Source organism: Hippopotamus amphibius, chromosome 1 (genome assembly GCF_030028045.1).
Source record: "Hippopotamus amphibius kiboko isolate mHipAmp2 chromosome 1, mHipAmp2.hap2, whole genome shotgun sequence".
NCBI lineage: Eukaryota > Metazoa > Chordata > Mammalia > Artiodactyla > Hippopotamidae > Hippopotamus > Hippopotamus amphibius.
Genome location: NC_080186.1, coordinates 9674720 through 9746808, shown reverse-complemented (window position 1 = coordinate 9746808; position 72089 = coordinate 9674720). Strand labels below are relative to the sequence as shown.

Sequence of the window (72089 nt, the reverse complement as noted above, 5' to 3'; positions counted from 1 at the left end):
TAAATTGGACAACATGCTGCTTCTGCTGCTGCTCCTCAAAGGCAGACACAACAATGGGGGACAGAATGAGGCTCTGCAAATTACTCATCTCACCCAGGAGAGGAGCAAACGTGGCCAGGGTGGACAGGTGCCAAACGCAATTCACTTGCACCTCCTGGATACAGTCCAGCTGCACCATGCTCAGGACCTTCATAATGTTTTCCATGGGCATTGCAAAGATCTTCAGCTTCTTACAGCACAGGTGTATGGAATCTTTTCTCTGCTCCACCCACCAGAAGAGGTAGGTGAGGAAGTTGTCCAGGGTCCTTTTCTTCAGGCAAATGTCTATGAAAACCTTCAAGGGAGCCAAGTGTTGCTGTGTCCTTGATGTGTGCTCAGCCACTGGTGCCCTTCTTGAGCTTGAGCACCCGTGAATGCTGGCTCCAGACCACATCCTCCAGAAGTTCTGGCCAGTATCCCGTAGATCCAGCACCCGCAGTTTGCACCTCCTATGAGGAATAGATTGGTGGGGATATATTAAAATCCACACAGAATGAAACCACTGTCTCAGAATTGACAACAGACTGCCCACCTGTGCTTTTATTTCACACCCCTGTCATCACCTGCTGACTCCCCCTCTTCCCTCTCTGCCTAACTTCCCTCTATCTCCCTTTCCCCTCCTCCATTTCTAGTTCTCCACTACCAGTACCATTAAGCATCACTGGAAAGAGATGGGGCATGTTCTTTCCATTCCCCCTGCATCTCAGGCACCCTTATATATAAGGAAGGCGTTTCTCATAGTGAGCCAAGGCCTCTGAGCTTCCTCAATGGCATCATCAGAACCCTCTGGTCCATCCCTTGGCCATCCACTTTCCCTCACTCCAGCTGTCTCTTCCGGGATGCCCAGGATTTTACCAGGCTACCTGCATCAGACTCACCTGGAGCGAACCTTCTGGGCAAGCAGGACATCAAGGGCTTCCAGCACTGCTTGTAAGGGCCCCACATGAGGCATGTCTATCAGGCCCCCCAGAGGCAGGCGGACAAAGGGCCAGGCGTGCACCATGGCCTTCAGGGTCTCGATGCGTCTCCCTTGGAAGGCCTCCATGAACAGTGGTGGGAAGAGCTCCGTGGGCAGATACTCCAGAGCAGAAACGGCTGAGTCCTCGTCCCTCAGCAGGCTTGTTCCCGCCAGGTCCAGCAGTCGGGGTGGGGTCTGGACACTCATCCTGACTCTGCTCCCAAAGGAATCCTGTGGAAACTGCCAGGGAACAAGACACCCATTTCAGGCTAAGCATGAGCACACCTCAGACTGTCTCCCAACCCTTCAGAAGAACCTACTCGGGGCCACGGTCACTGCTCTGGCAGGGGTGGAAGTGCCTCAGTTATCCCAATCACACTGTGGACTCCAAGGGTGCAAAGCTACAACATGTTCCCTACTGGATCCAGAACAAGCATCTCGCAGATACTGATGAGGAAAAAGGCAACCACTGGCTCTTTCAGTTTCATCCACTGCTTTGGTTAATTCATGTCCTACTGGCAAGTGGGTACCAAGGAGCCTGAAAGCTGACTCCAATCTTTATTTGGGGAAGACTTTCAGACCATTACTTAGAGCCCTAAATCTATGGGATGAGGAGTGTCTTGTGGACCCACATAGCCTACATCCTCAGTTACCACAGTTAACGTGGCTGGTAAAGATTAAGGAGATACCCCTAAAATGAATGCTATTTTTCCACAAAATATATATTCTAAATTTCAAGAAATAAAATTCCAAACAGGTGTTTTTTATTAAGAATATCTGCTTGGAGGACTTCCCTGGTGGTCCAGTGGTTAAGACTCCATGCTCCCAAAGCAAGGGGTCCTGGTCAGTGCAATCCCCGGTCAGGGAACTAGATCCTACATGCATGCCGCAACTAAGAGTTTGCATGCTGCACCTAAAGATCCTGCAGGCCACAACTAAATATCCCTCACGCAGCAATGAAGATCATCGCATGTGCAGCAACTAAGACCCAGCCCAGTCAAACAAATAAATAAAAATAAAGATTAAAAAAATTTATCTGCTTGGTAGAGACATTTAAAAATGACATAAGCCAAATAACAAATCAAAATATTTGAGGTTTTGGCAAATTACACTGAGAGGCACAACCAAACCTGAAATCTGTTCATCTGAAGAGAAATGTGTTTTTTAAAACTCTCCCTGCCATCTGGACTTACATGCCACCCTCAAGATCAGCTAACATGAGTAAGAAGACGATATTGTATTTTGAGATGGGTAACTTACTGCTGTAATGCGGTTGGTGGGGTACTCAGACCTCAGACCCTGTGGAGAACCCAGCCAGTGACTCTGGAGCCAGAAGATTCTGCATCTCTTCTTCGGTGCTTGAGACTTTTATACACCTTTCTACTCCCATCACCCCTCTGTCCAACTACTAACTCAATCAGAAAGGGATACCTGATTAGATTAGAGACCACCCATCCTCTGGATCCTGATTGGATCTTCATTCTTCTCCAGATTGCTTGATTGAATCAGATATACATTCGGGACACAGAATGATGGAGGGGGAATTAAGGACCCATTCATGGATTCACTCCACAAACATTGACTGAATTGTACCAACACGCAGAGTTATATTCTTGGGGGTCAGACAGGAAAGTAATTATTGGTTCCTGACTTTGGACAAGAGAAACATAACCTGAAAGCATCATTATCAGGGAACTTCGGTGATGTCAAAGTTATCAAAATGTCCCTGAATTAAAACAGCTTCACAAAGACAGTGGTGTTCTTCCCAAAGAAAACAAAATAAATGTGTTTCTGTATCAACTTGTCACTTGGATGTTAGGTAGCAAAGATAGGAGATCACGAGCCTCGTAGGCAACAAGGGAAGAGCTTTTGTGGATGTGGTTGGTTTTCCAACCTTAAGCCAAGTCTTCTGTGAAGGTGGACAGGTCAAGGTCACAAGGAGAAGTAAGGGTGGGGGCTTCACTTTTTGGAGCTGGGCATTCCTGAAGGGACCACTGAATAACTGCAACAATTGAAAATAAAGAATTTTATTCCCTTAGGGAGGAGGAAGATTTAAAGACATTTCTCTGGGTCATATTTAGAAAGTAAAAGAGAGTGTTTCAGAGGAAGCAGTGTCACTTTTGAGGGTGTTTCCTCCCAGAAAGTTGGGCTCAGCACAGCAAATGACATGAAAACGCTAAATCTAAGAATGTGATGGAGGGGAGTGAGTCCTGGGATCAGACACTTCCAAGACTGAGAGGCACTAAGGATGGGCACTGTGGGCTCCCTGGGAACTGGGAGCCAGGGAAGAAATAAACATAGGTCATTCACAAATAACCCTGTCATCCATGGACAGCTGCCACCAGGAGAGCTTCTCTTTAAGGTTTTTTCTCACCGAGGACACTTTTCTGATGGCAAATCACCCCAGCCATTTTCCTGGGGTCTTGGAAGCCAAACCATAATCCCATTGGCCCCTTTCCAACTGTATTTAGATAATTACTGTTTCCTCAAACTTATCTGAGTTCAACACCGATTCTGATCAAGCTGTCACCATCAGACACAGAAATAAAATTCTATTTTTCTCTTCATAAATACCAACACCTTTCCTGCACTAAATTCAGAAGTTCTATTTGGTGTTTAAGGTTCTACCACATTCAGGGATGACTCCCACCTGGGCTGCATCCCACAGAGACACTTTTGAAGTTTAAGATCACAGATAAAGAGAGACCCTTTCTCCATCTTCAAGAATTTTCCATGCCTCTCTCCCACCCCATTTATTGGATGCACAAACAATTCTTATATAGCACCGGCCACCAAGTCGAGGGTTCTTTAAGGGTGTTCCCCCTCTGAGTTACATTCCAGAAGACTCATGGCCTTTGCATAAAATAGAGTTAAAGTGGTTTCTACTCAATAGACATTTTAACTCCCAGGCCAACAATCCCGTGTATTAACGACGTGTGGTGGAGTGAGATTAGTACCAACGACAATCATAAACATCTCTGTCTATGGAACACGAACTGGGTGAGCCGTGGTGCGGGTACGTTGTATTCACTCCTCCAGATAACCTTCAGGGAAAATCTAAACGTCACTGCTCTTTTCCCATTCTTAAGTTGGGGAACCAAGTTCTCTGCCAGGTGGAGGAATCTGCCCATTTCCGTGCAGCGAATAATTAGGTGACAGGATCAGAAGGACCCCTCGAATTGTCCGACAACCTAAATGTTGGAAAGGACTGACTGAGAGGCTTCACGTGGTGTTAGTGGAAATGCGGAAACTGCCGACTCTAAGCTGGGGGTTCTTCTACGTTTTGGCAGTTTCTAGGAGGTCCAAAAAGACCCTTGTTTGAAGGTGCGAAGTTGGAACTAATTCTCTGAAAAAACCCTGAGGGCTGATATGGAAAGTAGCAAAAATGGCCAGACTCCAAGTTGGGGATTCTCGGATATGTGGGAATTTGTGAGACAGTCAGTAGGAGCCTTCCTGCCTGAGCAGTAATCTACTGAGGGAGTTGTGTCCGAAAAGAATCAGAGGCAGACACAGGTTTACATGTGAAGGGAATTTTATTCAGAACTAGGACAATAGAGGAAAAGATACCACAATATGGAAATGGGCTTCATTCGCAATTCAACAGCTACAGCTAGGGATTCACAGCCAAGAAGCAGGGGGTTTGCTGGCTGATAAATTCCTGGAGGAGACATCAGGTATGGGAAGGATTCTGGCTGAACCAATATAACAGATTTCTTGCTAAAGGCAGCCCAGCGTGATCTGATACCAATGGTGGGCAGTGAGGAAATTTGATCAGATTTTGGGGGTCATCCAATATCCAGGGTGGGGATTGTTGCTGAACTGACTTAGGGTTCTTATTAAAAGTGCATTTTACAAGGACGTCCACAGACAATCCCAAGAGAAGGTTCAGGAGCCTGAATAAATTTTGGTGAAACAAAGAGTGTTTTCAGTTGAGGGGATTGTTTTGGGGCACTGGGTGGGCTGTGCAAACACTGATATGGAAGCGTGTGACCAACTTGGGAGCAGGTGAAAGTCGCTGATGCTGGGCAGGGAGAACACAGAACATGATTTTGTTTCCTTCAATACATACCTAGAATTGGAATTGCTGGATCTTATGGTAGTTCTAGTCTTAATTTTTTGAGGAACCTACATACTGATTTCCACCATGGCTGCACAAACTTACATTCCCAGCAGCAGTGTGCAAGTTTTCCCTTTTCTCCACACCTCCCCCAACACTTGTTATCTCTTGTCCTTTCATTATTGTGCTTTACTCTTGGAACACACACTGCCACCTGGAGCACCACCTTAAATAAATAAATAAATAAATAAATAAATAAATAAATAAATAAATAAATACAAGTCAACAAAAGTCACGGGGATCTCGGGAAGTAAATGATGTCCCCTGAACTTCTGAATAGAAGCACAAGTCCTTGTCTCTATACCTGGAATATCCTCCCCAGCAGCCTTGGTTCTCACTGTGCACAGTCACAGAGGCCACCTCCAAACTCTCCCCACCCGAGTTCTCAGGACGCAATTCTTCACCTTGGGAGAGTAGAAACTTGGGGAGGGCTGGGAAGTTGCAAAGTTGTCCTCAGGGTTGAGTCAGCCCTAGACTCCCATCTCCCACTCCTGTCAGTGTCGCTGACCCCCTGTGTAGCTCTGTTGCCTCCTCTCTCTCCGGAGCCCCTCCCCCCGGCCTCTGCCCGCAGAAGAGAGGAGCCTGCAGGAAGGGGGAGACTCAGGGTCCACAGCCCAGGTTGTTCAGCTTCTCCTCCTGCACAGACATGGTCAGATGTCTAATGGGAGGTTCTGGAGTCCAGCTTTAGGCCCATCCTGAGGCCACCTGCATTCTTGTTCCAGCTCTATTGCCATAACCGAGGAAGCAGGGCCATCCCCGAGGGGACTCAGACTTTCCTCTCTAAGTCTAAAGCACTTGGTCTTCTCCTCAGCTTTTCTTCTTCCAAGACCTTTTCCATATCCAATGTCCTGTCCTCCCACCTGGCTTCCTCCAGGCCCCACCCCTTGCCCAGTTGTCCAGAGACTCTGGCATCTCCAGCCACCGGGGGCGCTGTGTGCCCAGAATTGGTTTCTGTGCAGGATGTTGAGGAAGATGAGAGGACGAGCATGGCCTTGAACTAGGAGGCAGCCAGAGGAAGAGGCTGGAGAGGTGGGGCAAGACCACCCAGGCAGGAGAATGCTAGGGCACCACAGCAAGTTTGTGAGTAGGGTTGTGACATGACCTGGTGCCTATTTCCCAGGCCCCCTGGTGCCTGTTGACCATGTTGAGGGGGTTAACAAGGAAGCAGGTGCCAGCAGGAGATCCTTTGCTGCTGCTGGCAGGGAACTCTGGCTTAAACTTGAGGGGCCCAGGGGTCAGCCTTGGGGACATCCTGGAGGCAGAATCAGCAACACTTTGCTCTTACAGTGAATGTGAGGTAAAAGGGTAAGGCAGTGGCTTCCCTGGTGGCACAGTGGTTAAGAATCTGCCTGCCAATGCAGGGGACACAGGTTCGAGCCCTGGTCCAGGAAGATCCCACATGCTGTGGAGCAACTAAGCCTGCAAGCCACAACTACTGAAGCCCGTGTGCTTAGAGCTGTGCTCCACAACAAGAGAAGCCACCGCAATGAGAAGCCTGCACACTGCAATGAAGAGTAGCCCCCACTCTCCGCAACTACAGAAAGCCCACGGGCAGCAACGAAGACCCAACACAGCCAATAAATAAATAAATACATAAATAAAACAATTCTATTTTAAAAAAAAAAGGGGGGGGGTAAGACAGGCTTCCAGGAACCCCCTAGAGCTTGACTGTGATTTCCTGACATTGGGATAAGTCGGAAAGGAACAGATATGGAGAAAGAAAATAAGGAAATGTGGGCCATGTAAGATTTGAGATAATTACATCATTGAGTGAAAAGAAGTATCCAATGAAGAAGAGCACATCCAATAGACTCCTATTCATATAAAATCGTATATATACTCATTCAAGACCTATTGGAAAATGCCTCCCATGGAATATATATTTTATACCTAATATTGCCGGATTGTGGGGGTGTAAGGGTGATTCCAGCCCCAGTAATTTCAAAGCCAGGCCCAAGGTGGGCCTCAGGTCCAGAAGTGCAAAGGCATGCATTTTCTCTTCTGAGATCATCAGGGTCATTGTGGGTCAGATCAGAGTGCCATGCTCAACAGTTTTCTCATATCAGAGGCTACAAGGTGGCACCCCAAAGGCCAAATATGTCCAACAAATATCTTTTGGGACAATGTTCTAACAAATAAAATTTGTGGCCAGAGGTTAAAAATCAAGTTTTATATCCCAGTTTACTCTCCAATGTTCCTTGGGGGGAAAATAGTGAGAGAAAAATGTAGCAACACTGAATCCACCTTCCTAAAGGGCATCACTCAGCATTAACTTAGAAGCAGCTTCCCTGATGTGGGGTCCCGTGTCCTCCAGGTCTTCCTGGTCCCCACCTGCAATCCTTCACTCACCCCCCTCCTGGCCCTGGGGGATGTGGGGCTCCTATCTCATGTAGGAAGAGGCCAGGCAATTTCACCTAAGGTTGGGGATTTGTACCAGGGAGAGAAGAAAACTGTTCTCCCACAACTTCAGTGGGCAATGGGTGGGGAGGGGGAGGGGGAGCAGAGCAGAATACCAGGGGAGAGTTGGGGACTTGGGGTTCAGAAACCCACATGCATCCAAGCTTCTCCTACTCCAGTGGCTGTGGGAGTCCACGTCCAGGAAAAACAAAACCCAGCATGAAAGTCAGATTCAGGAATAACCCAGGGTACCTACAGTGTCACAGGAACCTCAGAAATAATTTCTTCCCCAAACCAAGAATCTGAGACCCAGGGCATGAATGCAATGTCTGGTCAGAACTGAGACCTCAGAGTGAGCCCCAAATAGTTTGTAGGTCAACAGGGCTTAGCCTTCCAATTCTGGCATGAATTCTCTGAGCACCTGTACATCTACAATCACCAACAGATCCCATAAATTTCCCAAGAAAAAACAGAAAATCACTGAATGGGGAAATGTGATTTTTTAAAATTAATTAATTTATTTATTTTGGCTGTGTTGGGTCTTTTTTGCTGTGCGCATGCTTTCTTTGGTTGCGGTGAGTGGGAGGCTACTCTTCATTGTGGTGCATGGGTTCCTCATTGCAGTGGCTTCTCTTGTTGTGGAGCATGGGCTCTAGGCGCATGGGCTTCAGTAGTTGCAGCACATGGGCTCAATAGTTGTGGCTCACAGGCTTTAAAGCACAGGCTCAATAGTTGTGGCGCATGGGCTTATTTGCTCCTCGGCACGTGGGATCTTCCTGGAGCAGGGATCAAACCCGTGTGCCCTGCATTGGTAGGTGGAGTCTTAACCACTGCACCACCTAGAAAGCCCAGGAAATGTGATTTTGATTTTCTTTCACATCTGCTCACTGGAGTTAGTACCAGTCAGAGAAACCCTGAGCCTGAAGACATAGCCAACTGTAAATAATTGTCACATTGGCCATCAGAAGACAGGCTTGTCCCAGCCAATGGGCTGAATTCCAGGCAAGGGCACCCAGGGTTTGCTTTTAAGGTGCTCGATTCCACAATCAAAGCATCGCATCTTGGCAGAGGGAATGGCTGGCACGTGGGACTCTGCCTCAGGTTCTGGTTGTCACTGCAGCCTTGACTGTTTTCTTGATTGTGCCTGCAGTCTTTGAATGTCGAACAACAGCCCTGCCATTTATGGAAGCTTGATTCTGCACTCAGTGTTTTTATCTGAGTTAGAGATTATATGGCACCCATTCAATAGTGTGAGAGATAGATTCAGAGAGGGGCAGGAACTTCTTCCAAGGCACACAGCCTGTAAGTGGTGGAACTGGACTTTCTGCTTGTCAGTGCTCTTGAATACTGCACTATGCTGTCCCAGCACTCAGCAGGGCCTGCCCACTTTAAGCCTCGTAATAAAATACTGGCTCCTCTCTTACAGGAGGAAGCATGAAAGAGCATGAGGTTCAGGTGTTTACCGTGTTGTGTTCTCTGCAGAATGTTATTGCAAAATCTGCACAAAGTAGCAGCGGAATAGCCCCAGCGATTGCAGTGGGTCCCAGTGTGGGGTTCCCAGACCAGCAGCAACAGCATCGCCTGAGAACTTGTTCTAAAAGTGACTTATCAGCCCCAGCCCAGACCTACTGATCCAGAAACTCAGAGGGTGGGACCAACACTGGTGTTTTAATAACCACCTCCCGAAATCCCCACCACACCTGCCAGGGATGCTGAGCCTCCACACTGTGAGAGTCCATGTGAAGCAGGAAAAAGATCCTCTCTGGCTCGATTCCTCCCTCCTTTCCACTCCTTTAGAGAAGGTGGGGAAATCCTCCACCAACCAGGCCACTGCTGTGGGTGGGGGAGCCCAGCTGTTAACCGGGTAGCAATGTTTTAGTCTGACTTTTGAATGCTTGGTAATCCGGCCCAAGTACTTCTGGTCACTACAGCGTTAAGAGCCACTTTTTAGACTGTGTGTGTGTGTGTGTGTGTGTGTGTGTGTGTGTGTGTGTGTGTGTGTGAAGGTCATGGAGCACTGGCCAGGAGTGGACAGCTGTGGGCTCTGGGATCCACTCAGCCGCACCTCCACCCCCAGCCATCGTCCCTCCACCTTCTCCACTGCCTGGGAAGGACTAGATGGACTGAGCGATGATTGATGAAACATTGACTGAGGGCAGAGGACTCCTGTCTGGCATCCAGGCTGCAGATGACTCACGGCTCCCCCGGAATGTCCCCATCCTCATCCCTGGAACATGTGAACCTGATCATTTATATTCGAAAGGAATTTTGCAGTTGTGCTGAAGGATTTTGAGATGGGGGATGATGCTGGATTATCCAGTGGGCCTGATGTAATCACAGGGTTCTTAGAGGGAGACAGAGAGGAAAGACGATGCCACACTGCTGGATCTGGAAACGGAGGAAGGGGACGCAAGCCAAGGAAGGCAGGTCCCCCCTGGAAGCTGGAAAAGGCAAGGAAACAATTCTCCCCTACAGCCTCCAGAGGGAACCAGCCCTGAGAGTCCCCTGTGGACGTCTCTCGTGCAGAGATGTAAGAGGATACACTTGTGTTGCTTCAGGACACTGAGTTTGTGCTGTTTGTTACAACAGCAATAGGAACTAACACACCATCTTCCTGTGCCTTTAACAAACCTGCAAAGCTCCTTCCCAGCTCAGAGCCTCACACATGCCATTCCTGCAGCCCAAGCCACCCCGTCTTCCCTCTCCCCCTGTCCCTACACCTGGGTCCTACCTCTCAGCATTCTAGTCTCAGCCTAAATGCCCCCTCCTCAGGGAAGGCTTCCCTGCCTAGATCATGCCTTCGCTGCACCCATTACTTTCTCATACCTGCCTTTACTTCAGCATACCCCCGGTGATCTCCCTTATGACCCACTGGCCACCAAGGTCCCCACTACTGTAAGCCTGTCCCCCAACACCACCTTTTCCTATAAGTATGGGTTCGACATCCCTTTCCTGCTGGACTGGAGGCTCTGAGGCCAGAGGCTGGCTTGAACATGGCTCAGTGGATGTTTGTGGGTTGGATGGATGGTGCAGGAGGTGGGAGGAGGCCAGCTGGCTCCACCTCAGCTGTCACCTGTGTCTTCTACCACAGCATTCCTCTATTCCCCATTCCTCCTGTCACTCATTCATTCAACAAACATTACTCCTGGAGGATATGAGAACCTGGAGTCATAGTACCTCTCTGGGCCTCAGTTTCCCCTTGTGTGAAATGTGGGAACTTAAGTTTCCTTCCAGTTTCTCTTGACATTCAAGTCTATCGTCTGCACACATATGACACTCCTTGTGTCAAAGGGCTTTATTTGTGGGCTGGAAAAGAAAGGAACCTTGCGTTTGAAAGAGGGGTGGAAACCATTAAAACACAGACCATGATTCCAAGCGCATTTCAGATGGGCCTGATGTGAAACTCGGGGTATATCTGCAGCCACCTGCTGTCTGGCAGTTCCGACGATGTGGTGGGTCTCCAGGTGATTCCACCTGTGCTGTGACAGGGTGGCAGTTCTCAGAAGTGTGGGACAGGCTGCAGGCGAGGGGGAGGCACCGGAATCGCATGCTCCCGCCAAGACATAGCACCTGATGGTGGTCTGGGGTAGGCGGATGTGTAAATGCTCTCCCTCCGGGTGACCTCAGGTGGTGGGAGCCATCTCTGCTTCAACTGTTCATAGAGTCCGTAGTTTGTAGGGGGAGCTGCAAGACAAACCAGGGTCTGGGTGAACAGGGCTCGGAGGAGGAGGCCAGCGTTGACAGGATAGGAGAATGCATGGTTGGACCCTGGAGGTTCCCCCAGGCTGCCATACCATGGATGTGGGCTGGCCGTGCCCCAGAGGGGAGAGAGAGGCTTGCAGGAGAGTGCTGGTTCTGCCAACTCCTGCGACCCTCAGGGTGTGGCCTGCTCCCTTTGTACTCAGGAGGGACCAGGCACTGCGTGAGGCCTTGGAAAAGTCAGCCCCATGACTTGATTCAGGGCGGTTCTGTCAGGTCCTGGGTAATTAACTGTCCCACCCCAGTAGGGAAGGGAGCCGCGTGAGCTTGTGAGAGTGGTCTCGAGAGAAACCCTTGCAAAGTAATGCATTGTGACAAGCAGCTCACTCTCTGCCCTATGCCCCTCTGCGTTGAAAGGTAGAACTGCAAAAAGATGGCTGCAGAGGATGGGGGCAGCTTGAAATGTACATCAGATCAAGGCACTCTCCTGGTAAATCTGTGCCAAGTCTTATTACCGTGGGAAGAACAATATCCACCCTCCTTATTGTAATCTATGAGCCCCCACGTGGACCTCCTCTACCCCTGCCTTGCAGGTTTTTCACTTGCTGTGCCCTCCCTGGAATGCTCTTCCCTCCAACTGTTGCATGGCTCCCTTCTTCTCAACTCAGCTCTCTCCTCCAGAAAGACCATCCTTTGTCATCCCACCGAAATGAGAATCAACATACCCTCCTCACTTTCTCCGTTACGGTTTTCTCTTCTTTGTACCACACATCCCTGTCCAACGTGATCTCATGTCTTGGATCTCAGGTTATCTTACTCATTAATGATGCCCTCTGTGTCTCTTCACTGGGGTGTTAACTCCCTGAGGGCAGGAATTCCTCCCTATTTGTCACTGCTGTGTCCCCAGGTGCTACAATAGGGCATGGCACCTGGGGAATAGTCAATATTTAAGAAATGGATCTCTGGTCTGACTGTGCAGTGATGCTTCTCCCTACAACCTGTGCTCCAGGTAAACAGGCTGCTGCAGGTGAGAGCTTCATTACACAGCAACATCATCCAGCATCACAGGGAGAGGGCAGGTGGCCTGCAGGGTAAATAGGATTCCTCCCCTATCTTCTCATTCTAATGCTCTGCTGGAGTCATGGTCACTTGCGTTGGTCCTTCTGCATAAGGCGGGCACACCTCAGCCCTGTGCAGTTATGAATCCCTTAGAGCCCAATAAAGGGGGTGATCTCAAATCATAAAAGTACCAAGAAGGGGGAAGTCAGCTTTTTCTGGGAGCCACAGCAACTTATGTCCATTCCACGTGCGGAGCCGGGGCAAGCCTGGGTTATAGTTACGCCGATTGTAATGGTCGTCGTACGTGCTGATCAGATGGCAGTGCAAGGGCTCCTGGTGGTGGGTGATCAGGTGTTTGTATGGGAGCCCCTGGAAGGACAGACACAGTGCACATGTTACCAGTCAGAGCAAGGCATCCACCCGGCTGTGGCTGGAGGCAGAAGCTGCCTGCTGCGGAGGTCTGTGGTGCTGATGGAGAGGGGCCCCCACGGGAGTGTGGCTGCCTGAGCCCTGGGGGCCACCAACAGGAGACACACTTGTCTGCGCCACCCCGAAGCAGTTCACCTTCAAACACACATCCCAGCTCAGCTGCAGTCAGTTCTCTGTATGAGGGGCCCCCAGCCTATGCCAAGTTATGTGGTCCTGTGAATGAGCTAGGGGGATACGTTAAAATGAAAGGCAGGACACCCAGCTGAACAGGAAGAGTCCGAGCCACCTCATTGTGCGCCTTTGTGATCTGAAATTAACCCCTTCCATTTGTCTCAAGTCTTATCCTTCCAAGTGCCTATTTCCATGGCAAGTGAAAGATGTTAAATGCAGAGCCTGACATCTGCACCTTCTATTTCAATCAGTTACTACGGCAAGAGTCAGAGAACCTCCATAAATTGCCTTCTCCCACAAAGGATTTATGTCTCCCTCAGCTGGAAACTCAGGGAATGATTTCTTTGGTGGGGGCTTATTTACAGGGAGAAGAAAGCTGTGTTCTCCCAACTCTGGGACATGTGCCTGAATCAGTATTTTTCCTAAGAAAATCCTCTTGGCCCTAAAAGGGAATCCTAGGGGACCAGGCTGATTTACAGGGGAGGATAATGTGGATTTCCATGCTCGTCCTCTTGTCTGGAGCACACAGGGAGGTCTGTGTCTGCTATGGCCTAAACACGCTGGCTGCACCCAATATTTCAAGTGGTGGCTCCGTAAATCAGTCAGATCACAATGCCAGAGGGAGACGAGGAGGGATGGGCACAGACATTAAGCAGGGTTCCCAAGATCCACATCACCAGGTGTCCGGAGTACCCGTCCAAGGTCAGGGAAAGCAACTCAGAGGGGTTCCCATCAAGCAAGGGAAGTTCTGAGGAGGCAACACAGCAGGGAAAGGAGAGAGGCCAAGAGGGATTTTCTTGCTGTTTCTCATGGTCTGGGGCACAGCTCTGCTACCTTGACCATGTATACAGGATTTTTGTTTTGATCAGGTATGGTAAGCTGACAGACTTAGAGACAACTGCCTTTGAAAGAAGAGTTTATCATTTACAATTCCCAAGAGGAGGGGGCATGTCACCTCACACAGGGCCATGTGGGAAGCACCAGGGACAGTCGGGAGGCAGAAGGAGTGAAGAGAGAGCATGGCCCCGAGCATCCGTTGTGGTTTCCAGTAAAGAAATAGGCAAGGCAGAGTAGGCAAGTTTGAGAAGTGCAGGATTGCACAGTTTGAATAATTTCAGGGTGCCTCATGGTCAGTCCCTGGCCCTGGGGAATATTGGCCTGACATGCCAATTAGATAAAGTATTAGCATTAGATAAGCATTTGATAAAGCATTATCATTAAAGGACGCGATTGGAGTAATGGGCTCTGGATTGGTTGGTTTGCATCTGAAAGGCATGGTGCCGGGCAAGTTGTTTACTATCCCTAGGAATTAGCTTGCTTTGGGAGGGGCAGCCTTTCCAGGATCAGCAAGGCCCCTAAAATATCAAAGTATCATAAAATACAGCAAAAAAAAAAAAAAAATGGTTAATACACCTGCCTAAGGGATAAAATCTCCATTCATCCATGGTCAATCTGAAGAGCAGATGCAGCATTTGCCGAAGCGAGACGTGGGATGGGAGATGGAAAGGGAGGCCGTCCCAGTATGGGAGCACAGGATGAAGCACACAGAAGAGCTGACAGAACTGAAGGAGCCGTGTGAAAGTGGTGCTGTAACCAGGGTCCTCAGCACACAAGCAGGCTATTTGAACAGAGTCCCTAAGAACAAATATCCAATTGCTTGACTCTATTTTGTGTGTGTTGGAGGAGGTATCTTAATTTTAACCGGACTATGTATATGTGGTTATCCCTTCATCAGAGTTTGTGATGGGGCAACAAAAGTCTTTAAGAAAGGGCACCCAAGCTGTATTGAGAGCTAGGCTAAATGCCTCATGTACAATGATGGTTAGGGGACGGTTAGGATTGTGGGTTCTAATTTTGACTTCCTTGTATTAAAATGAATTTGTGTCTTCATTGCACACTAATGCTAATGGTTGGCAGCACCAAAGCATCAGCATGATCCAAGGATGCCAGCGTGACCCAGAGATGCCAGCACAAACCAGAGATGCCAGCATGGTCCAGGGATGCCAGTGTGGTCCAGGGACGCTAGCACAGAACTGCAAATCTGGCACCGTTCATCCTGACGTGAATCCCCAAATGCAGAAGATGAAGAGCCAGCTCTGGTAGGTGGTAAAAAGGGATCTGAGGAGACTCTGCTTGATTTCTTGATTTGCTGAGTGGCCGCCCACTCAGTCCCTCACCAACAAGCTACACAGTTTCAGATAAGACACTCGCCACCTTGGGCACCTTTTTTCTGAAAATGAGGATGCTGAGCTGGACAATGCCTTGGGTCCCTTCCAGCTCTAAAATGCTCCATTCTGACAGATGTCCCTCCCACATTCTGTGCCTACCTGACCCTACCCTGAATTTAGGCAGAGGTAGGGTTATGTGGGGTGGGAGTGAGGGAACAGAAATCACCTCTATGAGCAGCAGGCTGGCAGAAGAAGCAACTTGGGGGAACACGCAGATCATGGTAGGGACAGGGCAGAGCTGTGCACCCAGTGGGTGAGCACCTGCAAGCTTGTTTTCTCCTGGCTGAGCCTGGTGGGCAGTACCCACAAGGGTTGATATAGGAGGAGCCTTTCTCTCCTGTTCCTGGAAGGGCCAGGGTCTCTGAGCCTCCACCACACTCTCACCTAATGTAATAAATGTCTCTGATACCTGGTCTTGGGTGTGGGAGGCATGTTCTGAGGTTGCAGTGCCCTGCTCCCTGCTCTGGAGGCCTGGAACACAACCACACACACAAACAGGCACCCAACAAGTGAGAGCACACTGAACAGTCCTTGACTTTTCATATAAAAGAGCGGGACGCTTGGGCATAGGTGATACCAACACTGTCTGTCCAAACATCACCACTACTTAACTTTTGGAGTACCTTGTGTGATTCCTGACGACAGTCACCTTAATTCAACGCTTATCTTTGTTTCCCATATCCTTTGTCTGCATCCTGTTGGAAGAGTGTAGAGGAGTGGGGGGAAATGGTCCAGCAAAGTGTGGAGATACCAGCCAAGGGGAACGCTACCAGCTTGAGATTAGATGGGCATCTGCCCACCTAGTAAATGAGGGTGAATGATACCTGCAGCCCCCTGTCTGGGGAGGGTGTTAATGAGACTACTCCTGTGTTCCCAAGAGGGAACCAGGCCTAGAAAGAGTCTGGCTGTCAGAGTCTCCTGAGCATTGGGAGAGGGTCGGGCCTGAGCCCTCTTACCTCAACTCTCCTCTTGCTGTACCACCTGGAGATCTGGTCGGGTCTGTGGCCTGGGAAGGGGACGTACTCTTTTCTATAAATGGTCTGGGGTGTTCTCTCTGTGGCTTTCGTAAACTGAAAAAGACCAAATACTCAAGACAGTTTCTGTGATGCCCCTTCTCAAACTTCTGCTGCATCCCCTCAGCTGCCGACCGTTGGCAGCTGGGCAGAGAAAAGGTAAACATGGACCCCGGGGGAACCTGCTCCACACAGGCTTAATTGTGCCCCCTCCCTTCAGTACTTGAAAAGGAATGTGCTCAGGAACTGGATACCCACCCCCCCCAGACCCCTTGGGAAAGCTGCTTTGGTGTCACCTGACCACATCTCATGGTCCACACCTGTTCCCTTTCTCTCTTCTCTCTCCCTGCTCCTCCTCCCTCCTGATGACACCTCCCTTTCTTTTTCTTCTTTGTTTCTCACTTTTCCCAACTCTACTTTTTCTTTCCCCCATTATATCACGTTTCGGCTGATGTTTTTTAATTCATTGTGGTAAAATATGCATAATAAAATTTACCATTTTAACTATTTTTAGAGTACAGTTAAGTGGCATTAAGTACATACACATGGTTGTGTAACCACAGTCACCATCTGTCTCCAGGACTTTTCCATCATCTCAAACTGACACTCTGTCCCCGTTAAGCAACAACTCCCCATTCTCCCCCCTCCCCTCCCCCAGCCCCTGGCAACCATCATTCTACTTTCTGTCTCTGTGAATTTGACTACCCCATATACCTCACATAAGAGGAAGCATACAGTATTTGTTTCTTGGTGACTGACATTTCACTTAGCATAGTGTCTTCAAGACTCATCTACATTATAGCATGTGTCATAATTTTCTTTCTTGTAAAGGCTCATATTCCATTGGAATATGTATTTTCCATTAAAATATGTATATTTTCATTTTGCTTATCTATTCATTCATCATTGGACTACTTCTACCTTTCAGTTCCTGTGAATAACGCTGCTAAAGGCATGAATGCGCAAATATCTCACTTCAAGATCCTGCTTGCACTGTGTTGATAAAGATCTTTGATGCATAAAGCTTTTAATTTTGATGAAGTCCAATTTATTTTTTCTCTTGTTGCCTATGTTTTGGGTGTCATAGCCAAGAAATCATTGCCAAATTCAGTGTCATGCGGCTTTTCTCCTATGTTTACTTCTAAGAGTTTTATAGTTTTAGGTCTTACACCTCAGTCTTTGATCCATTTTGAATTAATTTTTGAATATGGTGTGAGGTAAGGGTCCAGCTTCATTCTTTTGCATGAGTATAATGTTAGCTGGGCTTTTCACATATGGCCTTTATTATGTTAAGGTAGTTAAATGCTAAGTAGAATTCACCAGTGAAGCCACCTAGTCCTGGGCTTTTATTTTGGGGAGATTTTTGATTAGTGATTCAATTTCCTTGCTAGTTATAGGTCTATTCATATTTTCTATTTCTTCATAACCCTTTTTTCAGTATTCCATGCACTTCTTTGGCTCCTGTCACATTTTTGACTTAAAGTCTATTTTCTGTTGTATTAGTATAGCCACCCCATTCTCTTTGAGTTACTATTTGCAGGGAATCTCTTTTTCTATCCTTTCATTTTCAAACTTTACATGTCCTTATATCTAAAAGCAGTCTCATAGATGGCAAATGAAAAAAAAAAATCCGGTTTTTTGCCCCATTCTGCATATCTATGTCTTTGATGTGTGTTTAATCTATTTACATTTAAAGTGATTACTGTTACCTACTTTTGCCATTTTGTTATTTGTTTTCTTTTTTATCTTATAGGGCTTTTTGTCCCTCATTTTCTCCATTACTGCTTTTCTTTGTGCTTATTTGATTTCTTATAGCAACACATTTTTATTTCTTTCTCATTTCCTCTTGTGTATATTCTAGAGATATTTTCTTTGTAGTTATCATGGGATTATACATAATATCTTAAATTTATAACAATCTATTTTAAATTGATATTAACTTGCCTTAACTCATCAATAAAAACTCTACTCCTTTACAGCTCTACCCTCTCCCATTTTATGTTATTGATGTCACAAATTACATCCTGATATATTGTGTACCTATGAACATGGATTTATAGTTATTTTTATACACTTGGGTTTTTTAATCATGTAGAAAATAGTGTAATTACAAACCAAAATTACAATAATAATGTTTTTTATATTTGTCTGTGTATTTATCTTTATCAGGGTTCTTCATATCTTCATATGGCCTCAAGTTACTGTCTAGCACTTCTCCATTTCAACTTCAAGGACTCGCATTAGCATTTCTTTTAGGGCAGATCTAGTGGTAATGAACTCCCTTAGCTTTTGTTTATCTGGGGATATTTTAATTTCTCCATTTTTGAAGTAGAGTTTTGCTGGCTAAAGTATTCTCAGTTGATAGTGGGGTAGGGTTTTTTTTTTTTTTTTTTTTGCTTGTTTTTTGTTTTTTATTTTGAGCCCTTTAAGTATATCACTCCACTGCCTTCTGACCTGTAAGGTTTCTTCTGAGAAATCTAATGATAATCTGATTAGGGCTCCCTTGTATGTGATGAGTCATTTTTCTCTTCTGCTTTAAAGAATCTCTTTTTCTTTGACTTTCAACAGTTTGATTATAATTGTCTCTTTGTGGGTCTCTTTGGGGATTTATTTTATTTGGTCTTCATTGAGCTTCTTGGATTTGTAGATCTATATCTTTTCTTCCAGTTTGGGAAATTTTCAGCCATTATTTCTCCAAATAATCTCTCTGCCCCTTTCTCTCTCTTTTATCCCATAATCTGTATATTGGTCAGCTTGATGTCCTACAAGTCCTTGGGCTCTGTTCACTTTTCTTCATTTACTTGTCTTTTTGCTCCCTAGACTCAATAACTTCAAATGATCTGTCTTCAAGTTCTCTGATTCTTTCCTCTGCTTGCTCAAATCCACTGTTGAACGTCTCTTGTGAATTTTTTCAATTTAGTAATTGTATTTTTCAATTCCACCATTTTTGTTTGATTCCTTTTTATAATTTCTTTCATTAATATTTTCATTTTGCTTATATATTAATTTCCTGATTTCCTTTAATTCTTTGTCCATATTTTCTTTTAGCTCTTTAAGCATATTTAAGACAAGTTTTTTAAGTTTTTCTCTGGTACTTGCATTGCCTGTGTTTCTTCAGGGACAATTTCTGCCACTTTATTTTCTTCCTTTGAGTGGGCCATCTTTTCCTGTTTCTTTGTATGCCTTATGATTTTTTTGTTGAACATTGAGCACTTGGAAAAAACAGCCATCTCTCCTAGTCTTTGCAGACTGGTTCCACTCAAGGAAAGACTCAGCTAGGTAGCAGGGCATGTTCTGAGCCTTGGAATCAGCCAGGTATGAAGGTTTACATTCTTTTCATGACAATTCTGGACATGACCATACATCCTGCTTAGGCGTGTGTGTGTGTGTGTGTGTGTGTGTGTGTGTGTGTATCTGTGTTAAATCCCCTGTGCACATGGTTACTTTAAAATGCCTTAATTTTCCAAGGAGTCTCTCCCTGGCTTCTTCTCAGAGCCTTAGATGTTCTGTTGCATTCTTCCACCTTTAGTTTCCTGCCCCCAGACATTTGCAAGTTTGTAGTCCCCTGGCAGCTTTCACTAACTCTGACCACTGCTGCTTTTCAAGCTCTTCCTAGCCTGAAATATGAACTATCCACTTTCTTCTGTCTGAGCTCTGAGTTAAGAAAAACAGAAACCAATCCCTCAAGCAGCTTCCAGACAGGGTACAGTGTTGCTCCACTCCCTCTGTGTTCCAGGGAGGGAACTGGGAGCTGGGCCACTGCTTCCCCAATACTGCACCATGCTGGTGCTGGGAGGGAATAGGGAAAGGGCAAGTAAAAACACCATGGAATTTCCTACTATTTTGAATGTGGCTTTTTCTAAACTGGGCATTCGATTTTTTGCTATAGACCTTTGACTGTTTTCCAGAGCTCCCATATAGTTGTTTCAGTTAGGCTATAGTTACTTTTTAAGTGTTTCTGTGGGAGAACAAGGGACCTGGAGCTTCTCAGTCTGCCATCTTTCTGACATCACTCCAATTCTGCTCTCTTTATGCAATCTCCTCTAGGTGTTGGGCCAGCCCATAATAACCCTGGGGTATTGCCTTGCCCACAGCCAGTTCTTCTTGCCCTTGGATTACACACACCTGCTCCCCAAACAAAGCCAAGTGCAATCAATCTTCCCCACACTAACACCAAAACTGCCAATTCTATCTCAACTTGTTTCCCTTGCCTATTTTCCAAGAAGACATGAGGATGTCTAGATGTCTCTGCAGAAATTTAAGTGGATCAGTCTTGATAGCCATGAATGAAGTTCTAAGTAGGCCAATTCAGGCAAAGTGTTTTGTGATCTCCCTTGAGGTACATGGGAACACCAAGAGCCCATGTGTTCTATTTTGAAAGTGAAATCTGAAATGCACAGGCAGGGCAAGGTTGTACAACAGGTGCCAGAGAGCAGCAGTTCATCCCTGGACATCAACACAAGGAGTGTCAAGCTTGCCTTGGCCAGCAACACATTCTGGGGAGGGCCAGCCCACGAGAGCAGATGTTCTTCAAATCAAGGTGGAACTGCAAGGCACAACCATATTGACAACCGTGCTATGATGTTTTCAAGATATAATAGATACCTTGATGATTGTTTGAATGTAATTCCTCTATGTATAGCACAGAGTCCCTAATGCCACCTTCTTAAGATGCAACCATCTATGAGCCTTGATTTGAAAATAATAATGCCCTCACTTCTCCCTCTCCCTGTCAGGTCTCCCTCTGAGCCCTCTGTCCACCTTCTCCTTTCTTACCTTCCTCCTCTCCTCCAACCAGTTTCCAGTGAGCACTCTGGTTGAATACTTGGTCTCAGTCTTCCAGCTTGGAGTGGAGAATGACTGTGGACTTACTGAAGTAAGAAACTGCATGGTAAGGATTTGCCCCAAGCTTCTTTGACAACACAGTCTAAGGTTTCGGGGGTGGGAGATGTTATGAAGTTGCTGAGCTTGGGATGCCTTTTTCTCTTTTCGGTAGTCAGAAGGAGTGGTAATAGGTGACACCCTGCTAACTTCACAGAATAAAAGGGCCCTGAGAGTCCACTATCAGCTTCCAGAGAGAGGTGACCTGATCTTGGATTTCCTACTGTTGACTGTCTCCATGGTGATAGACTCTAAGTATAAATACTCTCCTTAAGGGGGCAGCTGATTCTTCAGGAGTAAAATTGACATCACAAAAGCAAATCAAACCACCAACAATCACCGCAAAAGCAGGACCTGGTTTCTATGTCATCACCCCATAAGAGGCATCATCCTTGCTGCATTTTTACAACTAGAATGAGTTGAGATGATCACATTCTAGTACTTAATAAGTGCTGATGTGCTAGGCCCATGCTGAGACATTTACATGTACTCACTTGTTTAATCTTCAAAGCAGCCGGACAAAGCAGGTGCCATGACTGTACCCATTTTACAGACGAGGACATTGAAGCAAAGAGAGATTGAGTAGCTGCCTCAAGTCACACATGTGGAGAGCTGAGGTTTAAATCCACTCTGACTCAGGTCTAAAATACTGCATGTGCTCTACTCACTTACCTGTCTTCCCCTTTGCCTAAGGGGCTTCTAGGAAGAATCCTATCTTTGTGGTCAAATTAATAAACTTGGTTCATTCGGATCACCTTCATTCATTCATTCCACAGTCATTCTATCAAGTATATGCTACATCCTGGGCTCTGAGTTGGGGCTACAATGCATCAGTGGTTAGACCAGGGTCCCATCCCAATAGAGCTCAGTCCAATGGGATAAAGGCCATGATCTTGCTTATTCACTAAGCCGAAAAGTCAGGAACCACCTAGATGTCTATCAACAGAGGGCTGGTTCAGGAAATTGTGGCACATCATATAACGAAATATCCTGTAGCTGTTAAAAAATACTGACATAAGAAGATGCCTGCAATATATGGTTAAGTTAAAGAAGCAGTACACTGTAGTGTTGCTTGCCACAAATGAAGACATTCCATTTCAAGCAGGCAATTCAGAGAAAGTGTTTTCCAATGGCCTTTGAACAAAAACAGAGGAACTCCAGGAAACTATTTGTTCCTTATTGAAACTAACCTTGTGGCAGGAAAAGGGTAATGGAAGATAGAGCAGAGTAAACCTCTGTTTGGCAAGTACCATAGTTTGGGCAAGGCTTGAGCCAGGAAGATGGGTTACCCTTCCAATCAAAATTCAGGAGAGCTATGTGTTCTGTATAATTCCATTTTTTAAAACTTTTGTAAAGTGTAACACAAACATGAAAAATTACATTAAAAATAAATGTGCAGAAAAAATGAATTATAGTAAACAAACCCCCAAAACCAGCACATAGATCAAGAAATAAAACTTTGCCAGCACCTCAGAAGTGTTCCCATATGCCTCCTTCCACTCCAACCTAACTTTTGTAATAATCTCTTCCTTGATTTTTTGTATATGCTTAGCACCAAGGGATGCATTCCTAAACACTAAAGCTTAGTATTGCCTGTTTGTGGACTGTCTATAAATGGAATCCTGTAGCATGCATTCATTTGAGTCTGACTTCTTTTCCTCAATATGGTTAATGTTTTTAAGAATCATCTATGTTGCACGTAGCTGTGGTTCCTCAAAATTTTGGACACAGAACACGTCTCCTGGTGGCCAGATATAGCCATTTCTCTAAGGCAGTGGTTCTCAGAATTTCTAGTCTCTTAAAAACTATAGAGGACCCAAAGGGCTTTTTTAAAATGTGGATTATATTAGTAGTCTAGAGCCAGATTGTACCAGTTCTTGAGAGCTGACACTACATTCTGTAGTCACGTAGGTAGCTTGAAATCAGTCATGGCAGGAATAGTTACACCACAGAATTGCCCAACCCAATGAAATATATTATATGTTAATGAATTAGTAGTATTTACTCATTTATAAGTGACAACAAACTTTCACTCTGTTATAATATGTTGTTGTGTTTAAAGGAGAAAATCAGTCTCACAAACGTATGTAGTTAGAAGAAAGAGAAGTATTTTACTAGCCTTTGCAGTTAATTGTGAATATTCTTTGCTATTATACCAAAACTCAAAAAGTGGCAGTTTTTAAAGATTAGTTGCAGTGTGGCATCTGAAACTATTCAGTGAACTCTTTGAGCTCTGTTACATTTAAATCCACTGGTTAATCTTGTGCTTTGGATAGATCTTTAACCCATTCGTAATTTTGTAACATCATGGTGGTCATTTGGAAAATAGTATTTTACTGAGCTGTGCAAATCTTCCAAATGTTGACATGTTTCATGATACAATACCCCAAAAATCACATTTGCTAATATCCCTACTGATATCATCAGAAAAGCATGTATTAGGAAGTTGACCAGCTCACAGTGGTAGATACAAGTTTTCCAAAATTCTAGTTTTAGCTTGAAAGCTCAAAATTTTGTCATTGGCAACAACTACTGACCATTGTTTTCCTCGAAGTGACAACCTTCCATCATTCATTTTTGAGAAAACATCTGCCAAATGTTCCAATTCGAATAACCATGATTTGTTTGCCAGTCATTCTTTCAAGTAAAAATAGTTTCATTAAAAATAAATAAATACATACATACATACATACACACACAAATAAGTTTTAAAAGCCCTGGGAATTCCCTGGCAGTCCAGTGGTTAGGACTCTGCACTTTCCTGACAGGGGGCCCAGGTTGATCCCTGGTCCGGCAACTAAGATCCCACAAGCTAAAAAAAAAAAAAAAAAAAAAAGCCCAGCTAACTTCACTCACAATTCAAACAATCATACACACAGCACTCTTTCTCAAGAGAACCATTGAACTTGGGAACACAACAGGAGAGCTTTCTTACACGTCCTTCTCATTTCATCACACAGCATGGGAAAGAGACATCTGCTCAAGGGTCAAGATTTAATATAATTAATAATTTTTACTTCTTCCTCAAGGACACTATGTGAAACTAGCAATTTTTTTTAAACCTGCGAGCGTGTGGCAGTGAAGATTATGACTGTTAATGGCACTGCCTTGATTTATACACAGGTTCTGGCAGTTTTACCCACCGTTGCTTTTGTACCATTAGTGCAAATGTCGACAACGTGGAAAAAGACAAATAACATCTTTATATTATTAAGAAAATAGTGTTGACCTTGAAGATCCCCTGAAAGGAGCTTAGGGATCTCCAAGTGGTCTGTGGACCATGCTTTGAAAACCTCTGCTCTTAGATATATACCTAGGAGTGAGGTTTCTGGGTTGTAGGGTAGGTGTGTCTTAATTTGCTAGATAAAGCCAAATTATTTTTCTGTTATCCTCCCCCAACAGTGTATGAGTGTTTGTTCACGTTGCTCCACACCGTCTAGAACTTTTTCATCATCCCAAACAGAAATTATGTACCCATTAAGCAATAACCCCACATTCCTTCTTGCCTCAAGCCCTGGTAACCTCCATTCCACTTTCTTGTCTGTGAATTTGCCTACTCTAGGTACCGCATAGCTTATTTCACTTAACCTACTGTTTTCAAGGTTCATCCATGTTGTAAAATATGTCAGAATTTCATTCCTTTTTATGCCTGAATAAGAATGTTCTATTGTGTATATATGTACCACACTTTCTTTACCTGTTGATGGACACTTGAGTTGTTTCCACCTTTCGGCTATGTGAATAATGCTGCTGTGAACATTGGTTTACAGATAGCTGTGTGAGCTACACTCTTTTGAGTATTCACTTAAGAGTGGAATCAGCACCACAAAATTGTTTTGCACAGCAACCCCACCATTTTACTTTCCCACCGGCAATGCACAGGGTTCCCGTTTCTCCATTTCTTTGCCAAAACTTGTTATTTTTCTTTTTTCTTTCCTTTTTTTTTTTTTTTTTTTTGTAACAGCCCATCCTCATAGGTGTGAGGTGGTATCTCACTGTAGTTTTGATTTGTATTTTCCCAACAGCTAATGATATTAAGTATCTTTTCCCGTGCTTATTGGCCATTTGTATATCCTCTTTGGAGAAATACCTATTCAAAGCCTTTGCTCATTTTTTAACTGTGTGTGTATGTGTGTGTGTGTGTGTGTGTGTGTGTGTGTGTGTGTGTGTGTGTGTGAGAGTTGTAGGAGTTCTTTATATTCTGGATATTAATCCCTTATCAGATAAAAGATTTGCAATTATTTTCTCTCATTCTGTGAGTTGTCTTTTCACTCTCTTAATATTATCCAATCCTACGTATTTTGTATTTTATGCTACTTAAATGAATTATTTTTATTTCATTCTCTGATTCTCACCTATATTAAAATACAATTAATTTTTTAAAATAATAACTTTACATCCATCAACTTTGTTAATTATCTTATTAATTCTAATAATTTCCCTCTAGATTCTCTGAGAGTCTGCATGCAGGAGTGTAGCATCTGCAAATAATAACTATTTTACTTCCTCCTTTCCAATTCTAATTGGTTTTATACTTCTCTTTTGCATTGGCTAGGACCACCAGTACAACGTTGATTAAAAATGATGGTGGGGAAAGTAATGAAATTGGGTCATTTGTAGAGATGTGGATGGACCTAGAGACCGTCATAGAGAGTGAAGTAAGTCAGAAAAAGAAAAATAAATATCATATATTAACACAGATATGTGGAATCTAGAAAAAATGGTATAGATGATCCTATTTGCAAAGCAGAAATAGAGACACAGACGTAGAGAACAAATGTATGGATACCAAGGGGGAAGGATTGGGATTGACACCTATACACTATTGATACTGTGAATAAAATAGATAACTAATGAGAACATACTGTATAGCACAGGCAACTCTAGTTAATGTACAGTGGTGACCTGAATGGGAGGGAAATCCAAACAGGAGGGGATATATGTATATGTATGGCTGATTCATTTTGCTGTACAATAGAAACTAACACAACATTGTAAAGCAACTATACTCCAGTAAAAATTATTTTTTAAAAAAATGATAGTGAGTGACTCGTCCTGTTTCTAATGCCAAAGGAAAAAAGTTTAACGTTTACCATTAAGTATGAGATTAGTGTAAATGCCATTTACTGAGTTCAAGAACTTTCCTTCCATTCTAAATTTGCTCAGTTTTCATAAATAAATGTTTAATTTCTTGCATCTATTAAGGTAATCACACAGTTTCACTCATTGAATCCATTAATGTGATAAATTGTATTAATTAATTCTGCAATGTTAAACTGATATTGCATATCTAGAATAAACTCTGGTATGTATGATCATGATATAGTATCCTTTTTCTAATATTTCTGGATTCCGCTTGCCAAATATTTTTTAGAAATTTTTTTGCCTCTATATACATGAGTAAGATTTTCATAGCCTGTAATTTTCACTTCCACAGTTTTTGTGGGATTTTATAATCAAGATTAAGTTAACCTCATAGAAAGAATATGCCTACTTTTTATATTCTCTAGGACAGTTTACATAAAATTAATGTATTTCGTCCCTGAATATTAAGTAGGTCAAGGCATCAGGGCCAGGAGGTTTCTGTTTTGTTTTGTTTATCTTTGTTTGAAGGCTTTTCATTGTAGACTTAATATGTTTTATTAGTTAGAAAACTAATCAGATTTTTCTCCTTCCTTTTGTGTAAGTCTGGTGAGTTGTATTTTTCTAGGAATTTACACATTGCATCTAAATTTTCAAATTTGGGGTCATATGTTGTTCATAATGACCTCATTACCTTTTTAATATCTCTAGCATCTGTGCTGAAGTCCCTGTTTAATCCTAGTATTTGCTCTCTTTGCTTCTTTTTTTCTTTATTGGTCTCATCAGATATTGATCAATTTTATCAGTCTTTTCAGAGAGTCAAAATGTGGCATTGTTGATCACCTCTATTGCGTCAATATTTTATAGTTTAGGGATTTTTCCCAAAAGATATTTTAAAAAGGTAAGGATAAGCATATTGAAAAGTATAAAATATTTTTTAATACTTATTCAATCATTTTAGGAAATTCTCAGCCATTACGTGTTCAAATATTGCTTCTGCCTCCTTTCTTTCTCCTGTCTTTCCCGAAGACAAGCTGCATATTTGCCACAGCTTTCTCACTGAATCCTCAATGTCTCTGGGCCCCCTCGTCTGTATTTTCTATTCTTTTGTCTCTTTGTACTTAATTCTGAATAGTTTCTTCTGACCTATATCCCAGCTCACATATCCTCTCTCAAGCGTATCTAATGTGAAATTAAACCCACCCATTTACTTTTTTATTTGATTTGTTGCACTTTTTCAGTTCTAAAATTTCTGTTTGATTAATAATCTATATGTGTATGTTACTTTTTGCATTTCCAGACTTTTTATTTTTTAACTTCTGAATTACCAGATTACCCCTTTTTGCCTCCCAAATGTTCAAATCTATAGGTTTATAAATCTATACATTTATATATAATATTTTAGACTTACAGATTGTACTTATATGTTATTGAAGATTTATAGATATTTATATAGATTATTTTTATTTTTTATTTTTTTATTATTTTTTTGGGGGGGTACACCATGTTCAATCATCTGTTTTTATACACATATCCCAGTATTCCCTCCCTTCCTTGACTCCCCCTCCTCGAGTCCCCCCCACCCTCCCCGCCCCAGTCCTCTAAGGCATCTTCCATCCTCGAGTTGGACTCCCTTTGCTATACATCAACTTCCCACTGACTATTTTACAGTTGGTAGTATATATACGTCTGTGCTACTCTCTCGCTTCGTCTCAGTTTCCCCTTCACCCCCCGCCCCCTCCCATACCCCGAGTTCTCCAGTCCATTCTCTGTATCTGCATCCTTGTTCTTGTCACTGAGTTCATCAGTACAATTTTTAGATTCCGTATATGTGAGTTAGCATACAATATTTGTCCTTCTCTTTCTGACTTACTTCACTCTGTATGACAGATTGTACTTCTATCCACCTCATTACATATAGCTCCATCTCATCCCTTTTTATAGCTGAGTAATATTCCATTGTATATATATGCCACATCTTCTGTATCCATTCATTTGTTGATGGGCATTTAGGTTGCTTCCATGTCCTGGCTATTGTAAATAGTACTGCAATAAACATTATGGTACAAGTTTCTTTTGGGATTATGGTTTTCTTTGGGTATATGCCCAGTAGTGGGATTACTGGATCATATGGTAGTTCTATTTGTAGTTTTTTAAGGAACCTCCAAATTGTTTTCCATAGTGGCTGTACCAACTTACAGTCCCACCAACAGTGCAGGAGAGTTCCCTTTTCTCCACACCCTCTCCAACATTTGTTGTTTCCAGATTTTGTGATGATGGCCATTCTGACGGGTGTGAGGTGATACCTCATTGTGGCTTTGACTTGCATTTCTCTGATGATTAGTTATGTTGAGCATCTTTTCATGTGTTTGTTGGCCATCTGTATGTCTTCTTCGGAGAAATGTCTATTTAGGTCTTCTGCCCATTTGTGGATTGGGTTATTTGCTTTTTTGGTATTAAGCTTCATGAGCTGCTTGTATATTTTGGAGGTTAATCCTTTGTCCGTTGTTTCATAGGCAATTATTTTTTCCCATTCTGAGGGTTGCCTTTTAGTCTTGTTTATGGTTTCTTTCACTGTGCAAAAGCTTTTAAGTTTCATGAGGTCCCATTTGTTTATTCTTGATTTTATTTCCATGATTCTAGAAGGTGGGTCAAAAAGGATGTTGCTTTGATGGATGTCATAGAGTGTTCTGCCTATTTTTCCTCTAGGAGTTTGATAGTGTCTGGCCTTACATGTAGGTCTTTAATCCATTTGGAGTTTATTTTTGTGTATGGTGTTAGGAAATGTTCTAATTTCATTCTTTTACATGTTGCTGTCCAATTTTCCCAGCACCACTTATTGAAGAGGCTGTCTTTTTTCCATTGTATACTCGTGCCTCCTTTGTCAAAGATAAGGTGCCCATATGTGTTTGGGCTTACTTCTGAGTTCTCTATTCTATTCCATTGATCTACCTTTCTATTTTTGTGCCAGTACCATACTGTCTTGATCACTATGGCCTTGTAGTATAGTTTGAAGTCAGGAAGCCTGATTCCACCAACTCCACTTTTCCTTCTCAAGATTGCTTTGGCTATTCAGGGTCTTTTGCATTTCCATACAAATCGTAAGATTTCTTGCTCTAGTTCTGTGAAAAATGCCATTGGTAATTTGATCGGGATTGCATTGAATCTGTAAATTGCTTTGGGTAGTACAGACATTTTCACGATGTTGATTCTTTCAATCCAGGAACATGGTATGTCCCTCCATCTGTTTGTGTTGTCTTTGATTTCTTTCATCAATGTCTTAAAGTTTTCTGCATACAGATCTTTTGCCTCCTTAGGCAGGTTTATTCCTAGGTATTTGATTCTTTTGGTTGCAATGGTGAATGGGAGAGTTTCCTTAATTTCTCTTTCTGCTCTTCCGTTGTTAGTGTATAGGACTGCAAGAGATTTCTGTGCATTAATTTTGTATCCTGCTACTTTACTAAACTCATCAATGAGTGCTAGCAGTTTTCTGGTAGAGTCTTTCGGGTTTTCTATATATAATATCATGTCATCTGCAAAGAGTGACAATTTTACTTCTTCTTTTCCAATTTGGATTCCTTTAATTTCTTTTTCTTCTCTGATTGCTGTGCCTAAAACTTCCACAACTATGTTGAATAATAGTGGTGAGAGTGGACACCCTTGTCTTGTTCCTGTTCTTAGAGGGAATTCTTCCAGTTTTTCCCCATTGAGAACAATGTTGGCTTTTGGTTTTTCATATATGGCTTTTATTATGTTGAGGTAATTTCCTTCTATGCCCATTTTCTGGAGAGCTTTTATCATAAATGGATGTTGAACTTTGTCAAAAGCTTTTCCTGCATCTATTGAAATGATCTTATGGTTTTTATCCTTCAAGTTGTTGATATGATGTATCACGTTGATTGATTTGTGTATATTGAAGAATCCTTGCATCCCAGGGATAAACCCCACTTGATCATGGTGTAGGATTTTTTTAATGTGCTGTTGCAGTCTGTTAGCTAGTATTTTGTTGAGGATTTTTGCATCTATATTCATCAGTGATATTGGTCTGTAGTTTTCTTTTTTTGTGACATCTTTGCCTGGTTTTGGTATCAGGGTGATGGTAGCCTCGTAGAATGAGTTTGGGAGTGTTCCTCCTTCTGCAATATTTTGGAAGAGTTTGAGAAGGATAGGTGTTAGCTCTTCTTGAAATGTTTGATAGAATTCGCCCGTGAACCCATCTGGTCCTGGGCTTTTGTGTGTTGGGACATTTTTAATCACTGCCTCAATTTCCGTACTTGTGATTGGTCTGTTCACATTTTCTATTTCTTCCTGGTTCAGTCTTGGAAGATTGTATTTTTCTAAGAATGTATCCATTTCTTCCAGGTTATCCAATTGATTGGCATATAGTTGCTTGTAGTAGTCTCTCATGATGTTTTGTATTTCTGAGGTGTCCGTTGTTACTTCTCCTTTTTCATTTCTAATTCTGTTGATTTGCATCTTCTCCCTTTTCTTCTTGATGAGTCTGGCTAATGGTTTATCAATTTTGTTAATCTTCTCAAAGAACCAGCTTTTAGTTTTATGTATTTTTCTTATGGTTTCTTTCCTTTCTTTTTCATTTATTTCTGCTCTGATCTTTATGATTTCTTTCCTTCTGCTCCCTTTGGGGTTTCTTTGTTCTTCTTTCTCTAGTTGTTTTAGGTGTAAGGTTAGGTTGTTTATTTGATTATTTCCTTGTTTCTTAAGGTAGGACTGTATTGCTATAAACTTCCCTCTTAGAACTGCTTTTGCTGTGTCCCATAGGTTTTGGGTTGTTGTGTTTTCATTGTCATTTGTTTCTAGATATTTTTTGATTTCCTCTTTGATTTCTTTAGTGATTCCTTGGTTGTTTAGGAGTGAATTGTTTAGCCTCCATGTGTTTGTATTTTTTGCAGTTTTTTTCCTGTAATTGATATCTAGTCTCATGGCGTTGTGGTCTGAGAAGATGCTTGATATGATTTCAATTTTCTTGAATTTGCCGAGGTTTGATTTGTGACCCAAGATGTGATCTATCCTGGAAAATGTTCCGTGTGCACTTGAGAAGAAAGTGTATTCTGTCGTTTTTGGATGGAATGTTCTATAAATATCAATGAAGTCGAGATGGTCTAATGTGTCATTTAAAGCTTGTGTGTCTTTATTTATTTTCTGTTTGGATGATCTGTCCATTGATGTAAGTGGGGTGTTCAAGTCTCCCACTATTATTGTGTTGCTGTCGATGTCCCCTTTTATAGCTGTTAGCATTTGCCTTATGTATTGAGGTGCTCCTATATTGGGGGCATAGATATTTACCATTGTGATATGTTCTTCTTGAATGGATCCCTTGATCATTATGTAGTGTCCTTCCTTGTCTCTTTTAATCATCTTTACTTTCAAGTCTAATTTGTCTGATATGAGTATTGCTACTCCAGCTTTCTTCTGACTTCCATTTGCATGGAATATCTTTTTCCATCCCTTCACTTTCAGTCTATATGTATCCCTTGGTCTGAAGTGGGTTTCTTGTAGGCAGCATACAGAAGGGTCTTGTTTTTGTATCCATTCAGCCAGTCTGTGTCTTTTGGTTGGAGCATTTAATCCATTTACATTTAAAGTGATTATTGACATGTCTGTTCCAATGACCATTTTCTGAATTGTTTTGGGTTTGTATTTGTAGGTGTTTTCCTTTTCTTGTGTTTCCTACTTAGAGAAGTTCCTTTAGCACTTGGTGTAAGGCTGGTTTGGTGGTGCTGAATTCTCTTAACTTTTGCTTGTCTGGAAAGCTTTTGATTTCTCCCTCAAATCTGAATGAGATTCTTGCTGGGTAGAGTATTCTTGGCTGTAGGTTTCTCTCTTTCAGGACTTTCAATATATTCTGCCATTCCCTTCTGGCCTGCAGAGTTTCTGTAGAAAGGTCAGCTGTTATCCTTATGGGTTTTCCCTTATATGTTGTTTGTTGCTTTTCTCTTGCTGCTTTTAATATTTTTTCTTTGTGTTTAATTGTCATTAGCCTGATTAATATGTGTCTTGGTGTATTTCTCCTTGGGTTTATTCTGTATGGGACTCTCTGTGCTTCTTGGACTTGGTTCATTATTTCCTTTCCCATGTTGGGGAAGTTTTCCACTAGAACCTCTTCAAAGATTTTCTCAGACCCTTTCTTGTTTTCTTCTTCTTCTGGGATGCCTATAATTCGAATGTTGGTACGCTTAATGTTATCACTGAGGTCTCTGAGACTGTCTTCTAATCTTTTTATTCTTTTTTCTTTTTCCTGCTCTGTGGCATTTATTTCCCCCATTCTATCTTCCAACTCACTTATTTGTTCTTCTGCCTCAGTCATTCTGCTGGTTATAACATCTAGAGTATTTTTAATTTCAGTTATTTTGTTATCCATTGATGTTTGTTTTTCTGAGTTCTTATGAACTGTTTCTTGTACGTTCTCTATTTTGTTATTGAGACTTTGTATCATTTTTACTATCATTACTCTAAATTCTTTTTCAGGCATTTTTCCTATTTCCTCCTCATTTATTTGGTCTTGTGGGTTTTTTTCCTGCTCCTTTGCCTGCATGGTGTTTCTTTGTTTCCTCATGGTTGTCCAAACTTTTGGGGTTGCTTGTCCTGGCGATAGAGGTGTTTATAGAAGACTGTCCAAGCCTCAGACTAATGTCCAAGTATTGGATTAAATGAATATTAAGTCTAGGAAACACATACATGTATAAGACACACAATTACTGAATCCGTTAGGACATAAGGCTCTAGAAAGACCTGACAGAACCCCAGTGTGCTATCAGATATTCAAAGAGAAACCCAACAGAAATTGACAACTGAAACAGAACAAATCAGAGACAAAAGCAAAAGCAAACAAACAAACAAATAACACCTTACACATACAAACATTAATCCAGGGAGGTTTTGTAAGCTAGGATCAAATATAGAAAAGAGCCAGAGTACCACCAGAGAGAATGGAGATTCTCAGAATGAAATTAGACAACTGTACTAAGAACTAAGATAAAGACAAAAACCTAATATTAAATACCAAGGCGGTGCATCATCTGGAGAATAGAGCAAGGAGTCTGAGCAGACCGATAGTGTTGCTTATAAGTATGTTAAGATAAAATAAACTTAAAAAGGCTGGAAGAAAGGGGAACAGAAGAGCGTAGTGTGGTTGGAAATATGCAAATAAAAAGAGAGGAATAGAAATGTATAAAAGATAGGGATGAAAGGAAAGTATGAGAGATATATTGTCCGTACTACCAAAAACTTAGCTAGATATGGAAGTATATAAAAAGGCAAAAAAAAAAAAAAAAAAAAGAATAAAAAAATCATTAAAAAATTATGTTATAAAGCTTGTAGATCCCTTAGGGCTAAGAGCGTATTTAATAAAGAAAAAAAATAAAAAAAAAATAGAGAGAGAAAAAGAAAAAGAAAAAAAAAAAATCCAGAACTGATCCCAGAATGGACCAGTTCAATAGGTATTGATACTACTATTTCTGTTTCCTTAGCGTCTCAACTGTAAGTGTCCTTCTCCTTGCCTTGGGTTTTTTTGCATTATTCTGTGACCAGCAGAGGTTCCTTTACTGTTTTTCTGTAAGCGTTGGTGTGTGGGGAGGGAGAGGGTACAATAGTGGCTCCTTCTCCTGGGAGTGAGTGAGCAGTGGCGCACTGTTGTTTCAGTCAGGCTTGGAGGTGCCTGTTGCAGAGGGACTCCGGTGGCTCAGGCGTAAACAGAAAGTCTTAGAGTTGGGCCTCTCTCGTTTTTTTTTTTTTTTTTTTCTCTCGGCAGCCTCCCTGCTGCTGGCGTTGCAAGGGGTTTTAATCTAGCCCCGCCCAAGTGCCTGAGGGTGCTTGTTATCCCTGAACGCCTTAGGTGGCCCACGGGCGTCTCTCCACTGCCTGTTGCAGAGGTGCCGAAAGAGAGAGAGAGGCTACGCGCGCGGCTCCTCCCCCCCCCCCCCCCCCCGCCCGTGAGCCTGCAGCCTCCAGCCGCCATCATGGCCGGGCAGCTCTCAGGGACGGGCACTGCTCTCCACGGACCTCCTCCCTCCTGTCCTCTCGGTCCGTCACCCTACCTGCAACAATGTTTCTCACCCTGAACCAGCTCTCCGGTTCCCGCGCTCCTGCTTCTGGACCCTCCGTTCAGCCGCGGATCGATGTCTTGGACGGGAACGCTGAGCTGCGCTGCGGACCCTCCGTATGTTTCTCACTCCCTCCTGTCTGCCACAGCTCCGCCGCTTCATCCTCTTTGAGCCGTCGTAGATGCCTCCCTACCGGCTATGTCGGGCTCCCCGCGGTCCTTTCTGGCATCCGAGGCCATCTGCTGGTGTTCAGCTGGTTCTCTGTGGGAATTACTGCATCCTTCCATGCATTCCCAATGCATTTGTGGAGAGGGATGCACTCCACGTCCTTCTACTTCACCGCCATCTTTTCTCTGATTATTTTTATAAATATATTTACATACACTTTATCTCCTTGACATAATATCCAGAGCTATTTTACAGTCTGTGGATTCTCTTTTTTTTTTTTTTCCTGTTGTTTCTGTGGGTTTCTGTTGCTAGTTCCTCTCTTCTCAAGGGCATGGTACCTGAAAAACTAAATGAGAAAATAATGTAAGGTCTAGGACGATACTCTCTTCCTCCCAAGATGAGTGTCACTTGCTTTTCCAATCACCTGTGCATATTAGAAACTGGGGATCACTTTAATCCAGTACAGGAGCAGACACTTTTGGTCATTGAATAATCACAATACCGTGTGCTCAGTACCACACTGGAGGAGCTATGGCAGACTCTGCAAGCCCACAGGACAAGGGTCTAATTCCAGAGAAGGTGGCACCGTTCTATGCTGAGACCTCAAAAGTGGATAATGAATTGACTTCTCTCCTCCTAGTCCAGTACATCCTAGAAACACTTCTTAAAGATGGGCAATCAGCTTTGGATTATTGCACAAGGAATGGCTTGGCGGGGGAGGGGTCGGTGCAGGTTGCTGGGTACTCAGATAAACTGGCTTCCACTTCCACTCCCACCTCACACCAGCTGTTTCACTCTGGCCAGTTTCTGGGTCAAGCTAGCCTTGGTTTCCTAATCTGCAAATTGGGAGTAAATCTCATGTACTTCACAAGATAAGATTATGAGAATCCAATGAAATGTCACAGAGCACTTCATAAAATGTTTGTCACATATAAGGGGTCAATAAAAGTTCACCTCTCTTCCCTTTGTGCCTAAACCAAGCTTATTTTAGTAACAATATCCATTCCTTTCCCCATATTAGAGTGAATTTGGGAAATTGGGGCAGAAATATCCCAAAGGGAACAATTCTAGATTCTCTTTGAAGAGAGGATTCCTGAACACAAAAGCAGCTTGTTATCCCCACCAGGGAATTTGCTGTGAGTCTGATAATAGCATCTCTATAACTGTGTCCATTGAACAGCAGATACCTAATCACAACTTAGATCAATTTAGCCTGCTTTACACAAACACCCCTATGTACTTGATATGATTATCCCCATTTCAAGGAAAGAAAACTGAGGGACTAGGAGGTTAAGTAAATGTTGGGCCTCTGATTGGTTCCAGACCATGTACCCTCCATCACTTTGCCTCCTGGGAGTGGCTTTGCAAAAGCAGCAGTAACAAACCCAGAATGTGCCTCTTCAACTTAAAATTAAAACTGTTCTATCCTTTGGGGATGACATAGCAGGGAGTTGTTTCACAGTAAGGTCAGACACTTGTGGGTTTTTTCCTATGATAAGAAGTGCTTTGAAACTGAGCCCCAGGCACTGCTCTATCTGATTCAACATTTCACAGCAATTTGCAAGAAACTAGCTGCAATGTTGGAGGCGGGGTGTTCTAACCAAGGGCAAGCCTTGGCAAGCTGGGAACAAGGAGCCAATCTGCTGACTCTGGCATGCTTTGCTTTGTTAGTTGGAGACAAGGATGTCAGAGGCAACACATCAGTAATATTGCAGCTTGCCCCAACTCCTCAACTGATTCTTGGAGAGGTTCATTTAAGTTAAGAAACACCCTTTAGACACAAAAGAACCCAAGTAGCCAAAGCAATCTTGTGGGAAATCAGACTCCCTGACTTCAAACTCTCCTACAAAGCTACAGTAATCAAGACAATATGGCACTGGCACAAAAACAGAAATATAGATCAATGGAACAGGATAGAAAGCCCAGAGATAAACTATAGTCAACTAATCTATGACAAAGGAGGCAAGAATATACAATGGAGAAAAGACAGTCTCTTCAATAAGTGCTGCTGGGAAAACTGGACAACTACATGTAAAAGGATGAAATTAGAACACTCCTGAACACCATACACAAAAATAAACTCAAAATGGATTAAAGACCTAAATGTAAGGCCAGACACTATAAATCTCTTAGAGGAAAACATAGGAAGAACACTCTTTGACATAAATCACAGCAAGATCTTTTTAGACCCACCTCCTAGAGTAATGGCAATGTTATCACGTGGAGCTAAATCGGACTCCATGTTGGATCTGTTTCTTTGACCTTAACCTTTGCTTTTTGGTTGTTTTTGTTGTTGTGGTAATGCATGATGGCCTGCCTCAGGGAACACTGCCCCTCTGCTTGTTTGTTGAACTAAAGTGCCTCTGTTCAGCTCACAGGCAGACAACCTGCCCTGCCGCCCCGCTATGTGAATGGCTGAAATTAACATATCCCCTCACTGAGGCTGGTTATTCCTGGAGATCTTTTGTAAGACTGATGGCCCTTTAACTTGACTTCCCCACAGCCCCTCCCTCTCTGGTTTTATAAAACAACCTGGCATCCAGACCCCAATAAGATGGTTTTTTAGGAGATGTTAGTCTGCCATCTTCTCAGTTTACTGGCTTCTGAATAAAGTCATATTCCTTGCCTCAACACCATGTCTCTGATTCATTGACCTGTCATGTGGGCCAGCAGAATGAGCTTGGACTTGGTAACAGAAATAAAAACAAAAATAAATAAGTGGGACCTAATGAAACTTCAAAGCTTCTGCACAGAAAAGGAAACTATAAGCAAGACAAAAAGACAACTCTCAGAATGGGAGAAAATATTTGCAAACGAATCAATAGGCAAAGAATTAATCTCCAAAATACATAGAGTTCATGCAGCTCAATATCAAAAAACCAAACAACCCAATCGAAAATATGAGCAGAAGACCTAAATAGGCATTTTTCCAAAGAAAACATACAGATAGCCAAGAGGCACATGAAAAGCGGCTCAACATCACTAATTATTAGAAAAATGCAAATCAAAACTACAATTAGGTATCACTTCACACCAGTTAAAATGGGCATCATCGGAAAATCTACAAACAGTAAATGCTGGAAAGGGTGTGGAGAAAAGGGAATCCTCTTGCACTGTTGGTGGGAATGTAAATTGATACAACCACTATGGACAACAGTACGGAGATTCCTTGAAAAAATAAAAATAGAATTACCATATGACCCAGCAATCCCACTACTGGGCATATACCCAGAGAAAACCATAATTCAAAAAGGCACGTGCACCCCACTGTTTATTGCAACACTATTTACAATAGCCAGATCATGGAAGCGACCTAAATATCCATCAACAGAGGAATGGATAAAGAAGATGTGGTACATATATGCAATGGTATATATCTCAGCCACAAAAAGGAACAAAATTGGGACGTCTGTAGAGATATGGATGGACCTAGAGTCTGTTATACAGAGTGAAGTAAGTCAGAAAGAGAAAAATATCGTATATTAACGCATATATGTAGAATACAGAAAAATGGTACAGATCAACCAGTTTGCAAGGCAGAAATAGAGACAGATGTAGAGAACAAACATATGGACACCATGTGGGGAAGGCTGGGGGGAGAGGGTGGGATGAATTGGGAGATTGGGATTGCCATATATACATTACTAATAAGAAAAAAATATCAAAATTGTACACTTTAAATATATGCAGTTTATTGTATGTCAATTATATCTCAATAAAAGATCTTTTAAAAAAAGGAAGAAACTAAGAAAGATGATAGAAACTACTTGCAAAAAAGAAAAAAGAAAAACTCCCTTTAAAATACAGACCAACTTCATCCCACTCGACCTGTTGCCAAGCCAATCAATTTTCTTTTTGCTTCTTGGGATTGGTGGTTACAATCCAACTACTTCCCCCCAGCACTTGCCCCCAGCTAACTGGCAAATCTTTCCAGCAAGTCCTGGGAAGTTACTGAGAAAACACTCCCAGAGCGTCTGGGCTTAAAGGTATGGGGTGTCCATCTCCCCTGAGCCTTATTATTGGGGCACATCAGCTGTGCATTCCTGGAGTGGGATATAGTTACCAATTCCAAAGCCATTCAGACAGAGAAAGCTACAGTCAAGGAATTAAAAAAAGAAAAAAACATAACTGCAAAAAGACGATGCTATCAACCTCAGATCAGAGAGAGGCTGACACCAGCTGGATGGGAAATGATTCACATAAAGTTAGTTATGTAGCTACGTAGCTTAGTCGTGTCTCTGTCTCTCTCTCTTTCTTTTTTTTTAGCTCTTTATTGGAATATAATTGCTTTACACTGTTGTGCCAGTTTTTGCTGTACAACAAAGTGAATCAGCTGTATTTATACATATGTCCCCATATCCCCTCCCTCCCTCGACTCCCTCCCACCTTCCCTATCCCACCCCTCTAAGTCGTCACCCATCATCAAGTTGATCTCCCTGTTTTATGCCGCAGCTTCCCACTAGCTATCTATTTTACAGTTGGTAGTGCGTATATGTCAATGCTACTCTTTCACTTCGTCCCAGCTTCCCCATCACCCCCCACCCCGTGTCCTCAATTCTGTTCTCTACATCTGCATCTTTATTCTTGCCCTGTCACTGGATTCATCAGTACCATTTTTTTAGATTCCATATATATGAGTTAGCATATGGTATTTGTTTTTCTCTTTCTGGCTTACTTCACTCTATTATGACAGACTCTAGGTCCATCCACCTCACTACAAATAACTCAATTCCATTCCTTTTTATGGCTGAGTAATATTCCATTGTATATATGTGCCACATCTTCTTTATCCATTCATCTGTTGATAGGCATTTAGGTTGCTTCCACGTCCTGGCTATTGTAAACAGTGCTGTAATGAACATTGCGGTACATGTTTCTTTTTGGATTATGGTGTCTCTCTTTTTAACTCTGAATGATAGGAAAGAAAAGAGCTGATGGGCCATGGGGCTCAGCAGAAAGGGTTTGTTGTCAGACAGACCAGGGTCGAGATGCTTGGTGCCTGGCCAACTAGACGGCCTTGGGTAAACTACTGAATCAGCTGGCTTTGAGCCTGACTGGAAAGAGTCAGGAAATGAGTGTTGTTATTAATGTCTCTGGACCTCAGTTTTCTCATCTGTAAAATGGGCTTAAGAATACCCACTTTGCAGAATTCATGTGAGGCACACACGGCAGGAGGTGGAGGGGGTGATGTAGCTGGTGTATTAAATTATGACCGTGCAGATGATGAGGGAGGGGGCACAAGCCACACACACAGGGTCAGCAGGGAGCCACCCCACCCCCGCATCCGAATTCCCACTCTGGGGGAGTGAAAACCCAAGGGTCTTTTCAACTGAAGGTGCAGTTTCAGTACACTCACACAAAGGAGGTAAAGTCACAGGCTTTATTATTTACAGATCCCAGAAATGCAGGGGATTGCAATGAGCAGGGGGGAGGGCAGTCTTCTGTTCTAGGTCGTGAGCGAGCAGGAGATGGAGAGCAGGGCAGCGCGCAAGCACCTGTTCCTTCGAAGGTGATTGGGGTGGAGGTCACTAACTTTTCATGGGCTCAACTGTAGGTGGTTATTTTGAAAGGTGACCAGGGCAAAGCACAGTGGGAACTGGTGGTGGGAATCCTAAGCTCAGGTCTTTAGCGAAATGTCCCGACTCTGATGTGAGCAGAACTGTCATACTGTGAAACGCCTCAGCAGCAACCCGGCATAGCTCTTTCTCATCACAACCAGGTGGCAGATTTAAACAGCCCAGCATGGAGCTTACCATGCAGTTGGCTCTCGGTGAACATTCATTCCCATCCTTTGTCCATTCCCTGAACCTCATGAACGGGTTGCAGGAAGGATAGCAATGAATCAGTAAAAGGGAAGAGAGGAGCACTGGGTCCCCAGATCAACCCAACCGGCCATTGAGGGTGAAAGTGCTTTATCTGTCCCATGACCTGCAGAAGGAAGCAGCCCACTCAGAAATGAGCCCACCTAGTGGTTCTTCCAGACCCTAAAGTGTAACCCACTCGTCTGCACTGGGCACTGTCCTCCTGTGGCTCATCCACGCCTCACCACCCCACTGGAGAAGAGCTGATCACCCAATATTCCATGAGCAGAAGGTCAGTTCATGTCCCTCCACCTGTCTCCAGAGGCAGGGGTGGACCAAGACTGCAATCCAGGAGGGGAGCCTACCCAGACTCAACTCAGAGGCCTGTCTCAGAAGGAACAATGCTCCCCAACAGCTGAGTGGCCACCAAACTATGTGCTTTCAGTGAGTGGCTCCTAGTTCTATAACAAAGCCGGTCTTCCTACTGTGAATGGACCAAGAAGCCATCCAATGGGATTCCTCTTTGCCCAATGTTTCAGCACGAACATTCAACTGAAAGCAAGGTAAGGGCAAACATGGAGTCTTTTGTGCAGTAGACTTGGATCTTGGCCTATAAAGGCCACTGTCCAACCAGGAGCAGAGCCTCCTGGAGACAAGGTGGGGCCAGCTTGAGAGCCTGGGCCATCCCTTTGAAAGGAATTTTTATTCCTAAGTGGCAGGTGGTCAGCTTGCCCAGTGGTCCTTGACATCTCTTGCCCCTTCCAAGGATCTTGACTCAGACTTCAATTTAGCTTCTATAGAAGAGTAAGTGTTAATGTGAGGAAGTGCTCCCTCTGTCCCCCATGCCCACCAAGCACCAGGTGGAGTTGACCCCACCCTCCCCTCCTGGGATGGCATGGGACTTGGGGCTGGTCCGTCCTAACATTCCATTCTCTTGGTTTTAACAACTGGATACACCACTCAGAAAGCCAAGAGGGCCATTGAGTTGCAATGTGATTTCTGCTGGGACTGCTGAGAATTAGACAAGTTCATACATAATAATGGACTTGACTCTGGGAGAAAACAAGCAAGGAGGTACTCAGGGCTACACTATAAAAAGGGGAAGGTGAAGTTCACACAAAAGAGCATAGACTAGAGAAAAGAATAGAAGGCAGCTGGTGACACCATTTGAATTCCTGGATCAAACCATGCCTGATTTGTCCCTGGAATTTTTAGCTACATTAGCCAATACATTCTCTCTTTGATTTAGGTTAGTTTGAGTTGGTTCTGTGTCTTAAAACAGACATAGTTCTCACTAACACATCTTCAGTTCTTTGGGCCCTCTGATTCCCACTGTGGACATGGTTGAGTTTGGTCAGACTTTGTCTTCATGGGTCTCCAATTCAGGATTCAGCTTCCCTCTGGACTCCACTCCTTGAACACATAAAATGTTGCTTCTGGGCCCTCGGTTGGAAGCCTGACTTTGACCCTAAGAGCTCCAGAGCTACCCCAGTCAGGCGGCTCCTGTCTGTCTTCATCTGCCACTAAGTGTCAACCATCATGGTAACCTACCCAATCCGTCTTCACTCTTCCAGCCCAGGCAGTTAAGACTCTGGGCTCAGAGGCGGAGGAACAGCAGGAAAATGTTACCATGTACCCAGAAGAGGAGGGTAAAACCCAGTTTCTCCACCTCCACCTAGCACTAGGACATCAGAGCTCTACCCTCTGAGCCAGATTGGAAGAAGCCCATGAAACTGTCATGATGCTCCTGGGTTATTCCAAGCCCCAGCCAGGTAGACACTTCTGTTGCCCACAGCCTGGATCAGCCTGGGAAGCCTGAACTCTCCCTCAGGGAAGCTATGTGCAGTCTTCTTTACATGCTCATTCACCCTTGCAAATGGTCACTGAAGAATATCAGCTCAATTCTTCCCAAAAGTGATCATGGACAGAGCCCCACCCTCCCCCCAAACCTGTCTCTTCCACTGCTCTCCTATTAGATATCAGAAACATGCATTCTAGGATTCTAGAACCTAGAGCAAGAGGAGATGGCAACCTCGACACTCTCCCCAGCCCTACTCAGCATCACCTACGTAAACAACAGGGACCCCCGATGGGAACCAGATGAGGGCAGAATCCACACTCTTGCAACTGCAACAGGAAGGAAAGATGGTTACAACTCTATCATAAAATGGACCACAGCATTCATAATCCTCGTGGAGCAGGGGAAGTACAAGCAGCCCATGTCAAGGGTGATCAACACCCTGTGAAAACCATCCGCCATATGGTGCCAAGTCACTGGGACTCCCAGGTCCTCCAGCCTCTTCTTATACAACAGCGAATGGTCCCGGAGAATATCATACTCACAGCTCACGATGCAAGCTTCGGGGAGCCGAGACACTACTTCATCGTCTGCAATCAGGGGCGAGGTCATCAAATCTAGAATGATGTTTGTCTCCAGATAGGCAGCCTCATTCAGGGGTTCACGGGGCGTTGGCAGGTAGCCTCTCTTCTTAAACTTCTCTGGGATGTTTTCTGCACCCAACCACTTTCTGTACTTTTCCCAGACTTCAGCAGGCAATTTGGGTGCCTTTCAATACGGTGCTCTTCCAGGAGGGGCTGATGTCCAGGTAAGCACACCAACAGTAGAAGAACATATTCCGGCTGAGCAGTGGAACATTCTTGTTCTGCTGATAGGAAGGGGGCTGGAAATCCAGGGCTTGGACAGCAGGGTAGATCAGGATCTGGGCACGGATCTTGGGGAGATCGGAACTGTCCACAAGGTTTTGATAAACTATCATTGCCAGGCCCCCACCCACACTGTCACCACAGACCACAACCTGGGCTGGATCCACCCCATATGTACTCAAGGACTTCAAGAAGTGGTTGGTAGCCACTATGCAGTCTCTTACTATCACCGGAAACCTATGCAGGGGCATCTGGCGGTATCTGAAAAGGAAGTAAGGAGCACAGTTTACGCTCACCAACCCCACAGAGCCAAAAGCTCCTGTCTAACATCCTTCACGCCAGATTTCTCCCATTAACTTCCTTTTCTGAAGCCTGAGCAGGTGAAGTTAAGGTAGAAAGCTTAAATGAGGTGACAGACATAAAGACGTCAGTGCCAGGCACTCAGGCTCAGAAAGCGCTAGCTGCTATTCCCACTGTCTCAATGCCAACTAGGGGGACAGTCTGTGACCACAAGAGCCCTGTCAGTCATCCACCTATTCCTCGAGAACTTAGCTATTGCTGACATGATCCCAGGCTTTCTTATTGATTGATTGATTGATTGATTGATTGGCTGCATTGGATCTTCATTGCTGCACACGGGCTTTCTCTAGTTGCAGTGAGTGGGGGCTACTCTTCATTGTGGTGCATGGGCTTCTCATTGCTGTGGCTTCTCCTGCTGCAGAGCACTGGCTCTAGGCATGCGGGTTTCAATAGTTGTGGCAAACAGGCTCAATAGTTGCAGCTCATGGGCTCTAGAGCACAGGGTCATTAGTTGTGGCTCATGGACTTAGTTGCTCTGCAGCATGTGGGATCTTCCTGGACCAGAGATCAAACCCGTGTCCCCTGCATTGGCAGGCAGATTCTTAACTGCTGTGCCACCAGGGAAGCATCCCCAGCTTTCTGAACCTACCTGGTGGTGCTTCCCAGACTCACACCTGTTTTTCTTCTTTTTTTTTCTTTGCTGCTGTGCTCGGTGAGCAGGGGCTACTCTTTGTTGTGGTGCTTGAGCTTCTCAGTGCAGTAGCTTCTGTTGTTGCACAGCACAGGCTCTAGGCTCTTGGGCTTCAGTAGTTGCAGCACACGGGCTCAGCAGTTGTGGCACATGGGATTAGTTGCTCCACAGCATGTGGGATCTTCTTGGACCAGGGATCGAACCCTTGTCCCCTGCATTGGTAGGCAAATTCTTAACCACTGCACCATCAGGGAAGTTCCTGTTTTTATTCTTTTATAAGACTTGCTTGGGTATAGGTTCTAAGTAATCCTGCCATGCTCCCAAGTTTTGTGGGAGGATCTTGAAGACTTAAAGGCCAGAGGGGCCAGCAGCTAACATACAGTTCCCCCAGATCAGTGATGCCCACTCCAGACCATGGCTTGATGTTCAGGTGGCTGCCATGCAGCTACGCCAGCTTGGCAGTGCTAGACAGTCTCATCTTTCAAGAGATTCCAGATATCTGGGGTTGGCAAGAAATTTCACCATTTTGAATGCTGGCCTTACATTTTTTTTTTAAGCTCATTATTGGAATATAATTGCTTTACACTCTTGTACCAGTTTTTGAGGTACACCAAAGTGAATCAGCTGTATTTATACATATATCCCCATATCCCTTCCCTCCCACTACTCCATCCCACACTCCATGTCCTGGCTCTCTAAGGCATCACACATCATCAAGTTGATCTCCCTTTGTTATGCAGCAACTTCCCACTAGCTATCTATTTTACAGTTGGTAGTGTATATATGTCTATGCTACTCTTTCACTTCGTCCCAGCTTCCCCTTCACCCCCCGTCCCCCAACCCCGTGTCCTCAATTCTGTTCTCTACATCTGCATCTTTATTCTTGCCCGGTCACTGGGTTCTTCAGTATCATTTTTTTAGATTCCATATATATGAGTTAACATACAATATTTGTTTTTCTCTTTCTGGCTTACTTCACTCTGTATGACAGACTCTAGGTCTATCCACCTCATTACATATAGCTCAATTTCATTCCTTTTTATGGCTGAGTAATATTCCATTGTATATATGTGCTACATCTTCTTTATCCATTCATCTGTTGATAGGCATTTAGGTTGCTTCCATATCCTGGCTATTGTAAATAGTGCTGCAATAAACATTATGGTGCATGTTTCTTTTTGGATTGTGGTTTTCTCTGGGTATATGCCCAGTAGTGGGATTACTGGATCGCATGCTGGTTCTATTTTCAGTTTTTTAAGGAACCTCCAAATTGTTTTCCATAGTGGCTGTACCAACTTACATTCCCACCAACAGTGCAGGAGAGTTCCCTTTTCTCCACATCCTCTCCAACAGTTATTGTTTCTAGATGTTTTGATGATGGCCATTCTGATTGGTGTGAGATGATACCTCATTGTGGCTTTGACTTGCATTTCTCTGATGATTAGTTATGTTGAGCATTTTTTCATGTGTTTGTTGGCCATCTGTATGTCTTCTTTGGAGAAATGTCTATTGAGGTCTTCCGCACATTTGTGGATTGGGTTATTTGCTTTTTTTGTATTAAGCTGCATGAGCTGCTTGTATATTTTGGAGATTAATCCTTTGTCTGGAGAGAAAAAGATGGCGGTGAAGTAGAGAGACGTGGAGTGCATCCCTCTCCACAGATGCATTGGGAATGCACGGAAGGACGCAGTCATTCCCACAGAGAACCAGCTGAACACCAGCAGACGGCCTCGGGCACCAGAAAGGGCTGCGGGGAGCCCGAGATAGCCGGTAGGGAGACATCTACGAGGGCTCAAAGAGGGTGAAGCGGCGGAGCTGTGGCAGACGGGAGGGAGTGAGAAACATACGGAGGGGCCGCAGCGCAGCTCAGCGTTCCCGGACCCAGACATCGATCCGCGGCTGAACGGAGGGTCCAGGAGCGGGAGCGTGGGAACCGGAGAGCTGGTTCAGGGGGAGAAACATTGTTGCCGGTAGGGTGACGGACCGAGAGGACAGGAGGGAGGAGGTCCACGGAGAGGAGTGCCGGTCCCTGAGAGCTGCCCGGCCATGATGGCGGCTGGAGGCTGCAGGCTCCCGGGCGGGGGGGAGGAGCCGCGGGCGTAGCCTCTCCTCTCTTTCGGCACCTCGGCAACAGGCAGTGGAGAGACGCCCTGCGGGCCACCTAAGGAGCTCGGGGATAACAAGCACCCTCAGGCACTCGGGCGGGACTAGATTAAAACTCCTTGCAACGCCAGCAGCAGGGAGGCTGCCGAGAAAAAAAAAAAAAAAAAAAACCAGCATCAAAAAGAAAAAACCCCAAGAGAGGCCCAACTCTAAGACTTTCGGTGTACGCCTGAGCCACCAGCGTCCCGCTGCAACAGGCACCTCCAAGCCTGACTGAAACATCAGTGCACCACTGCTCACTCACTCCCAGGAGAAGGAGCCACTATTGTACCCTCTCCCTCCCCACACACCAAGGCTTACAGACGAACAATAAAGGAACCTCTGCTGGTCACAGAATAACGCAAAAAAAAAAAAAAAAAAAAAAACCCAAGGCAAGGAGAAGGACACTTACAGCTGAGACGCTAAGGAAACAGAAACAGTAGTATCAATACCTATTGAACTGGTCCATTCCGGGATCAGTTCTGGATTTTTTTTTTTTTTCCTTTTCTTTCTCTCTCTTTTTTTTTTTTTTTTTTTTTTTTTTTTTTTTTTTGATTTACTAAATACGATCTTAGCCTTAAGGGATCTACAAGTTTTACAACATAATTTTTTAAGGATATTTTTTATTCTTTTTTTTTTTTTTTTTTTTACCTTTTTATATACTTCTATATCTAGCTAAGTTTTTGGTAGTACGGAGAAAATATCTTTCATACTTTCCTTTCATCCCTTTCTTTTATACACTTCTATTCCTTTCTTTTTCTTTGCATATTTCCAACCACATTACGCTCTTCTGTTCCCCTTTCTTCCAGCCATTTTAAGTGTATTTTATATTAACATACTTATAAGCAACACTATTGGTCTGCTCAGACTCCTTGCTCTATTCTCCAGATGATGCACTGCCTTGGTATTAATATTAGGTTTTTGTCTTTATCTTAGTTCTTAGTACAGTTGTCTAATTACATTCTGAGAATCTCCATTCTCTCTGGTGGTACTCCAGCTCATTTCTATATTTGATCCTAGCTTACAAAATCTCCCTGGATTGATGTTTGTATGTGTCGGGTGTTATTTGTTGTTTGTTTGCTTTTGCTTTTGTCTCTGATTTGTTCTGTTTCAGTTGTCAATTTCTGCTGGGTTTCTCTTTGAATATCTGATAGCACACTGGGGTTCTGTCAGGTCTTTCTAGAGCCTTATGTCCTAACGGATTCAATAATTGTGTGTCTTATACATGTATGTGTTTCCTAGACTGAATATTCATTTAATCCAATACTTGGACATTAGTCTGAGGCTTGGACAGTCTTCTATAAACACCTCTATCACCAGGACAAGCAACCCCAAAAGCTTGGACAACCATGAGGAAACAAAGAAACCCCATGCAGGCAAAGGAGCAGGAAAAAAACCCACAAGACCAAATAAATGAGGAGGAAATAGGAAAAATGCCTGAAAAAGAATTTAGACTAATGATAGTTAAAATGATACAAAATCTCGATAACAAAATAGAGAAAGTACAAGAAACAGTTCATAAGAACTCAGAAAAACAAACAGCAATGGATAACAAAATAACTGAAATTAAAAATACTCTAGATGCTATAACCAGCAGAATGACTGAGGCAGAAGAACGAATAAGTGAGTTGGAAGATAGAATGGAAGAAATAAATGCCACAGAGCAGGAAAAAGAAAAAAAAATAAAAAGACTAGAAGACAGCCTCAGAGACCTCAGTGATAACCTTAAACGTACCAACATTCGAATTATAGGCATCCCAGAAGAAGAAGAAAACAAGAAAGGGTCTGAGAAAATCTTTGAAGAGGTTCTAGTGGAAAACTTCCCCAACATGGGAAAGGAAATAATGAACCAAGTCCAAGAAGCACAGAGAGTCCCATACAGAATAAACCCAAGGAGAAATACACCAAGACACATATTAATCAAACTAACGACAATTAAACACAAAGAAAAAATATTAAAAGCAGCAAGAGAAAAGCAACAAACAACATATAAGAGAAAACCCATCAGGATAACAGCTGACCTTTCTACAGAAACTCTGCAGGCCAGAAGGGAATGGCAGGATATACTGAAAGTCCTGAAAGAGAGAAACCTACAGCCAAGAATACTCTACCCAGCAAGAATCTCATTCAGATTTGAGGGAGAAATCAAAAGCTTTCCAGACAAGCAAAAGTTAAGAGAATTCAGCACCACCCAACCAGCCTTACAACAAGTGCTAAAGGAACTTCTCTAAGTAGGAAACACAAGGAAAGGAAAACACCTACAAATACAAACCCAAAACAATTAAGAAAATGGTAATTGGAACACACATGTCAATAATCACTTTAAATGTAAATGGATTAAATGCTCCAACCAAAAGACACAGACTGGCTGAATGGATACAAAAACAAGACCCTTCTATATGCTGCCTACAAGAAACCCACTTCAGACTAAGGGATACATATAGACTGAAAGTGAAGGGTTGGAAAAAGATATTCCATGCAAATGGAAGTCAAAAGAAAGCTGGAGTAGCAATACTCATATCAGACAAATTAGACCTGAAAGTAAAGACTATTAAAAGAGACAAGGAAGGGCACTACATAATGATCAAGGGATCCATCCAAGAAGAACATATCACAATGGTAAATATCTATGCCCCCAATATAGGAGCACCTCAATACATAAGGCAAATGCTAACAGCTATAAAAGGGGACATCGACAGTAACACAATAATAGTGGGAGACTTGAACACCCCACTTACATCAATGGACAGATCATCCAAACAGAAAATAAATAAAGACACACAAGCTTTAAATGACACATTAGAGCATCTTGACTTAATTGATGTTTATAGGACATTCCATCCAAAAACGACAGACTACACTTTCTTCTCAAGTGCACATGGAACATTTTCCAGGATAGATCACATCTTGGGTCACAAATCAAACCTCAGCAAATTCAAGAAAATTGAAATCATATCAAGCATCTTCTCAGACCACAATGCCATGAGACTAGATATCAATTACAGGAAAAAAACTGCAAAAAATACAAACACATGGAGGCTAAACAGTTCACTCCTAAACAACCAAGGAATCACTAAAGAAATCAAAGAGGAAATCAAAAAATATCTAGAAACAAATGACAACAAAAACACAACAACCCAAAACCTATGGGACACAGCAAAAGCAGTTCTAAGAGGGAAGTTTATAGCAATACAGTCCTACCTTAAGAAACAAGAAAATGATCGAATAAACAACCTAACCTTACACCTCAAACAACTAGAGAAAGAAGAACAAAGAAACCCCAAAGGGAGCAGAAGGAAAGAAATCATAAATATTAGAGCAGAAATAAATGAAAAAGAAAGGAAAGAAACCATAAGAAAAATAAATAAAACTAAAAGCTGGTTCTTTGAGAAGATTAACAAAATTGATAAACCATTAGCCAGACTCATCAAGAAAAAAAGGGAGAAGATGCAAATCAACAGAATTAGAAATGAAAAAGGAGAAGTCACAACGGACACCTCAGAAATACAAAAGATCATGAGAGACTACTACAAGCAACTATATGCCAATCAATTGGATAACCTGGAAGAAATGGATACATTCTTAGAAAAATACAATAATCCGAGACTGAACCAGGAAGAAATAGAAACCATGAACAGACCAATCACAAGTACAGAAATTGAGGCAGTGATTAAAAATCTCCGAACACACAAAAGCCCAGGACCAGATGGATTTACAGGCGAATTCTATCAATCATTTCGAGAAGAGTTAACACCTATCCTTCTCAAACTCTTCCAAAATATTGCAGAAGGCGGAGCACTCCCAAACTCATTCTACGAGGCTACCATCACCCTGATACCAAAACCAGGCAAAGATGTCACAAAGAAAGAAAACTACAGACCAATATCACTGATGAATATAGATGCAAAAATCCTCAACAAAATACTAGCTAACAGACTGCAACAGCACATTAAAAAAATCATACACCACGATCAAGTGGGGTTTATCCCTGGAATGCAAGGATTCTTCAATATATGCAAATCAATCAACGTGATACATCATATCAACAAATTGAAGGATAAAAACCATATGATCATTTCAATAGATGCAGAAAAAGCTTTTGACAAAGTTCAACATCCATTTATGATAAAAGCTCTCCAGAAAATGGGCATAGAAGGAAATTACCTCAACATAATAAAAGCCATATATGACAAACCAAAAGCCAACATTGTTCTCAATGGAGAAAAACTGGAAGAATTCCCTCTAAGAACAGGAACAAGACAAGGGTGTCCACTCTCACCACTGTTATTCAACATAGTTTTGGAAGTGTTAGCCACAGCAATCAGAGAAGAAAAAGAAATTAAAGGAATCCAAATTGGAAAAGAAGAAGTAAAATGGTCACTCTTTGCAGATGACATGATATTATATATAGAAAACCCTAAAGACTCTACCAGAAAACTGCTAGCACTAATCGATGAGTTTAGTAAAGTAGCAGGATACAAAATTAATGCACAGAAATCTCTTGCATTCCTATACACTAACAACGGAAGAGCAGAAAGAGAAATTAAGGAAACTCTCCCATTCACCATTGCAACAAAAAGAATCAAATACCTAGGAATAAACCTGCCTAAGGAGGCAAAAGATCTGTATGCAGAAAACTTTAAGACATTGATGAAAGAAATCAAAGATGACACAAACAGATGGAGGGACATACCATGTTCCTGGATTGGAAGAATCAACATCGTGAAAATGACTGTACGACCCAAAGCAATTTACAGATTCAATGCAATCCCTATCAAATTACCAATGGCATTTTTCACAGAACTAGAGCAAGAAATCTTACAATTTGTATGGAAACGCAAAAGACCCCGAATAGCCAAAGCAATCTTGAGAAGGAAAAATGGAATTGGTGGAATCAGGCTTCCTGACTTCAAACTATACTACAAGGCCACAGTGATCAAGACAGTATGGTACTGGCACAAAAATAGAAAGGAAGATCAATGGAATAGAATAGAGAACTCAGAAGTAAGCCCAAACACATATGGGTACCTTATCTTTGACAAAGGAGGCACGAGTATACAATGGAAAAAAGACAGCCTCTTCAAGAAGTGGTGCTGGGAAAATTGGACAGCAACATGTAAAAGAATGAAATTAGAACACTTCCTAACACCATACACAAAAATAAACTGCAAATGGATTAAAGACCTACATGTAAGGCCAGACACTATCAAACTCCTAGAGGAAAACATAGGCAGAACACTCTTTGACATACATCAAAGCAACATCCTTTTTGACCCACCTCCTAGAATCATGGAAATAAAATCAAGAATAAACGAATGGGACCTCATGAAACTTAAAAGCTTTTGCACAGCAAAAGAAACCATAAACAAGACTAAAAGGCAACCCTCAGAATGGGAAAAAATAATTGCCTATGAAACAACGGACAAAGGATTAACCTCCAAAATATACAAGCAGCTCATGCAGCTTCATACCAAAAAAGCAAATAACCCAATCCACAAATGGGCAGAAGACCTAAATAGACATTTCTCCAAAGAAGACATACAGATGGCCAACAAACACATGAAAAGATGCTCAACATCACTCATCATCAGAGAAATGCAAGTCAAAGCCACAATGAGGTATCACCTCACACCAATCAGAATGGCCATCATCACAAAGTCTGGAAACAACAAATGTTGGAGAGGGTGTGGAGAAAAGGGAACTCTCCTGCACTGTTGGTGGGACTGTAAGTTGGTACAGCCACTATGGAAAACAGTTTGGAGGTTCCTTAAAAAACTACAAATAGAACTACCATATGATCCAGTAATCCCACTCCTGGGCATATACCCAAAGAAAACCATAATCCCAAAAGAAACTTGTACCATAATGTTTATTGCAGCACTCTTTACAATAGCCAGGACATGGAAGCAACCTAAATGCCCATCAACAAATGAATGGATACAGAAGATGTGGCATATATATACAATGGAATATTACTCAGCTATAAAAAGGGATGAGATGGAGCTATATGTAATGAGGTGGATAGAACTACAATCTGTCATACAGAGTGAAGTAAGTCAGAAAGAGAAGGACAAATATTGTATGCTAACTCACATATACGGAATCTAAAAATGGTACTGATGAACTCAGTGACAAGAACAAGGAAGCAGATACAGAGAATGGACTGGAGAACTCGAGGTATGGGAGGGGGCGGGGGGTGAAGGGGAAACTGAGAAGAAGCGAGAGAGTAGCACAGACATATATATACTACCAACTGTAAAATAGTCAGTGGGAAGTTGTTGTATAACAAAGGGAGCCCAACTCAAGGATGGAAGATGCCTTAGAGGACCGGGGCAGGGAGGGTGGGGGGGACTCGAGGGGGGGGGCGTCAAGGAAGGGAGGGAATATGGGGATATGTGTATAAAAACAGTTGATTGAACCTGGTGTACCCCCAAAAATAAAAAAAAATAAAAAAATCCTTTGTCTGTTGCTTCATTGGCAAATATTTTCTCCCATTCTGAGGGTTGTCTTCTTGTCTTGTTTATGGTTTCTTTTGCTGTGCAAAAGCTTTTGTTTCATTAGGTCCCATTTGTTTATTCTTGATTTTATTTCCATGATTCTAGGAGGTGGGTCAAAAAGGATGTTGCTTGGATGTATGTCATAGAGTATTCTGCCTATGTTTTCCTCTAGGAGTTTTATAGTGTCTGGGCTTACATGTAGGTCTTTAATCCATTTGGAGTTCATTTTTGTGTATGGTGTTAGGAAATGTTCTAATTTCATTCTTTTACATGTTGCTGTCCAATTTTCCCAGCACCACTTCTTGAAGAGGCTGTCTTTTTTCCATTGTATATTCTTGCCTCCTTTGTCAAAGATAAGGTCCCCATATGTGCTTGGGTTTACCTCTGAGTTGTCTATTCTGCTCCATTAATCTTCCTTTCTATTTTTGTGCCAGTACCATACAGTCTTGATCACTGTGGCCTTGTAGTATAATTTGAGGTCAGGAAGCCTAATTCCACCAACTCCGTCTTTCCTTCTCAAGATTGCTTTGGCTATTCAGGGTCTTTTGCGTTTCCATACAAATCATAAGATTTCTTGTTCTAGTTCTGTGAAAAATGCCATTGGCAATTTGATAGGGATTGCATTGAATCTGTAAATTGCTTTGGGTAGTACAGTCATTTTCACAATGTAGATTCTTCCAATCCAAGTACATGGTATGTCTCTCCATCTGTTTGTATCATCTTTGATTTCTTTCATCAGTGTCTTAGAGTTTTCTGCATACAGGTCTTTTGCCTCCTTAGGCAGGTTTATTCCTAGGTATTTTATTCTTTGTGTTGCAGTGGTAAATGGGAGAGTTTTCTTAATTTCTCTTTCTGCTTTGTCATTGTTAGCGTATAGGAATGCAAGAGATTTCTGTGCATTAACTTTGTATCCTGCTACTTTGCTAAATTCATCGATTAGTGCTAGCAGTTTTCTGGTAGAGTCTTTAGGGTTTTCTATGTATAATATCATGTCATCTGCAAAGAGTGACCATTTTACTTCTTCTTTTCCAATTTGGACTCCTTTTATTTCATTTCCTTCTCTGATTGCTGTGCCTAAAACTTCCACAACTATGTTGAATAATAATGGTGAGAGTGGGCACCCTTTTCTTGTTTCTGTTCTTAGCCAGAATGCTTTCAGTTTTTCACCATTTAGAACAATGTTGGCTATTGGTTTGTCATATATGGCTTTTATTATGTTGAGGTAATTTCCTTCTATGCCCATTTTCTGGAGAGTTTTTATCATAAATGGATATTGAACTTTGTCAAAAGCTTTTTCCTCATCTAATGAGATGATGATATGGTTTTTATCCTTCAACTTGTTGATATGATGTATCACATTGATTTGCATATATTGAAGAATCTTTGCATTCCAGGGATAAACTCCACTAGATCATGGTGTATGACCTTTTTAATATGCTGTTGGATTCTGTTAGCTAGTATTTTGTTGAGGATTTTTGCATCTATATTCATCAGTGATATTGGCCTGTCATTTTCTTTTTTGTGTGACATCTTTGCCTGGTTTTGGTATCAGGGTGATGGTGGCCTTGTAGAATGAGTTTGGGAGTGTTTCTCCTTCTAGTATATCTTGGAAGAGTTTGAGAAGGATAGGTGTTAGCTCTTCTCTAAATGTTTGATAGAATTCGCCTGTGAAGCCATCTGGCCCTGGGCTTTTGTTTGTTGGGAGATTGTTAATCACAGTCTCAATTTCCATGCTTGTGATTGGTCTGTTCACATTTTCTATTTCTTCCTGGTTCAGTCTTGGAAGATTGTCCTTTTCTAAGAATGTATCCATTTCTTCCAGGTTATCCAATTTATTGGCATATAGTTGCTTATAGTAGTCTCTCATGATATTTTGTATTTCTGCGGTGTCCGTTGTTACTTCTCCTTTTTCATTTCTAATTCTGTTGATTTGTGTCTTCTCCCTTTTTTTCCTTTTTTTTAATTTAATTTTTTTTTTTAAAAAGGAAATACTCTCTGGATACAATAAACTTCCTGCCGGCCATTTCTATTCTGATGTTCCCTGTTCTAAGCTACCCTAGGTTCATGCTAGGACAACAATGCTTTCAACTCCAAAACGCCTTCTCCCTTGAGTCATAAAATAACTTTCTTGCAGGGATTTGCTAGCATATTCTACTGATGATCTCTTGGTTCAGCACAACCAGGATGGTATGGTGTATAGAGGCCAAGAACCAGGTTAAGATTTCCATCCTACTGCAGAAATGACTTTGGAGCCAAGAATTGTAAAGTGAGGAATGTCTCCAGGTATCTCTCTCTTATCTAGGACTGACTCCTATAATTTTTACTTACTCCACTGTCTGTATCCCCACCAAGACATTGGCAGTGGATATTTCTTTATGGCATGTTGCATTTAAATGAAACTTCAGGAAGAACTTGATCAGGAGGAACCACCCTGGCCCTGGGTGATGATGCATCAGGCAGCAGGGCAGGAGGGTGAGCCCACACCACTATAGTGACCGTTTTTCATATGTGTCCCGTTTGCCTGATGTGGAAACTCCGTGAGGGACTGGCCCAGGCCTCCCCTGCCCCTTCGAGGTCCCAGGTTGTGTGGTGACTCTCCCATATTGTTTAGGAGAGAGAGTGGCTTTTTAATTTTTCCTTCTTCCTTTGGTGGCTCTCACCAGGGTGGACCTCCTTCTCTGGAGCATTTGGCAATGAGGCGGCAGTGTTTGAAGTTTTCCTGGTTACAGCACAGGGCACTGTGGGCATTTAGTGGAGGGAGGTGCTAAGTGTTCGGAATGTGCAGGGCTGTTCTGCTCAGTGAAGAGTGTTCCACCCAGACGTGCACCGGTTGTGAAGCTCTGTACCTGATCTGCTTCAGGAAGACCACCCACACTTGCCCCATCCAGTTTCCAGATGATGCAGTGCCCAAAAGCCATCCTTTAAACATAGCTAAGGGCCACTCACAAGAAGCAGTGCTCCATCTCTACCTCTCCCTTTCTCTCCCTTCCTCTCTCTCTTCCTTGCCCTCCTGCTCACTGGCTTCTCACAGCCCATCCCCTGATCCTGGTGTCCCTCCACCCCCAGCCTGCTGCAGATTCCTGCCTCCCTTTCCATCACTGCCCCAGTGCTCCTGGAATCGCAGCACCTCCCCATTCTCCCCAGCACCTCCCCATCCCCCCACCCTCCTCTCCCCTTACTCACCCAACTGCTAGAACCACTGAGTCACTCTCCTTGCACAAATGACAGCATAAGCCATGGTGAGTTTCTAGAAAATGAAAGAAAGGTTTGAAACATTCAAGCTAGGAAGGCTGCTGGGCTTCCTTTGCCAGCCATCCCCAGCTGCCCCTTCTCGCAGATAACCACAATGGACCGAGTGCCTGGGTTGACTCTAACAAGGTTTTGCAGACTGTCCTCTAGCTGTCAGTAGCCTTCCTCTCTACCTTCTCACTCTCTCTTCTCTGTGGCACTGTCTCAACAACTTTCTCTAAGACTTACCCCACCCCACCCCCAACCCCATCAATTCTACAATTCATTCACAGCATCTGAGAACCCATCTGGCCATGGAGCACAGTGGTTCAGTGGGTGAGCTCTAGATTTAGACCCTAGTTCAAATTCCAAATTTGCCTCCTTTTAGCTTGACCTGAAGTAGTAGGGGGCAAGTCCCTTCACCTCCCTGAGGCTTGATTTCCTCTTCTGTAAAATGGGGATAATGACAGTGATAGGGCTGTTGGGGGCTTAGATGAGATCATGTATATACACAGCTTCCACAATATCTGGCATGTAAATATTAATATTAACAAATATCAACCAATAAATATTGGCTATCATTATCATTGATAATGCAGACCAAATCAAAACCATGGTTGCATTAAATTTCTTATTCTCAAAGGCTACCCCAAAGGGACCCTGGCATTCCACAGATTAGAAAGCACTATATAAAGGTGTGCTTTTATTATTATTATTATTATCCCTAATTCACAGTGGAAAAAATTAAAACAATAACATGGTCTCAATTTTGCATTTTTTCCCTCATTAATTTTTCTCAACTCTTTGGTCCTCGTGTCTGTCTGTACCAGAATTTGTTTTAATCAATACCTATTATGAAACACAATTGTGTGTTTAATTTTTTTTTAATCCTTATTTCTAACTAAATAGAGGTGGTGGTCACACAACACTTGAATGTACTAAATGGCACTGAACTGTAGAGTTTGATGAATTTTATGTTACGTAAATTGTATACATATATACATATATACACACACACAGAGACATATATACACACACAGACACATACATAGATACATATACACATGCATATATATACCTATGTACTCCCTCTCTCTCTCCCTCTCTCTATAGAGAAAGAAATATAAGGAGATAGATAGATGATAGATAGATAGATAGATAGATAGATAGATAGATAGATGATAGATAGAGATAGATAGAGATGATAGATAGATAGATCAATAAATATATAAGGAGATTGTATATATATAATATCCTTACTTCCAGAAAGTGATCAGTGCATTCCATATCTTAGCCACCTGAATGAGCTGGGCCCTGCTAACTGTCCTGGTGTTCCCTGGTCATAATAATGGCTTTGAGACCCAGGGGAGATGACAGCAGTGCCACCTCCTCTGGAAGGTGGGTGTCCACCCATTTCTGCTCTGAGATGATCACTTTCCATGCAGGGGGTCTGAGGGAAGGGTTCTTACTCAAGCTCCCTACAATGCCCCCACCGCCGTGGTAGAACACGATGCCAGGCCTGGGGTTGCTTGAGGACGCCTTGGGCTGGTACAGCTTCACGGGGATCATCCCGTACCAGAGGTCCTTGACCACCACATCTGAATCCTTCTTTAGTGGCGCCAGATCGTGAATGAAACGGAGAAACTGCATAGAGCAGATTCTCATTTTCTCAAAAATCGTCCCCTGTTGGTGAGAGAAGAGGAAATGGGGCGGGGAGTGTTTCAGCGTGTGCCGAGGGCAGATGGACCACAGCCCTGCAAGTCCCCTGCTGTGCCCCCATCGCACCTGCAGAAAATCCACCCCCACCCAGGCCCACGCTGCAGCCAGCAACAGCCCCTCTCAATCCTCTCTCCCCAGACACCGGACACCCAGCCCCACAAACCAGGTTTCTGGCCACCCCTCAAGGGTCCCTCTAACCTGGAACACCTCCCACCTCAGCCTGAGTGTGGCGTCTCTTCCCAGGAAGGCCCTGGGGACCACCGCAGTCATCACGGCCATCCTGAGCATTTGCTGCTATTTTTAAGACATGATAACTGCATTGTGGTTATGTTTTTTTTTAAGAGTTGGGGGGGAACAGTTCTAATTTTGTAAAGATACCTACAGAAATATTTTTAGATAAAATAATATGATGCCTAGGATGCATTGGTGAGAAAATGGGAATGAGGGGAAATGTGGGCGCACAGATGAAATGAGATTGGCCAGGAGCTACTAATCACGAATGCTGTGGGTTCCGTGCCTGGGGCTTCTCCATATTACTCTGTCTCCTTTGGGTTATGTCTATAAGTTTGCATGATAAAAAAAAATTACACAAGTAATGTGGGCTCCCCATCCTCACCCCCAGCACTCTCTTTCCCATGGTTCCTCACTCCTTCTGTACCAAGGCCATTTTGGCTTTTAGTGAAGCTCATGGACCTTTTCACAGAATACTTTTGAATACATAAAATAAAATACATGGGATTCTTACATTTTACTGAAATATGGTTATCAAAATATTCGAGTAAATGCATGCTGTGATAATATACCTATGTGCTTCCTTATTTGCACACTAAATAGGAGATCTAGTGGCTGATCTAGTACTATCATAATTTCAAAGGAATGAAGCACATATGCAATTTTTTTGCAATCTCTGCAGTAGCTGTAATATGCTCTGAAAATATCCATGATTGCTCTCGGTGACAAAGTCGAGGATTCTGCTATCCCAGCGGTGGTTTGTCCTCTTCGTGCATAATGGAAGGAAATAATACTACATTTGCATTAGAGGTTAGTGAAAATGGGGCAATTTCCACTCCATCCAAATTCATGGACTCCTTGCACTCTGTTACCCTTGGGCATTTCTAGGAACCCCAGATTAAGAAGCCCTACTCTACTCTACTGCCCTGTTTTACTCTCCTCACAGCACTTGCCACTCTGTCATTTGGTTTATTTATAGTGAGTTTGCTTATTTATTGCTGCCTCCCCACCCCTCACTGCCACAAGTGTCCAAACTCCCTGCGGGCCGACTCTATCTGGGACTTTATTTCTCTCACCCATCACTGATCCTCAGAGCTAGAAAGGGAGGATGACACTTAGAAATTAAAAAACACAACTTTGTAGAAAAAAGCAAATCAAAAACTAGCAAGAAGGCTAATATTTATGGACAGCTTATTCTGTGCCAGGCATGTAAAGCCCACTCTGGACAGATTAACTCATTGCATCCCCACCAAATGCTATGAAGTTGGGTCTATTAGTTTCCCTGATTTTGCAGATGAGGACACTGAGTCTCTGTATTTGGAAACCTGGAGTGTAGACTATGAGAGTCAAGACCAGGAAAACCATAGGACTGAACCATCCCATCTTGTAAAAGCTGACCCTGCAGGTTAGAAAACTGGCCCCTGGGTTCTTCATCAAGGTCTGCAATGAGAACAGGTGCTTGCAATCACTTTTCATGAAGTAAGAGACTTAAGAAACGTATTTTCTATATTCAATTTCCAACAGCCCTCTGGAAAAGTACAGCAACTCCTTACAGGGAACATTTACCCCATCCTGACCATGATCTACTTACAAGTATTTGATTAAATTACATACCAGCAACAACAAGCAGTATCTGACTGTATTACAGAAACAGTTTTCCATCTCTCAAAAGCAACAAAATATTTTTCTAAAGAGTCACATTCTATAGTTTCCCTCCTCTGCACTAATTTTCTCCGCTGCTACATTTCTTTACTTTGTTGTTGGCTGGTTCTAGGGAGCAGGTAGGTATTAATGAGGTCCCTGTGAAGATTTTCCCTACCTTCACGGCTTCGCGCAGTGGTGGGTGCCGTGAAGAAAATAAAACAGGAGGCAGGGTGGAATTTCTCCGTTACCTGAGAAAATGAATCATTTTTTGAATGTGTGGCTCTTAGCCCAGTCCAGCTTGAGAAACACCAGGAAAAGTTTAAGAACCATCTTACCAAAAAAAAGAACCGTGTTTCCCAATGGAAATTATTGAGGTTTGATACTATGCTATCAGCCTCCACTGCCGCGATACAACTGTTAATTCACCTAGAAGGTTCTGGTGCATGTTTTTCCACCTCCCTCCTTAGTCCTCAGAAGGGGGGGAACAAAGAAAGCACAAAACTCACCCACGTCGTCAACAGCTGGGAGATGCAATGGCAGGCCCGCAGTTTCACGGGGTGGCCGATGGCTGCAGGGATCTCTGCAGTGAGGAAGTGGTGGCCGACGACCCACAGCCCGACCCCCACGGAGATCACACAGGCTGTGGCAAGGACCAGGAGCAGCAGTGACACCAACATCTTGCTGTTTCCACCACGGGAGAGGCCGAGAGGAGGCTGTGCTCAGGACAGGCTGTTTAGGACTCAGTTGGGAGCCAGGATACCTCCTCCACTTATTCATCACAACCTGCCCTCACCACCTCCCTGTGTTCTGCAGGCATTGGTCCAGCCAGGTGAGTCACAGACTCGGGTGAGGGCCTGGATCTAGGACAGGGCCCGTGCAGAGGAGAAAGTGACGCATGCAACATAGCACAGCTGGAAAGGAGAGCTCCGAAGTCCAAGGGTGCATCCTGGCGTTGCTAGTAGAAATGGCCTTGAATAAGTCACCGCGAACATCACAAACACTATTCCCTCCACCAGCCCTCTAACTTCATCACCATCTCCTAATCCCACTCTGCTTGAACCTACTAATCTTCAGCCTGCCAAGGAGGCCCCAGGACCTTGGCACTTACTGTTCCCTGCACAACATTCTTCCCTGAAAACTTAGCTGGCCTCAACCCTCCCCTACAGTGCCCTAAAGTCACCTTCTGAGTGAGGCTATCCCTGGCCACCTTATTTAACATTGTAAGTCCCTACTGGCATTCCTATACACACCCTGGCCCCACCTGCATCCTCTGGCTTTTATAATTGCCTGAGATGCCACGTTTCACTTGTTCACTTGCTGCCTTAAATGTAAACTCTGTGAGGACAGGAATTTTTGTTTTGTCCCTTGCTTTGTCCTCAAAGGCTAGATCAGGGTTTGGTACTTAGTAGGTGCTCAGCAATGCCTGTTGAATGAAGGAATGAATAAACAGGCTTTGTCCCTTTCATCGTAAAGCAGGGGGAAAAAAAAACTGAGCTCAACTGCCTTTCCAGGTTGGGTCAGAGATTCATAACAGGGTTCAAAACCTTCCCTAACAAAGTCCCTCATGGTCTGTAAAAATGATGATGTCTTCCATCTTTCCCACCTCCCCGCCCTGGTGTCAGGGCAGCAATTTTTACACAGGGGGGATTTTACCCCCCAGGACACATCTGGAGACATTTTTGTTGTCACAGCTCCATGGGGGTGGGGACTGGCACTGTCATCTCGTGGGTCAAGGTGAGAGATGTTGGGAAGCACAGGATGCTCAGATGCACAGTATGGTCCCCAGAACAAGGAATTATTTGGTCTGATGAATCCATAGTGACGAGGTTGAAAAACCCCAAGTTAGTAAGACTTGGATTTGAATCTTGCAGAATGCCAGCATTCTGATCATCAGCGAGTTATACTCTCTAATCCCCCATTTCCAAATCTGTAAAATGGGAAGGATGATAATAGTACCCCCATGGGGTTGTTGGGTGCATCAAAGGCACCATGTCTGTAAGCACCTAGCCTGAACCTGGGTCTGGGAACACTTAATGGATGTCAATGAGCAAGGCCAAGACATTTCTATGTATACTCCAAACCCCTTCACTTTCCTTGTAGGGGGGAAAGGTACACAGGTGATAACATTTAATCTAGCCCCTGCTGTTTCCAGAGTGACCACATGATGTGTTCTGTCCAGGAGGTGTGAGTCATCACGCGACCACCACTTCCAGGACCGGTCGTAGAATGTCCACGTGATCTTCCATGCTCCCTCTTTCCAGAAGGGAGGGACTCCTGTTGGCTAAGTCTCACAATGGCAGAACCTGGATCCCTGTGTCATTCCTGGAGGTGAGATGCCAGGAGGGGGACCCAGCAGGAGCACCTGTCAGGTGTTGCCTGATGGAGGTATGCAGGTTCAGGGTGTTAAGCTGCTGAGATACAGGATTGTTTGTCATGGCCTCTAGCCTCTCCTGAGTCGCATTGCGGCAGTGGCAGCAAAGCTGGGAGGAACTGCTGCAACACCAAAGTCTAAATTTACTTTAATCCTGCGTAACTCTTGCTTATTTCCTTGCCCTTTTATCCTTTGACTGTGAGACACCAAACTCCCTCCCAGGAAAGCCACTGATCCCGATACCTGAGCCCCACATCCACCACCATCTGAGAGGAGCAGTGAAGGAACCCAGACTGGCAGACACCAGGTGCTCTTCCAGCTCTGCTCCTGACCTAGCATGGTGAGACTGGGCAACCCTCTCTCTGCTGGCAGCTTCTTCACTTGTTAAACGAAGGTGGATTCCTAGCTCTGTGTCTGGTGCTGAGCCAAACCTTCTGCATATGTTAATACATTTAGCTCTCCCATCAACCTTTTAGGTAGACCCTCTTCTTGTCCCCATCTTATGGATAAGGAAACTCAGCCTCTGTGAGGCTAAGTAGCTTCCCCAAGGTCACAAAACTCACAAACCTGAGTTTTAGGGGAGCCTCAAAACCAAGCAAGGCTCTTCTCAGGCCCATTATTTTGAGCAATGCCAAAATTTCAATGAATAAAGAAAACGCTCAGCAGATCTTACTTACACCTGGACCAGTCTCCATCCAGCCCCTGCGAAAACTTGACTGAACAGGAGCAGACTCAGCAGAAACTCCCAGCTTGTTGCATAACTGGCAGCCAGGTTACAAATCTGTGTCAGGCCTAAGATTTATTTTACGACAAAGGTAAAGAATAATCTATCAGCTATTCAGACACTGATTTTTTTTCGATCTTTTTTGGAGTGTAATAGCTTTACACTGTTGTGCCAGTTTCCGCTGTACAACAAAGCAAATCAGCTGTATTTATACATGTATCCCCATATCCCCTCCCTCTTGAGCCTCGCCCCGGGCATCCCTCCCACCCCCCCCATCCCACCCCTCTAGGTCATCAGCAATCATGGAGTTGATCTCCCTGTGTTAGGCAGTTGCTTCCCACTAGCTATCTATTTTACATTGGTAGTATATAAATGTCAATACTACTCTTTCACTTTATTCCAGCTTCTCTTTCCCCACCTCCCCAAGTCCCCAAGTCTATTCTCTACCTCTGCATCTTTATTCTTCCTCTACCACTGAGTTCATCAATACCATTTTTTTAGATTCCATATATGTGTGTTAACATACGGTATTTGTTCTTCTCTTTCTGACTTACTTCACTCTGTATGACAGACTCTAGGTCCATCCACCTCACTACAAATAACTCAATTTCATTCCTTTTTATGGCTGAATAATATTCCATTGTATATATGTGCCACATCTTCTTTATCCATTCATCTGTCAATGGACATTTAAGTTGCTTCCATGTCCTGGCTATTGTAAATAATGCTGCAATGCAGATTGTGGTACATGTATCTTTTTGAATTATGGTTTTCTCTGGATGTATGCCCAGTAGTGGGATTGCTGTGTCATATGGTAGTTCTATTTTCAGTTTTTTAGGAACCTCCATACTGTTTCCCATAGTGGCTGTATCAACTTACATTCCCACCAACAGTGCAAGAGGGTTCCCTTTTCTTCACAGCCTCTCCAGCATTTATTGTTCCTAGATTTTTTGGCCAATCTGACTGGTGTGAAGTGATACCTCAATATAGTTTTGACTTGCATTTCTCTAATGATTAATGATGTTGAGCATCTTTTTATGTGTTTGTTGGCCATCTGTATGTCTTCTTTGGAGAAATGTCTGTTTAGGCCTTCCCCCCATTTTTGGATTGGGTTGTTTGTTTTTTTGATATTGAGCTGCATGAGCTGCTTATATATTTTGGAGATTAATCTTTTGTCAGTTGCTTCATTGGCAAATATTTTCTCCGACTCCAAACCATCATATTTATGGTTTCCTTTGCTGTGCAAAAACTTTCACATTTCATTAGGTCTCATTTGTTTATTTTTGTTTTTATTTCCTTTACTCTAGGAGGTGGGTCAAGAAAGATCTTGCTGTCATTATGTCATAGAGTGTTCTGCCTATGTTTTCCTCTAAGAGTTTTATAGTGTCAGGCCTTACATTTAGGTCTTTGATCCATTTTGAATTTACTTTTGTGTATGGTGTTAGGGAATGTTCTGAATTCATTCTTTTACAAGTAGCTGTCCAGTTTTCCCAGCACTACTTATTGAAGAGGCTGTCTTTTCTCCATTGTATAGTCTTGCCTCCTTTGTCAAAGATAAGGTGACCGTATGTATGTGGGTTTATCTCTGGGCTTTCTATCCTGTTTCATTGATCTATATTTCTGTGTTTGTGCCAGTACCATACTGTCTTGATTATTGTAGCTTTGTAGTATATTCTGAAGTGAGAGAGCTTGATTCCTCCAGCTCCTTTTTTTCTTCTCAAGATTGCTTTGGCGACTCGGGGTATTTTGTGTTTCCATATAAACTGTATGATTTTTTTGGTTCTAGTTCTGTGAAAAATGCCATTGGTAATTTAATAGGTATTGCATTGAATGTGCAGATTGTTTTGGGTAGTATAGTCATTTTCACAATGTTGGTTCTTCCAATGCAAGAACATGGTATATCTCTGCATCTGTTTGTGTCATCTTTGATTTCTTTCATCAGTGTCTTATAATTTTCTGCATACAGCTCTTTTGCCTCCTTAGGTAGGTTTATTCCTACGTATTTTATTCTTTTTGTTGCAGTGTCAGTTGTTATTTCTCCTTTTCCATTTCTGATTCTGTTGATTTGAGTCTTCTCCCTTTTTTTTCCTGATGAGTCTGGCTAATGGCTTATCAATTTTGTTTATCTTCTCAAAGAACTAGCTTTTAGTTTTAGTGATCTTTGCTATTGTGTCCTTGATTTCTTTTTCATTTATTTCTGATCTTTAGAATTTCTTTCCTTCTGCTAACTTTGGGATTTTTGTTGTTGTTCTTCTTCTTTCTCTAATTACTTTAGATGTAGGGTTAGGTTGTTTACTTGAGATTTTTCTCGTTTCTTGAGGTGGGATTGTATTGCAATGAACTTCCCTTTTAGAACTGCTTTTGCTGTGTTCCTATAGGTTTTGGATCATCATATTTTCATTGTCATTTGTTTCTAGGTATTTTTTTATTTCCTCTTTGATTTCTTCTATTTAGTAGAGTGTAGTTTAGCCTCCATGTGTTTGTATTTTTTACAGTTTTTTTCCTGTAATTGATGTCTAGTCTCATCATGTTGTGGTCAGAAAAGATACTTGATACGATTTCAATTTTCTTAAATTTATTGAGGCTTGATTTGTGATCCAAGATGTGATCTAGCCTAGAGAATATTGCATGTGCACTTGAGAAGAAAGTGTATTCTATTGTTTTTGGATGGAAAGTCCTATAAATATCAATTAAATCCATCTGGGCTAATGTCTCATTTAGAGCTTGTGTTTACTTAATTTCTGTTTGGATGATCTGTCCATTGGTGTAAGTAGGGTGTTAAAGCCCCCCACTATTATTGTGTTACTATCAATTTCCCCTTTTTTTGGCTGTTAGCATTTGCCTTATGTATTGGGGTGCTCCTATGTTAGGTGAATAGATATTTACTATTGTTATATCTTTTTCTTGGATTAAGCCCTTTATCATTATGTAGTGTCCTTCCTTGCCTCTTGTAATAGTCTTTATTATAAAGTCTATTTTGCCTGATATGAGTATTGCTACTCCAGCTTTCTTTTGATTTCCATTTGCATGGAATATCCTTTTCCATCCCCTCACTCTCAATCTGTATGTGTCCATACTTCTGAAGTGTGTCCCTTGTAGACAGCATATATATAGGTCTTGCTTTTGTATCCATTCAGCCAGTCTGTGTCTCTTGGTTGGAGCATTTAATGCATTCACATTTAAGGTAATTATCGATATGTATGTTTCTATTACCATTTTCTTAATTGTTTTGGTTTGTTTTTGTAAGTCTTTTCCTTCTCTTGTGTTTCCTGCCTAGAGGAGTTCCTTTAGCATTTGTTGTAAAGCTGGTCTGGTGGTGCTGAATTCTCTTAGTGTTTGCTTGTCTGTAAAGATTTTAATTTCTCCTTCAAATCTGAATGAGATCCTTGCTGGGTAGAGTAATCTTTGTTGTAGGTTTTTCCCTTTCATCACTTTAAATATATCCTGCCACTCACTTCTGGCCTGTAGAGTTTATCCTAAAAGATCAGCTATTAGTCTTATGGGGGTCCCCTTGTATGTTATTCGTTGCTTTTCCCTTGCTGCTTTTAATATTTTTTCTTTGTATTCAATTTTTGATAGTTTGATTAATATGTCAGACTTACTGATTTTTAAAACATCCTTTTTTTTTAAATTCTGCAAGTAATATGCATTCATTTTGGTGTATCACCATCCTCACTTTTTTCCAGGCTAGCAGCTTAAGCTTCAGGGTCCCTTGCCTGTAGGATAGATCTGTGTCAGGCATTTAAATAATACTTTCTGGATTTTTGTGATATTGGTGTTATTTCCAGCTTTTAAAATTTTGTAGTTTGCTATGCTTTCTTTTCTCATTCTAAATATATATTCACTGTTAAGCCTGAATTGTATTCATAATTTTGCATTTTTTTTCTTGAAGAAAAATCTCAAAATTGTATAAGCCACACAAAACCTGGATCCAACCCAGAGTATGTGTGTATGTGCACATGCATTGTGTGTCTTGTGTGGGGGGTGTGTGTATGTGTTTAAATGGGAGCAGATGGGAAATGTCCTTTGGAACATCGCCTTTTCACTCAATAATTTTCTATGCCAATAAAAGTAATTCTATAACATAACTTTCAGTGATTATAGAATATTTTATTATTCCACCATTTGTATGTGCTGTGATTTAGTTCACCAATCCCCTATTGTTAGACATCTACATCATCTTTGGTTTTTCCTAAATCTTTTCATAACTCTCAATTATTTCTCTGGAGTAATTCTCTAAATGTGGAACTGATGGGTCAAACATAAAAATATTTTCAGGCTTTTTTTTTTATAAGCGTTATCTTTTTTTAAATTTATTTATTTATTTTATTTTTATTTATTGGCTGTGTTGGGTCTTCATTACCGGGTGTGGGCTTTCTCTAGGTGAGGCAAGCAGGGGCTACTCTTTGTTGTGGTACACATGCTTCTCATTGCAGTGGCTTCTCTTATTGTGGAACATGGGCTCTAGAGCTCAGGCTCAGTAGTTGTGGCACACAGGCTTAGTTGCTCCGAGGCATGTGGGATCTTCCCAGACCAGGGATCAAACCCGTGTCCCCTGCATTGGCAGGTGGATTCTTAACCACTGTGCTACCAGGGAAGCCTGAATTTCAGGCTTTTGATGCATATGAACATGTTACCCTTCAGAGAAGTTGTATCAATTTACACTGCTCCCCAAACTAGACCCCAGAATGATTTTTTCCAATTCTCTCACCAATACTGGATATTACCATTGTGTTTGGATTTGGCCAGCTTTGATGTCTTCTTAAAATTCTCCATGTTGTTTTAGTTTGCATTTCTTTGAATCTAATGAAACAGACCATTGTTTCGTAGTTTATTGGTTGACTTTCTTCTCTTGTGGATTCGTATGAATCAATTTTGTGTTCATACCTTTTACCCATTTTCTGGTTAATGTATGTTTGTCTTTTTGCATTGGCTTATACATGCTCTTTATATAATAAACCCTTTGTTTTGTGCTCACATTTTTTTACTAGTTGTTTGCTTTATAACTTTACTTTGTTTTTCTGCACTGATATTCATAATTTTTATGCAGTGAAATTTGTCATCTATTCTTGTATTCTTAGAAAGTTCCTCTTACATTACATGAAACTGTGTGGCAATGATTTTGAAAATGGAGGACTTCCCTGTCAAAATATAAATACCTGAATTTCACACAAGAAGTGGAACATACAAGTACATTGATTCTTATGAGAGGTATTGGAAAGTCTGCTACCACTGAGGTTTATAAACATTAAAATATCTGTATGACAAAAAAATAATACAGATGCAGAACTTATGGCATGAACATGGCAGTATAGTTTCAGTATTTGCTCCCTTTTTTGCCTGGAAATCATACAAAACTACAAAGAGAAAGAGGGGATAGATAAGAATAAATACAGAACCATTTTATATTTCCTAGATGTATTAATTAGGGTAAGTAATACTAGCTGCTATAACAAATGATCCTCATATCTCAGGTCTTGATAGAATACAGACTTATTTTCCTCTCACAGCCTAGACATTTGGGTGTCTGTGAACAGCCATACCACATGGTGATTGTAGGATCCACATTCCTTCCGTCTATTTGTCTGCCATCCCTAGACCCTCACCCTGCTATACCCTCCTCTGCATGCTCTGTACCTTACCAGGAGGCTGAGGGAAAAGGATGCTCATGGAGGAGAATTTAAGGATCAGGCCTGGAAATACATCCCAATGGCCAGAACACATTCACATGGTTTCACCTAAATGCATATGACCCTCGGAAATAGAAACCTCCCACATGCCTAGGGTGAATATAAAATGGAGTTTGGCTAATTCACAGCATTTTCCTGACACACAGACTTTCTTCCCCCAAGCAGGAAGAGATTTAATACAAGGAATTGGAAACTTGGGAAACTGTTGGGAGGGTCAAGGGAACAAAGGTCAGGGGAGGAGCAGGCTTTCTGCAAACAGGAACTGCCAGTGTCACAGGACTGCTGTTGATTTCTGCAATGCAAAAGTGGGTGACCCTCTGCAGCACACCTGGAGCCACAGGCAAATCTTCGAGTTTTCTATCTGCTGATGCTCAAGTGCCTGCACTCAGCTTACACTGAGAAGAGTGACTTTGGCTTCTAGCTGCCTTCCAAATCTTACCAGAAGGTTTCTCTTGGGCAAACTGGAGCATTGCTGGCAGGAGAGTCTGGGAAATGCCATTCCCCTGCATCTACACCCAGGACAAGAAAGAGCTTAGAAGGATAGGGAGGGTGCTGAGTGCCAGCATGTGACACAAGAAGTAAATGCTAGTTTGATCATGACATTCAGACACCTTGAAGCCCACCATGAAATGCCTAGGAGTCTGCGGTCCTAGGTCAAGTATCCCTGGTATGGGGACTTCGCACGTGGAACAGTGGTTAAGAATCTGCCTGCCAATGCAGGGGACATGAGTTCAATCCCTGCTTCAGGAAGAGCCCACATGCCATGGAGCAACTAAGGCCATGAGCCACAGCTATTGAGCCCATGTGCCACAAGTACTGAAGCCCACACACCTAGAGCCCATACTCCACAACAAGAGAAGCCACCACAATAAGGAACCTGCACACCACAATGAAGAGTAGCCCCAACTCACTGCAACTAGAGAAAGCCCTAGAGAAAGCCAATGTGCAGCAACAAAGACCCACATAAATAAATTTTTTTAAAAAAAGAAAAAAGAAATACATCATTTTTTAAAAAAGTATCCCTGGTATGTATCCTCGCAGTGGTAGTCCTTCTGTGTGTTCATGAAGGAACTTCTAGCAGTCTTTTCCTTTATGTATTTTGTTGCAATATTATTTGGCACAGAATTACACATTTATGGTGAAAGTTGCCTGTATGGGTTTGCTGGGGCTGCCATAGCACAGTACCATGGACTGGGGGGCTTAACCAACAGTTCATTGTCTCACAGTCTGGAGGCTGGAAGTCCAAAATCAAGGTGTTTGCTGGATTGGTTCCCTCTGAGATCTTTGAGGGAGGGATGCATCCCAGACCTCTCTCCTTGGTTTGCAGATGGCTCTCTTCACCCTGTGTCTCTTCACATGGTCTTCCCTCTACACACAGCTCTGTGTCCAAATTGCCTTTTTTCATAAGACCACCTGTCATATTGGATTAGGGCACATTTTGATGACCTCATTTTACCTTGATTATCTCTGCAAAGAACCTATTTCCAAATAAAATCACATTCTGAAGTACTAAGGATTATTTTCAACCTATGAGTTTAGGTTGACACAATTCAACCCATAGCTATCAATATTGAACAGTATTCTTTTATGATGTAATGTATCCTGCCCTGAATTCTACCTGCCCAAAGGCAGAAGATAGAAAGTGTTTGTGGTGCAACTTTCCCCGGAGTAAAGGGATCTCTAGAAGAGTGACAATTCATGCTCACGCTACTTCCACACTCATTCCTCCAAGGGGAGGAGACATGGCTTTTCCAAATGAAAATCTTGTGAGGGGGAATGGGGTATGCTTAGCTGGCTGTGGGATCAGTCTGCCTGCAGAGAAGGGGTGGATGCCAGGTGCCTACAGAGAGAGGTGTGTGAGTGCCCAGTGCCTTCTGGGACCCATTTCCTAATACCAGTCAGCACCCCTGCCCACACACAGCTAAGCCACATGCTCTGATCATCAGCTTTATCAGGAAGAATGGGGATGTTTCAGTCAGGGTCCCAGCAGGAAACAGATGGCATACTCATGCTATAGAAAAATTCATATGTTGAACTTAATCCTCAATGCGATGGTATTTGGAGTGAGCCCTTTGGGAGGTGATTTGGTGGTGAGGGCAGAGCTCTCATAAGAGCAGTGCCCTTATAAGAGACTCAGGAGAGCTCCCTCATCCCTTCTGCTATAAGAGTAGGTAGCAAAAAGGCAGCCATCTGTGAATGAGGAAGTGGGTTCTCACCAGACATGGAATCTGCTGACACCTTGATTTTGGACTTCCAGTCTCAGGCATTATTTCACAGGGGGCCAGCTAGCAGAGGGCCCACACACTTAAACTTAGACCAGATTCCAGATGCCTTTGTTACTGAACCAGTTTCATTTGCCCAATGTACAGCAAGCCAAACACTGAGATGCTGAGGTTTGCAGCAGAGAATGAGTTTATTCACAAGGCAGCCAAGTGAAAAGATGGGAGAACAAGTTTCAGATCTGCCTCTCTGAAGGTGAGGAACTTGGGATATTTATAGATGAAGACTATAGACATGAGGAATGGTGATGTTAGGGAACCATTGGCCAAAACCACCTGCCTTGGCCAGGCACAATGATAACTACTTGCCTGAGTTGTCTCACAACAGGATATCCAGATAAAGAACATGGTGCTGCTGCTGAAAACTAACTGGGAGAATTTGGAAGGGGTCAAATAGAGGGAGGACATGCCAGCACATAGTATGTCTTATAAAACTAACTCAGAAGAATTTGGGAGAGGGCAAAAAGAGGAAGGAGGAGACTATACATTCTGCCAACCTCCGAGAAACCAGCACTCTGGCATCCATCTTGGCTGAGAGATGGTCGTACCACCAGGAAGGACCCTGAGTCAGACCAAATATAGGCCAAGCAAGATGACTGGCCAGAGGCAAGTCAGAAACTAACCCCATTACCATAAAACCTGAGACTGCAAGCCACTTGGCAGAGCAGTTGTCTTGGGTTCCCAATAAAGTTTTTTGCTTTGTCAATACCTGTGTCTCCTCAGACAATTCATTTCCAAGTATTAGACAAGAGCCCACTCTTGGGCCCTGGAAGGGGTCCCCCTTCCTGCAACAACAAGATCCCATATACAGGTAATATTACTATGCCTTGTTGCCAATATTTGTACCAGAAAGAAATTCTAAATTTCCATTAGAGGTTGATGAAAGTAACAACGTGATTTCTTTCCCCATCCAAGTGTGTGGACTCCTTGACTTCTATTCACTGAGCCAAGATTTGAAGGTATAATAGTTTTCTTGAAAATACTTGAACTGCAAAATTAATTTTTGGTGTTTTTGAAAGATAAGAAACTGTGTTGGTTTCAAGCACTCAGCAAAAGGAAGTTTTTCCACTAAGTACAAGAGAAGTGACACATGCCCTCTGTTCCCCAAATGAAATACATCCATTTCTTTCTGTATCTACAAGCTGTTTAGAAGCTTGATATGTTTGAATTCTCATAATCAACTCAGGATTTGAAAGGCAATAAAGCAAAACCATATTGGAAAACACAATTACTGGGCTTTCTCTTGTTATTTCATATTGCAGAGTAACTATATAATCCAGAACAGATTAAATGCCTTCAATGGACTCCCTCTAATATTCTGAACTAAAACTGGGTCAAGAAGGATGATGAATTCAAGGTCGAGTACACAGATAATGAGGATGTATAGGGAGGGGACTAAGGAAACTAATATTTAATGAGCATCTGCAATGTAAAAGGCTCTTTACACAGATTATTTCACTTAACCTTCAAAAATAATCTGAAATCCAACATGCTTTTATAGCAAAAACTCATAACTGAGAATAGAAGGAATCTTCCTTTATCTGATAAGTAGTACCTGCTGAAAATATCATACTTAATGTTGAGATATTGGAAATTTTCTCCTAAAATCTAGAAAAAAACAAGGATGCCCACTATCACCACATCTATTCAGCATTGTGCCATAGTTCCTAGCCAGTTAAAAAAGGCAAGAAATAGAAAAAGTCATAGGAGGTGAAAATGAAGAAATAAAACTATCATAGTGGGGCATGATCGTGTGTATAGAAAATCCAAAAGAATTGACAGAAAAACTGATAGAATTAATAAATGA

At 42.8% G+C, this 72089-nt stretch overlaps 3 protein-coding genes across 3 annotated transcripts in view; all 3 read right to left on the bottom strand.

Annotated features, from left to right (window-relative positions):
• Nucleotides 1-1207, bottom strand: part of LOC130851415 (PRAME family member 15-like) — a 3092-nt gene extending 1885 nt beyond the window's left edge. The window contains exons 1-2 of the mRNA XM_057731741.1: nucleotides 918-1207; nucleotides 1-488 (exon numbers count right to left, since the gene is read on the bottom strand). The exon at nucleotides 1-488 is cut by the window's left edge and continues 88 nt beyond it. Coding sequence (XP_057587724.1) covers nucleotides 1-488; nucleotides 918-1204 — 775 coding nt within the window. The 5' untranslated portion in view covers nucleotides 1205-1207. The remainder of the gene's footprint in view (nucleotides 489-917) is intronic.
• A 9582-nt stretch (nucleotides 1208-10789) lies between these two features.
• On the bottom strand, nucleotides 10790-21415 carry CFAP107 (cilia and flagella associated protein 107). Its single transcript, XM_057712412.1, has 4 exons — nucleotides 20887-21415; nucleotides 16054-16167; nucleotides 12461-12638; nucleotides 10790-11195 (listed from the first exon to the last, which is right to left on the bottom strand). The coding sequence occupies exons 1-4, from the start codon at nucleotides 20998-21000 to the stop codon at nucleotides 11011-11013; spliced, it is 591 nt and encodes a 196-aa protein (XP_057568395.1). The 5' UTR covers nucleotides 21001-21415; the 3' UTR covers nucleotides 10790-11010.
• Nucleotides 21416-42251: 20836 nt separating this feature from the next.
• On the bottom strand, nucleotides 42252-59895 carry AADACL3 (arylacetamide deacetylase like 3). The gene is given in 5 exon segments (XM_057696570.1): nucleotides 42252-42659; nucleotides 42661-43027; nucleotides 55580-55643; nucleotides 57094-57307; nucleotides 59725-59895. Coding segments are annotated over 5 exon segments (1224 nt in total).
• Nucleotides 59896-72089: the final 12194 nt, after the last annotated feature.

Coding starts and splice junctions, on each gene's coding strand:
- CFAP107 (XM_057712412.1), bottom strand. CDS start 21,000: ATGCAGTTTCTTACTTCAGTAAGTCCACAGTCATTCTCCACTCCAAGC. Junction 16,168..20,886: donor GGTTGGAGGAGAGGAGGAAG/GTAAGAAAGGAG, acceptor GGTCTTTTTCAG/TTTACGAAAGCCACAGAGAG. Junction 12,639..16,053: donor ACAGCAAGAGGAGAGTTGAG/GTAAGAGGGCTC, acceptor CTGTCCTTCCAG/GGGCTCCCATACAAACACCT.